This window comes from Vipera ursinii (assembly GCF_947247035.1).
Source record: "Vipera ursinii genome assembly, chromosome: 1".
NCBI classification, from domain to species: Eukaryota; Metazoa; Chordata; class Lepidosauria; order Squamata; family Viperidae; genus Vipera; species Vipera ursinii.
The window spans coordinates 228466043-228526990 of NC_139512.1; the positions used below are offsets into that span (position 1 = coordinate 228466043).

At 40.1% G+C, this 60948-nt stretch overlaps 1 protein-coding gene across 1 annotated transcript; it reads left to right on the forward strand.

Moving 5' to 3' along the window:
* Nucleotides 1-28435: 28435 nt before the first annotated feature.
* On the forward strand, nucleotides 28436-60066 carry HCRTR2 (hypocretin receptor 2; the record flags this gene model as incomplete). Its single annotated transcript, XM_083372397.1, has 7 exons — nucleotides 28436-28664; nucleotides 49233-49411; nucleotides 50765-51008; nucleotides 52456-52571; nucleotides 54662-54882; nucleotides 57756-57877; nucleotides 59846-60066. 7 exons carry the CDS (start codon nucleotides 28436-28438, stop codon nucleotides 60064-60066), a joined length of 1332 nt encoding a protein of 443 aa, XP_083228523.1.
* Between the last annotated feature and the right edge of the window lie 882 nt (nucleotides 60067-60948).

A 60948-nucleotide genomic window follows, 5' to 3' on the forward strand; every position in this document is an offset into this window, starting at 1 on the left:
ATTGTGATTGCTGAAACTCACTGCCAGCTTCACATAAGCAAAGTCAGTGCGGAAGCCAGCAGGAAAAGTAGCAGGCAGACAGGTGATAGCTTCTGGGGGATAGAACAAGAAGGTGTGCATGAGGCACAGTGAGGGTTGGGGAGAGTGCACAGGGTTGTGCGAGAGTCAGGGAGGGTACACAAAGGTACAAGGGTATGCCTGAAAGGTACAGTGAGGATCAGAGAAGGTGAAGTCAGTGCAAGTCAGGGAGAGTGCACAAGGGTATACGAGTGACCAGCATGGCACAACCACTGAGGGACTAGGGTAGAATTTATAGATAGGTGAGATTTACTCAAACAACTTGTGAACTTCCCTGCTGGCTCTCCCAATAACACTCTCCCTTCAAGATTCACACAAGCAAAGTCAGTGGGGGAAGCCAGCAGGAAATCAGAAATTTCTCCCACTCCTATTGCTGTTTTGTCTGCCTGTGATCATTCCATTGAACTGTTTAGATAATCATACCTTTGAAATGATGACACAACTGAAACAATGATCTAATAGTCATAGGTTGTCTAATGTTATCTCAATATGTTGTGCTTCTAAAAATGAGAAAAAGCCACTTCACTGCAACAGTTCAATATATTTTTTAATTCTCATTGAAAATGAGCAACAGAAAATTACCAAATATTCTAACTACATATTATCAATCAGAGTGGATCACTGCGTAACTGCTATAAAAAGACAGCAAAATGTCATTTTAAGGGTGGTAAGGGACAGACAATTCAAAGAATGTGTTGCTTTGGGAAGGAAGGAAGGAAGGCTATCAAAATGTTCTCTATAATCAATTTTGCCTTTTGTTTGTTTGAACATTTTATGTAAATATTTTATGTAAATGTAAACCAGTAAGAGGAGAGGTTTAAAAAACAATAGTTCAATTGATTTTTAGCATACTTTTCAACACACACACATACACACCGAATTTCAGAAATAACCATAATGACTTTATTACATTTATGCAGTGATTTTTTTGTAAAACAAAAAGGTGCCAGAACTCACACACATCATACAACCTGCCTTGCCTACCCTACAAGGTTTACCTTTGTAGCTGAAAAAAAAAAACCCTTCATTTTTAGTGTATCTAAAAGACTAGTATTTTGTTCAAGGTAAGTTAATACTATTAATGTTACCATGCACTGTGTGGCTTTAAATTACAAGAAGGCATTTTATTAATCTTTTGGGACATTTACTATTGGCATGCCCATTTAGTTTAATGAGTGGAAATGTCAGCTTTCTATGTGGAATGAAATTGGCCCAATAAAACAAAATTTGGTTGCTTGTAAAAGATTAAATTATTTTTAAGAAGTTGTCAAACAAGGTGGGAAAATTTACATTTGGAGTTTAATATGGATATTGACTTGAAACAAATTAAAGTTGAAACTTTATCAGTGAACAGATTACTTTTAATTTACCTTTAAGTTAAACCCAATTTAATAAATAGATCTGATTAAACCTCATACTGTAGGTCTACCTTTACATCTGACCAATACATAATTAATATATATTATTAATAATAATAATACCTCCAAACCACAGGACATTGGCTTTATTCTTATTCTTCCCCTCTGCAGTTTGAATATAAAGTATAAAAGACTAAAAAAGATTTTTGTAGACATCCCAGCCTTTGAGCTACCCAAGGAACTGAAACAGCAAAGTTTTGCTGTTGGGCAAACTTCCATGTCAACCACCTTTCTTTCCTCTTGCTTCACATCTTTTTAACCTCACACCCCACCTTCTGTAAGGTAAGGCAAAAGGCTCACTCACCCTTTCATGAAAGATGGCCTCCATGTTTATGTGTCTCCCACCGCCACCATTGGCTTCCACCACAGGGTACGACCCAGTCAATCAAGCCACGCTCTGGCTGTGGTGCTCCGGCGCCTCATGGCTCCTCCTAGTGGAGGCAGACAGCGCCAGAGGGGACCCTGCTCACACCATACCGCCAGCAGGGCATTTTCAAAAACAAACGAGGATAGGAAGGGAAACAATAGGCAAAGAATGCAACTCTGGAAAATCCATTGAAAAAAGGGTGCCGGAACTTTGTTCCGGTATGTTCTATGACAAAAAAAGCCCTGCATTTATGTTCTTGGAGATATAGTGAAACTAATGCTTTATTAAAATATATTGCTCCATTTCAGTGAGAAGCAATGATTTACTGTATATTAACTCAATCTCAGCTTTATCTCAATCATGTGAGTGCTGACTTTTGAAAAGAGGAAATGAACATATAATCAGAAGATTTATTGTTTAGCATTGGAAGCACAAATATATGGCTCTGACTATTTAGCAATTTGCATAATTAATTAATACAGATCAACCATGGATGACTGTAATGAATCAGGGGTTTAATTCATCAATATATGTACATCTGTAATATAGGTTTTGTATACATTTTTTCTTTTATAATTCTGTATACTTTTCTTTTTTATATTTTCAGTTAATAAACAATATTTTTCTGAGCTATAATTCCATTTTTTCACTGACACATGAAACCTGTTTAATTTCTTCACTGATTAACCAATCATATCTGCAATAAAGTGTCACTTTTCTAACTTGACAAATAAACATTTCTTGGAAACTGCTGTTGGTAGCTAGAACTCTCCTTCACCCTCAAGAGATAACCTTCTTTCTGCAATTTAAATAAAGCCATTTTTATTGTCCCAGGCTCTTCCTAGACATTGTTTTATTGTTTCTGGCAATTAACTGCAACATCAGGCTATGTTCACAAGAAGGTTCAATTGGAAATTTAGTTCAGGATTTTTTATTACATAAAACATTGTGACCAGAAAAGTTCTTTGCATTACAAAAGAGAAGTATGAATGAACTTTTCATCCTGACCTGTCTTTAGTTTAATATACTTGGGAGTTTTATGGACGACAGTTTCAAAGTGTTCTTTGAACATTTCCCCCATCTCTGTCTCTCTCTTTGTAAGATTTTGGAAGTGGTTTGCTAACTCAGGAGGCCTGACAGAAGTCTGGCATAGGTGATTGTAAATGTGGATAGGGTTTTACTCATGAACATGTGTTCTAATCATTGTTATGCTGTTTACTGCAGAATTTTTTTTCAAGTTTTTATACTTACATTAAGTTTCTTTTGCTAAGGGTTGAAGAAAAATGACCTGCTGTGATGAAGCTTGTCATTTTGAAGGTTCTTAATATCCATAAAGCAGTTAACAAGACATTTCCTAAAGTGTTTAACAATGGAAGTGGGTGAGAGACTTCCGGCTTGACATTGCGGTGGCATGGACACAGGAAGACGAGGGTCCGTCTTTCATGTCTGAATCGCTCTGCTGGGGGACCCTGGAAAGGGTTGAAAGTCACCCTGTAGAGGCAACAAGCAAGGAGGGGCCCCCCGCTTGATTGCAGGAGGGTAGCAGCCCTTCCCTTTGATCCGGGGAAGCCCTCCAAACTGGTGGTGGAATGACCGGCCAAATTAATTAATATTAATTTTAGCCGAAGCTAAAAGCACTACCAAGCAACTTTCAAGCAACGTGGATAAAATTGGGTGAGACCTGATCCTCTCTTTAAGATTTTAAGTTTTCTTTCCTGAAAAAGCAGCCCAAAGCATTTTTCCCCTTGTGAGGAGAGTGGGAAGGGAATTTTTACCCCAACCTCTAAGAAAAGCAGTGACTAACTACCCAGGGGAAACAAAGCAACCATAAGATTAATTTTAACCTAATTGGATTTTTTTTAAACTTGGAGAGTAAAAATGTTCTTTTTTCCTATTGGAAACCTCTGGTTTTTTGGTGTTTTTTTTTTTTAAAAGAAGACTTGAAAAACCACCATATGTTTTGAACTGAATAAGTTATAAAACGGCATTGGTGACATCTTGTGACAAATTATGATATTACAATTTGTTATTGCCTAAAAGAAACCTGGCTTGAAGCCCAGACTTCAGATAAAATTAGTTTGACCTTGACAGCTACCACCTTTGAAAAACCCAGCTGCAAATAAGGAATTTCTGGGCGGCTTATCTGTGTGGCAGGGATGATGTACTGTTTTGAAAACTGGCCTGCTTGAACTATGAATGTAAACTTTTACTGACTTTCAAAGCGATGCTTGGGGAACTGCTTTCCTATTTCCCTGCTTGAGAAGAATATATTATTACATGAGATGATGGAATACCCTGGATTACAAACTCTTACTTAATAAGCAATTTCTATTATAAAGACCACCTATAAAACATGAAATAGATGTCCCATACCTAGCCACAAAAGAAAAAAATATTTCTAAAGCCTTCAACTTAACATATTATTAAGAAAATATGGTTAAAATCAGGAAAAAAATCCTTTCCATATTGAAATCAATACATAAAAGTATTCTTTCAGGTTGTGATAAAATAGGAAGCAACACAAAGGAACGATGTTCTAGCTTAAATATACAAACCCAGATCTTGACTACAAGCAAAGAATTAACAATGCAGAATACAAAAGGAAAATCAGAATAACGAAACACTAAGACAGAGGACCCAACTGATAAACAGACCCAGAAAACTGAAAAATCAGAAAATGGAGTGACATCACTGAAAATGGAAAAGACTTTTTACAAATCAAGAAATCAGAATATATTAGAGGAAAAGGAAGAAGAACAGATTGAATGGAAGATAAAGCTATTAGGACAATTGTGGGAAATCGGAGTTACAGGGAGGCAGTTTAATAAATACCAATGGGCTTGTTTCTCCACAAAAACTTCAACCAAATGGTCTTTCTAATTCTAAATAATATACATAAAAATAGAGGGTAAACTATTTGTTGATTCAAAGGCACTGACATGGGAGTTTAGCTGGCAAACGAAGAAAGCCAGAGTAAGGCTGAAGAAAATAATGGCTTTGACTTATTAGAGGGGACATTAATAAGGCTCCTCTCGTCCGGGATCTGGTCGAGGGTGAGCATGCGGACCTGGCCTGCATCACGGAGACCTGGTTGGGCCCAGAGGGTGGTATCCCTCTGGTTGAGTGAGACCTCTCATCAAGAAGCCTGCCTTGGACCCGGCTGTGTTAAATAACTTTCGTCCGGTCTCCAACCTTCGCTTTCTTGCGAAGGTTGTTGAGAGTGTGGTGGCGCATCAGCTCCCTCTGGTCCTGGATGAAGCGGATTATCTAGACCCGTACCAATCGGGCTTCAGGCCCGGGTACAGCACGGAGACGGCATTGGTCGCGCTGGTGAATGATCTCTGGAGGGCTCGGGACAGGGGATATTCCTCTGTCCTAGTCCTATTAGACCTCTCAGCGGCTTTTGATACCATCGACCATGGTATCCTGCTGCAGCGTCTCAGGGGATTGGGAGTGGGAGGCACGGTCCTTCAGTGGTTCTCCTCCTATCTCCTGGGACGCTCGCAGTCGGTGTTGGCAGGGGGTCAGAGGTCGACCGCAAGGCCTCTCGTTTGTGGAGTTCCTCAGGGGTCGGTCCTCTCGCCTCTCCTGTTTAACATCTACATGAAACCGCTGGGTGAGATCTTTTGTGGCTTTGGAGTTGGGTATCATCAGCATACTGATGATACCCAGCTTTTTATTTCGACCCCAAACCACCCCAGTGATGCCCTCGACATGATGTCCCGTTGCCTGGAGGCGGTCCGGGTCTGGATGGGGAGGAACAGGCTTCGACTCAACCCTGACAAGACTGAGTGGCTGTGCGTACCGGCATCTTGGGACATTCAGGACATCCCACCCCTACAGGAGTTATTACCTCCTGTAGATAGGGCTCGCAACTTGGGAGTCCTCCTAGACTCACAGCTTTCCCTAGAAGACCATATAGTAGCTGTGACTAGGGGAGCCTTCGCCCAGGTCTGCCTGGTGCGCCAGTTGCGGCCCTATCTAGACCGGGATTACTTACGTACGGTCACTCATGCTCTCGTGACCTCTCGTCTTGACTACTGCAACGCTCTCTACATGGGGCTACCCTTGAAGACCACCCGGAGGCTCCAACTAGTGCAGAATGCAGCCGCGAGAGTTGTGTTGGGAGTTTCCCGACACTCCCATGTCACACCTTTGCTCCGCGAGCTGCATTGGCTTTCAGTTGTCTTCCGGGTGAAGTTCAAGGTGTTAGTAATGACCTACAAAGCCCTACATGGCATGGGTCCGGAATACCTTGGAGAGCACCTGCGGCCGGCGTCAACTTCCCTCCGCCCAGTACGCTCCCACAGAGAGGGCCTCCTCAGGGTGCCACCGGTCAAAGAATGCCGACTGGTGGCCCCCAGGGGGAGGGCGTTCTCTGTGGGCGCACCAGATTTATGGAACCATCTTCCGGTCGAGCTCCGGATGGCGCCTGATCTCCGCTCCTTCCGACGCGATCTTAAAACCCACCTTTTTGAACAAGCCGGCCTGACCTGATGGGATGGGGTTGGGTTTTATAAATTAACTTAACTTTTAATTTGTACTAATTTATTACGGGCACCGTTGTTTAATTACTTTTAATAATTTTTAATTTTTGTATCTTGTTTTTATTATGTATTGCCCTGTTCACCGCCCTGAGTCCTTCGGGAGAAGGGCAGTATACAAATTAAATTAATAAATAAATAAATAAAATAATTATATTATTAATTAGATGGTTGAATATGGTGGAATATAGATAACTTTTAGAAAATAGAGTAACATTATAATTAAATAGATAAGATGTGTAATTAGAATATTAGGCTTTGGTATGAAAAGGGAAAAAGTGAGAAGTTGAGATAATGGAAGCTTTTTTATTTTTTATTTTTTATTTTATTAATTTTTTAACATGGTCACCTTAATATTCAGTAAACAGTGTGTTGTCTGGGTTTAGATATAAAAAACATTCACTAACAATTGGTTTCTATAATCTATAATCCACATAATAGCTTCACTTGATTTCCTTTTCTTCCCATAATGTTCTCTTTTACCAACCTTAAGTTAATAAAATTCTTATTGTTTTGACAGATAACAATTGAGTATAAAAAAATTTCTAATATTTCCACAAATAATAATCACATCAATATAATATTTCTTTTCTCTTTTCATTCTGGTTGCTTCATCTTATATCCCATTTACAGTTCTTGTTTACATTTGTTTTTCCCACAATGTTCAAAACATTCTTACTGGTTAAGATTTTCTCAAAGTTAATTACATTTAAATATTTGTTTCTATTTTTTCTCATGTAAACCATTCCATAACTTTTACCTTACTTAAGGAATAAATAAGACTAAAAGAAGAAGAAAAACAACAACAAGAGTAAAGAGGGATAAAAATATAGTATACTACTGAAAGTCCATATTTCCCCTAAAGCCTAATACATATTTATTTCCAAATTTTTTCCATTCTTTTTACCATAATTAAGAATATATTTAATATTTAAATATTCCATTTAATAAATCTAGTCTTCTGGTCTTTTAACTCTTATTCAAAACATTTTTTTCAATCCATTGTAATTTTCATAAAATCAATCACATTTAAATATCTAAAATATGTCCTTATATATAAGCCATTCTAACTCTTTTATATTACCCATATCAAGAAATAAGAAAAAGAAAGAAAGAGAGAGTACTATGTTATTTGAAGGACTCCTCCCTCTTAAAGTAAAATTCATATCCAAAATCTTTCTATTACTTTAACCATATTCAAACAGGTGTTTCTTTTTAAAATATTCTCTCTGGTAAGTCCTATCATCTATTTTCTTAATTTTCACTTTGGCCTTCTTCTTTTGCCCAGTATCTTTAATCAATATATTCTCTTGAATCAAAGAGTCTTTCCATATTCTTGTAGGTGTCACTGTAGATATAAAAAAATAAAGCAAGTACAGTATCTTTGTAAGAGGCATTTGCTCTTTCATGTTTGTTGAAAATCTTTTTCTTTCTTTTTCTCTCTGTATCTCTTATCATTTTTTGTCTCTCCATTTCTAGTGGTGTTCCTGACGTCTCTGCAATCCATTTTGACTGCTCTTTTTTCTTATCCTCAAATTTGTCTTGTGGTCTTAAAGTATAAATTGCCTTTTCCAAAACCAATATTTCTTGTAAATTTTTTCCCACTTGGATTAAATAATACTTCTTTGTTGCGTTAAATTCCATCTTTGAGTCTCTTTCCTCGAACTTGTGTTCAGTTATCTGTTTTATCTGCTCCTTCTCTATTGTTATTTCCTGGGATTTTTTTGTTGTTGTAAAGTTAAATTGCAGATGAATTGGTTTATGTTTTCAAAGTTATTTTGGATTTCTTTTACTTTTATTGACATCAAGGATCTCTAGATCTATTTGCCTACTTTTGTGATGTCATCACACCCAGTGTAAGTAAGGTAGGACCACTTGAAAAGATATGAAATAGGATGTGAAAATAACCATATCAAAACAGTATCAAAAGTAAGAAAAGTGGATTTGAACAAAGGCAAATTTATATGAGTAAAAGAAGTGATAAAAATTTGGAGAGAAGGCCAACAAGTGAAAAATCAGCTTAAATAACATCTGGCTCGATTTGTACTGTTTTCAGAGAAATTGACACATACTCTGGTGGTTTGAGAAAGCGAACTGTTCCCCTGACTATGAGGAAATGCATCGATAGTACACAGTAATTCCAGCCAACTAATTTCACCTCAGGACATCCTGCATTCTAATAATACAGCAATTATCAGTTTTATTCTTTATATTCACAAACCTTTTAGGTTGTTTATGACTCTCTTGGCCTCGACGCTCAGTTCTCCTTGCTAAAATAAAAATGTCACTAGCCAGCTAGTTGAGGTTAAATGTCTCCTGCATTAACACCAACTACAATGGTGTGAATACACAAATGAATATCTGCCTGCTCGAATAATGCAGATTAATGTTGCAAAGGAAGACTGGCTCCTGTCCAGGCTTGGTAAATAGACAGTTTTTATGCTCTTCTTTTCATGACAAAGATGATTATCTTTCCTTTGACACTATAATAGGTGCTGAGTCTCAGAGTCAGTTTGTTAGTCTAGAATTTGCACACCCTAGACTCTATTACCAAAATAATGTGCAGTCATTATTAACGCTGCAGTGTGAATAAAAAGAAACCAAATAAATGTAGATAAAGTGATATTAAAATATACAGTAAAACGGACAAAATGACACCGTAAGTAGAAGGAAAAGCAATTGCTGTTGTTATTGTAAGCTACAAAGCACGCAGGCAATTCACCTAATGGGCAGTGTTATAAGAAATTTGTGATTCTGAGTGCATTCAATTCTCAATTTCTATGGACTTAGAAAAACTATAATGTACCCCTGCCAATTTTTGAAAATGGCAAAAAACATACAGGACGAAATATTCCATTGGGAAGCCAGTCAGCTGAGACACAATAGCCAGTTTTAATAAACTGCAATTGGCGGCATGATTGCCCAGAATGGATGGGATGTGTCCTATTTTCTTCTCCCATTACTTCAGTCTCACATCTTCAGTCTTCATATTTTCCACCTTATTGTTAGAACTGCCTAAAACAGTGTGCTAATCCATGTTTGCAGAAGTACGTGGCGGGGGATTGTGAATTCAGCTGCTGCATTTGTAACATAGGTGTAGGTGTGCAGTTCAAATCACATTATCGACCTGAACATTTATTTTGAAGTAGAAGGAATCTTATCCCACCTTCTTGGACCTATTTCTGCATACCCTTGCACAGTATTCTATATGTCCTGTTACCACTGTAAATGAAAAATGAGTATAAGCCATTTAAATCCCAATAAAATAAACTTTGATCAATATCATATTCCTATCCCATTGCTGATAGAGTAGTAGGTATTGAAAACTTGCTGGAAGTATGGTCCTAAAAACATCATAGAATTTGGGGATATTTGTATATTGCTGGTAACTAATTTGATATCAGTGGGAAGAAAAGGCATTTTCTCCTAATAAATAATGAAACTATCTGAGTGTGCATTAGAAACGTATCTTTTAAAAGGAATGGGTATTGTAAATAGTCAATTGTGGCTTTCCCGATGAGCCAAAGCAGCAAACTATACTATATGATTTTGAATAAAACAGATTAGCAGTTGGAAGTGGTCATTCACGCACTGAATAAATATATTTTTTTTTCATTTTTCAATTTAGTATGGTAGTACAATTATCTATAAGCCCTAGGAAACCAGCAAGGCGCTTGAGGTGGCTCCATTGTTGTTAACCTCTGCTGCCCTCTGTTAGACTTTCCAATTTTTATTTTCTGATACTTCGGCCACCTAACGAGAAGGAAGGACTCACTGGAGAAGAGCCTAATGCTGGGAAAGATTGAGGGCAAGAGAAGAAAGGGACGACAGAGAATGAGGTGGCTGGATGGAGTCACTGAAGCAGTAGGGGTGAGCTTAAATGGACTCCAGAAGATGGTAGTGGACAGGAAGGCCTGGAGGAACATTGTCCATAGGGTCACGATGGGTCGGACATGACTTCGCAGCTAACAACAAACAATGTTAACTGTTTTATCATCTTATTCTATGAAACCCAGGATCACTTTTTCATGGTACCCATGTCAATTGGATGAGTCAACAAATCAACAGTAGGTAGCCTCTTTATAAAGAGCATGATGACATTTTTTTTTCTTTTTCTCTTTCTGCAGACATACGGGCTACTCTGCAGCCTACAGAAACTGAACAAGCAAACCAATTCCATGTCGTTTTTCCTTTTCTTAGCCTTTGTCCTACTTCTTTTGCTCAGCACTTGATTTGCTCTGTGCTCGCATAGGTCTCACAGCAAAGCATGATGCAATAAGGGCCTTTGTTTTTTAACCTGCTTCCCACAGATCAAAGCTGGGCATGAAAAAGGCTAAGAGGGAGGGAGTTGGCCCCAGGCACCTGGCTGGCTTTAGTGCTTAGAAGCCGGATCTCCTTATTCCTAGTCCAGCCCTTTAGCCAATATACCAGAGGCTCTCAAGTGAATCCCTTGCACCATTGCATTAAATAGCAGTCTCAGGTACAATGGCTAAAAATAATGATAAATACTAGATTTATATGCCACCTTGATTTTGTGCAAATCAAGGTTATATACATAAGGCTTCCTCCTGTTGTTTTTTTTCCATGACAACAGCAAAGGTGGGCTGGAATTGGTCCAAAGTCACCCAGCTGGCTCCCAAGCCTTGAGGAAGAGTAGAATTCATGGTCTTCTACTTTCTAGTTAACCATGACACCAAACTGACTCTCAATTAATTGAATTAATTAATAGATATTCATAATTCTACTAATTAATTAGCTTCTGCATCCAAGACAAATTCCTTGTGTGTCTAATCACACTTGGCCAAATAAAATACAGTGGTACCTTGGTACTCAACTGCTTTGTAACTTATCGAATTTGGTTCTCAGTGCATTTTTGTCCCAAAAATGTTGCTCCGGTATTTATCATTCCTTTGGTACTCAATGCACAAGCTAGAACTTGTCGGTGTCAGCTGCCTTGTGACTCACTACATTATTTCTTAAGGGAAAACTTTGTTTGGTACTCATCGTTTTTGCTACTCATCATGCCTCCTGGAACCAATTAACACTGAGTACTGAGGTACCACTGTATTCCATTTCCATTAATAGAATTAACTGAAGGCACACCAGAAGAAAGGTAGTAGGAATTCATTTTGAATTTAGGAACCTGCCTATCTGAGGTTGATATCAGTTTTTTTTTATTATACTACACATTACATTTATTATAGGGTGGCATGGAGCCAAGATTCCAATGGAAAAAAACCAGTTTTGCAGTATACAGAGGTTTTATAATACCTGTCCAAAAACTAACAGTGTCTTTTCCCAGGTTTGTGTAGCTCTCCAAGGCTGCAGCACTATCCCCCCAAAAGATATCTTTGGTTTAGCAAGTTGTGGAGAGATGCAGGCTCTGAAGCCCTTTTTTTGCCTTTGAATCTAAAGTCTAGCATAGTCGTAATTTTTAATGAGAAAGGACAAAAAGACCTGTATCCTCTTATGCAATCCATCACAACATTGGAGGCATACTCACCGTAGGTACTTATTGTCCAAAGGTTGAAGGCTATAGAGCAGCAGCAGAATATCTGCTTCCCTGCCACAGGACCCAGACTTGATCCTCAACCATTTTGAGGTAGAATTAATAGAGTCTCCTGCCTCTATTCCAATCGCCATTGACATTACTGAGCCAGGAAAACCCATATAAGGCAGCAACCCATATGCCAAACCTCATAGATTAGCTTTATTTACAATAGATTAGCTTTATTTTAAAATGCTCGCAAGTTCTGTTGAGCTGCTTCTTTCTCATTCGCAACGGAGTACCCAGTGCTTTTTTTTGTAAAAGAAAAAGGTGCCGGAACTCACACATGTCATACAACCCGCCTTGCCTACCCTACAAGGTTCCATCCAAAAAAGGTGCCGGAACTCCGTTCTGAGCGTTCTATGAGAAAAAAAAGCCCTGGGAGTACCTAATCTCCTATGGAAAATATGGCAGTTCTCCCCATGACTACTGTCTCTAACGTAATGAGATATCGTTACCAACCAGCAAGCTCAAGAGAAGATATTATGCATCACTGTCCTCCTGGCACCTAAAACATTCACCTATGTGGAGAAGCCTGATGGCTGGAATTTAGCTGACTAACCTGAGATGCAGGACAGACACTTGTGGCAGTTCCAAATGGAAAATCAGATTTCTGGCACATCACCCAGCCTCCTTCACCTAAACAGTTCAGTTGAGATGACAGCTGGGATCGTGTGATCTGACCGGGTCATGACTTAGTCTTATTCTTTCCCTGATTTTTCAAAGTAAAGAGAAAAAGCAGTGCAGTAGCAACTGGGTTTTTCTTTACTCCAGTTACTGGCTGATAGTTGGATACTGATTGCTAAGGTTCCTTTGCTCACCTCTTGCTCACCTCTGGAGCAGGAAGGGCACATTCTGGTAGGTTGTTACTTCTATTTAAACACTACAGATTCCCAGAAGAGAAATGAGCTAGTAACTTTAATAATCAGAATACTATTCTTAGGACCTGCTCCATTTTAAATGAGGAATTAAAAGACTTGGGCGATAAGAAAGTCTAAAATGATCTAAAGTCTAAAAATGTCCGTGGAAAACTGAAGAGAGAAATTAGGAAATATCCTTATGCCTAAGGATATCCCTCCACGCAGGGGATATTGCTGCTGAAACTGCCACAGATAAAATTCTGAGTAGAGTGTTGTCATGGGTATACACGGGCTGGTTGGAAAAAAGTCCAGGCTCTGAATTTCAAAGTTATTTTGTCAGGAGGCATGAGTTGTCTGCACATAAGGGCTGCATTTTATGGGTGAACAGAGTCATAATTCCCACTTCATTAAGAAACAGGGTCTTAAACTCTTTACAAGAAGGCCATCCAGGCATTGTCAGAATGAAAGCTTTAGCTAGAAGCTACCTTTGGTGGCCTGGCCTTGATAAGGCTATCGAGGATCAAGTTCATGGTTGTTATACATGCCAGCAATCTAGGCCTGAAATGCCTCAGGGCCCAGTTCACAGGTGGGAGGAAACGCACACTTCCTGGTCTAGGATTCACATATACTACGTTGGGCCTTTTCAGGGGCAGCTTTTCCTTCTAGTAGTGGATAGCCACTCAAAATGGCTGGAAGTAATTCCAGTTCCTAATATGACTACTGCTAGGACCATCCAGGTGCTGAGAAAACTCTTTGCAACACATGGGTTGCCTGATGTCTTAGTTTCTGATAATGGGGCCCAATTCACTGCTGCTGAATTTCAGGCTTTTCTTAGAGCTAACCTCATCAGACATGCAATGTCTGCACCATTTCATCCTCCTTCGAATGGACAAGCCGAACGCATGGTGAGGACAACAAAGGAGGCACTCAAGCATATTGTCACAGGTGACTGACATCACCGATTGGCAGATTTTTTACTCTGCCACCATTCTATGCCCTGCACTGCTACAGGTAAAAGTCCTGCTGAACTACGTTGCGGAAGGCGTTTAATTACTAAACTGGACAGGTTTCATCCAGACAGAGTGGCAACAGAAGCCTCTTGACCAAAACCCCCGAGGGGGCTGCACATAGGCGATTGGGTTTGGGCCAGAAACTATGGGCCAGGGAATTTATGGGTTCCTGGTCAAATAACCAAGGCATCCAGACCCCTATCTTATGAAGTGGGGTTGGAGGGAGGGCGACTGGTCAGAAGACAAATCAACCAACTCAGGAAAAGGTTTCCAGAACGGTAATTAAGTGAGGACTGTGGCATAAGTCCCTCCCAAAGTCCTCAAACTGGTAGCCAAGCCAACCCACACTGGAACCACCAGGGTTTCCCCTTCTCAACAGAAGTGGAATCTGAGGAAGAACCGGGAAGCATGGAAATGCAACATGGAACCCCTGACCAAGCAAGCCAGCCGAACCTCAGCAACCACTGTGCCTACTCTGCAGAACAGACTGACTCTGGGGTGGGCCAACCTGGTGAGACCAGCCAGAGCATTGTGATTCCCCTTGACACTGGAGCACAAGGGGACATGGGTTTACCCAGCCCACTGGGTAAGCTGGTAGACCACAAAGTGAGGGGAACTCCAAGACATTCCTCTAGGCCACACAAGCCTTCTGCATACCTCACAGACTATATTGTAAAATAAAGTGATGTATAGTGTTGTGAAACTTGTACCACTACCTACAGAAACTTGGGCATTTTGAAACTGCCAGTACTGCTTTGTAAGCATGTTCATCAGACGTTGTTTAATCTCATTGTAGTCCTTGCTGCATTGGTAAGCCTGTTTTTTCCCCACAAGATGGCGGTGCATTCACACGCAGCGGCTTTGAACTCCCAGTACTGGTGTGTGGTGATTGGATTAATGTGTGTATGGATGAATGTGCACAGTGTAGTGCAATGGGCTAAAATAGCCTACACATGTATAGAGCTGTTAAACATTGGGCTTGCAAGACAATCTGGAATTACTAGTGATTTTCAGCAGTCCCATAACATACCAAACTGCATAGCGAGGACTCCAGGATCTCCATGGATTGTCTTCAGGCCAGGGAGGAGACGACGTAAGTGAAAGAGAAAGGAGCGAAAGCAAAAATGTGGCTGCAGGGCTAGGATTTTGATTCGACTTCGAAGGCAGCCTCTTCGACCAGCATTGCCGAGTCTTTTTCTGAGCAATGCCAGATCCCTCGTCCATAAAACTGACGAATTACAGCTGCAGTTGGCAGCAAGCAGGCTTCTCCGTGAATGTTGTGTGATGGTTGTCACTGAGACCTGGCTACATCCAGAGATACCGAATGCAGCAGTGGAGCTGACAAGCCGAGTCATTCACCGCTCTGACAGAGATAAAGGCTCCAGTAAGAGCAAAGGAGAAGGACTCTGTGTGTATATACATTGTGACTGGTGTGTCAACAGCAGATTGGTGTCCACGTATTGCTCCCCAGATGTGGAATTGATGACTGTTATATGTAGGCCTTTTTATCTGCCTAGAGAAATTACTGTGGTAATTATTACAGCTGTTTATGTTCCACCTGATGCCAATGTCAGCACGGCACTTTCCAAGCTGTATGATGTCATCACCAGACAGCAGCAAACTCACCCAGAGGGCAGTCTTGTCATGGCTGGGGACTTCAATCAAGCTTGTCTGAAGACAGTTCTCCCCAAGTTTGTACAGTATGTGCAAGTTTCCACCAGAGGGAAGAACACTTTAGACCACGTGTATTCCAATCTGAAACAGGCATACAGAGCTTTCCCTCTCCCCCACCTGGGTACATCCGACCATCTTTCAGTCCTGTTGTGCCCAAAGTATGTCCCTCTCAGGAAAAGAACTCAGGCAGTCACGAAAAGGGTCAAAACCTGGCCAGTGGGTGTTCTCAGCCAGTTGCAGGACCGCCTTGAAACCACTGACTGGAGTGTATTCAAAGAACAAGCTCTGAATGCATATACAGATGCCGTACTCTCTTACATTAGAACATGCACTGATAGTGTAATGACAGAAAAGTGCATTAGAGTTTACGGGAACTGTAAACCCTGGATGACTGCAGAGATACGAACACTCCTGAGAGCCCGGGATTCTGCCTTTAAGGCAGGGGACACGGACACATACAGAGAGGCCAGGGCAAATCTCAGAAGAGGCATTAGGATGGCGAAACAACAATATAAACACAAGGTGGAGAACCACTTAGCAGACAATGATCCGAGACAAGTATGGCAGGGACTGCAGCACTTAACCAACTACAAGAGCAGTAAGAGGAGCATGGCTAACACCGATGCCTCATTGGCTGAGGAGCTGAATATCTTCTTCGCTTGCTATGAGGTAAAAAGACCAGACCCCGTAGCCTCTGCTGGCCGGCCTTCTTATTCTCAGCCACTCACCCTGTGTGAACGCCAAATGAGAGCTGTATTGAAGGCTGTGAATCCCAGCAAAGCCACAAGCCCAGATGGGGTGCTGGGGATAGTGGTTAGGAATTGTGCCGACCAATTAGCAGGGGTCCTGACAAGGATTTTTAACATCTCTTTGCAAACGGCATGTGTACCATCGTGCTTGAAGGCAGCTACCATTGTCCCAGTCCCCAAGAAAACTGCAGTTGAGTGCCTGAACGACTACAGACCTATTGCATTAACGTCTGTAGTCATGAAATGCTTCGAAAGATTGGTTCTCCAACATCTCAGGACATGCCTCCCACTAGATTTTGATAAACATCAATTTGCCTATAGGGGGAATAGGTCGACAGACGATGCCATAGCTACTACTTTACACTCTGTAGCAAGTCATCTCAAGAAACCTGGAAGTTATGTCAGGATGCTTTTTGTTGATTATAGCTCAGCTTTCAACACCATTTTGCCGAGCATTCTCTTCAAGAAGCTGACTGACTTGAAATTTTCCCCTGCCATCTGCGATTGGATTCAAGACTTTCTTAGGGACCAGTTACAAACAGTGAGGGTCGGGTCTGCTTTGTCCACCCCCCTGAAGCTTTGCACCGGCTCACCACAGGGCTGCGTGCTTAGCCCCTACCTGTACTCTTTATACACATATGACTGTGTATCATCTGACCCATCCACTGCGATAATTAAGTTTGCAGATGATACAACTGTGGTGGGTCTTATTACAGGTGGGGATGAGACAGCATACAGGGCGGAGGTACAAAAACTATCCATATGGTGTAGTAACAACAACTTGCACCTGAACATCGGCAAGACAAAAGAGATGGTGCTAGACTTTCGGAGAAAAAAGGAGGAACCTGCCTCACTTTACATCGGGGAAGGCTGTGTGGAGAGAGTTTCCTCCTTTAAATTTCTGGGAGTCTACCTCTGCGAAGATCTGACCTGGAAAGTTAATACAACCCAGGTGGCTAGAAAGGCCCAAAAGAGACTTCACTTTCTCAGGGTCTTGCGGAAGAACAGGGTAGAACAACGGCTAATGACCCTCTTTTACCGGTCTACTATAGAGAGCATCCTCTCGTATGGTATTGTGGTTTGGTATGCTGGTCTGACAGCCGCGGATAGGAAAGTATTACAGAGGGTGGTGAGTACAGCACAAGACATTGTGGGCTGTCCCCTGACACCACTGGATGACATCGCCAGGGCTCGTTGCCTTGGAAGAGTGAGGAAAATTCTCAGGGTTTACTCACACCCTGGACGGTATCTCTTTACTCTCCTACCATCGGGTAGGAGATATAGGAGTATAGCCAGCCGCACCAACAGGCTGAAAAACAGCTTTTATCTGTGGGCTGTTAGGCTTTTGAACGGGAAATAATTTTTATAAACTTTATGCAGAATTGACTTGCGAGGCCGGTGTGTGGTTCAATTAGTTCACATGGTGTAATAAGATGGAGGGTTTGTTGTCACTGTGTGTTAGGGGGTGGGAACACGAAGGGAGGCTCAGCTAATCTCAATGTATACATGGTTGTACTTTGACAATAAAGGTTCATTCATTCATTCAGACGTTGTTTAATTTCATTGTAGCGACAATGAATTTATAAGTATTATTTATTTATTATTTTTTATTATTTCATTATGGTTGTTGGGAGTGATTAATACAGTAAGTCTTGACAGTTGTTAAAACCATTTTAAGGGTGTCATAGTCTGAACTAAGAAGGGAGGGGTGTTATGTATTGGGCTTGTGGTGTTACATCACGTGCATTGCTGGAGGAGCTAACGGCTCTCCAGCAATCCAGACAGGCTGTCTCCGGTCCTGCAATTCGTCAGCCCCAGGTGGCAAGCATGGGTTCAAACCTATTGGCTGCCACCTAGGGGCTAGGCTATATATTGTGGCTGGTTGCGGCCCAAGCTTTGGTACAGTTCCAGCAAGAATAAAAGAATGAGTTTTCCTGTACTCAGCCTCGTGTCATCATTCCTGCTCACCAGAGCCCACAACTTAATACCTCTCTTCCTCCCTCCCTCCCTTCCTTCCTTCCTCTGGGGAAGGACAGAATATTCTTACAAGAATTCTGAACAGAATGCTTGCTTCAACTCCATGAAATTAAGCAAGGGTCACATTCTCATCAATACCCAAGCAATTTTCTGTACAGTTCACTAGCCATTAGGAAACAACCATCCAATATTCTTTTATTCTTGCTCGATGTGATACGCTATAATTTTCCAAAGTCACACAGAATCAAATGCTTGAAAGGAGAGGAGAGCCTTCACTCCTTGAAAATAAAAATGCTACTTTACATTGATAGAATTAGATTCAGAAACGGAACTTGTTAAAGATTGTATGATAAAATAGGCCCAGAATATTCAAGAACCAATAACGATGCATACTTGGGAAACAATATGGGTCAGAAATGTAAAATTTACACAGGCACAAAATTTAAGAGAGAATTTTTATAAGATGTTTTATAGATGGCATTTAGATCCTAAGAAATTGGCATCTATGTATTCAAATTATCAGCCTAAATGCTGGAGGTGTGGTTGTGATGATGTAACGTATTATCATATACAGTCATGCTCGAAATTGTTGGCACCCCAGAAATTTTTGCAGAAAATCAAGTATTTCTCACAGAAAAGTATTGCAGGAACACATGTTTTGCTATACACAGGTTTATTCCCTTTGTATGTATTGGAACACAACAAAAAAGGGAGGAAAAAAATCAAATTGGACATAATGTCAAACAAAACTCCAAAAATGGGCCGGACAAAATTATTGGCACCCTTAACTTAATATTTGGTTGCACACCCTTTGGAAAAAATAACTGAAATCAGTCGCTTCCTATAACCATAAATAAGCTTCTTACACCTCTCACCCAGAATTTTGGACCACTCTTCCTTTGCAAACTGCTCCAGGTCTCTCTTATTGGAAGGGCGCCTTTTCCCAACAGCAATTTTAAGATCTCTCCACAGGTGTTCAATGGGATTCAGATCTGGACTCATTGCTGGCCACTTCAGAACTCTCCAGCGCTTTCTTGCCATCCATTTCTGGGTGCTTTTTGACGTATGTTTGGGGTCATTGTCCTGCTGGAAGACCCAAAATCTCGGACGCAAACCCAGCTTTCTGACACTGGGCTCTACAGTGCGACCCAAAATCCTTTGGTAATCCTCAGATTTCATGATGCCTTGCACACATTCAAGGTACCCAGTGCCAGAGGCAGCAAAACAACCCCAAAACATCATTGAACCTCCACCACATTTCACTGTAGGTACTGTGTTCTTTTCTTTGTAGGCCTCATTTCATTTTCGGTAAACAGTAGAATGATGTGCTTTACCAAAAAGCTCTATCTTGGTCTCATCTGTCCACAAGACGTTTTCCCAGAAGGATTTTGGCTTACTCAAGTACATTTTAGCAAATTGTAATCTTGCTTTTTTATGTCTCTGTGTCAGCAGTGGGGTCCTCCTGGGACTCCTGCCATAGCGTTTCATTTCATTTAAATGTCGACGGATAGTTTGCGCCGACACTGATGCTCCCTGAGCCTGCAGGACAGCTTGCATTCCTTTGGAACTTGTTTGGGGCTGCTTATCCACCATCCGGACTATGCTGCGTTGCAACCTTTCATCAATTTTTCTCTTCTGTCCACAACCAGGGAGATTCGCTACAGTGCCATGGGTTGCAAACTTCTTGATAATGTTGCACACTGTGGACAAAGGCAAATCTAGATCTCTGGAGATGGACTTGTAACCTTGAGATTGTTGATATTTGTCCACAATTTTGGTTCTCAAGTCCTCAGACAGTTCTCTTCTCCTCTTTCTGTTGTCCATGCTTAGTGTGGCACACACAGACACACAATGCAAAGACTAAGTGAACTTCTCTCCTTTTTATCTGCTTTCAGGTGTGATTTTTATATTGCCCACACCTGTTACTTGCCCAAGGTGAGTTTAAAGGAGCATCACATGCTTGAAACAATTTTGTTTACCCACAATTTTGAAAGGGTGCCAATAATTTTGTCCGGCCCATTTTTGGAGTTTTGTTTGACATTATGTCCAATTTGCTTTTTTTCCTCCCTTTTTGTTGTGTTCCAATACACACAAAGGGAATAAACCTGTGTATAGCAAAACATGTGTTCCTGCAATACTTTTATGTGAGAAATACTTGATTTTCTGGAAAAACTTCTGGGGTGCCAACAATTTCGAGCATGACTGTATGGTGGACTTGTAAAAAAAGTAAAAGCTTTTTGGATTAAAATTTGGTGGAATATGCAGAAGATATTTAAGAAAAAGATAAAATTTTCTCCACAATTATTTTTGCTGGGTATTATTATTGACTCTACTGCTATAGAAACTAAATTGATGCTGAATTTAATAATGGCAGCAAGACTTTTGGTTGCGCACTATTGGAAGAAGGAGGATTTGCCTACTATAGAAGAATGGACTTTAAAGGTTTCGAACCTGGCAGAAATGGCAAAAATCTCAGCATATTTGAAAGATCATTCGCAACAAAGATATATTTTGGAATGGAGAAGATGGATTGATTATATCCAGAATAAATATGGGACCAAAAAGTTTCATTTAGCATTGGAATGAGTATTAGATTTAGAAGATTTGTTATTATTTAGTTATTTTTAAGGAGAGTTAAAGTGCGATAGGACTCAAAGTGTTATTATAGTTAGTTTGCATATTATAGTTTAAGATTGTTAGGGTCAATACCCTGTATTTGCTCTGGGAAGTCGGGGGGGGGAGGAGAGGGAGGGGGAATTGGGTGGGGGTGGGGGGGATGAGTTTTTATGTTTTTTATGTTTAAAATGTATCTGAAGATTGAAACCATTTTTTTCTTCAATAGCAGGAAATTAAATATAAATACATATGGAAAAAAATAAAAAAAATAAAAAAACTACTTTACAAGTAACTACTTTACTACTTTTTTGTTTTCATTGAAAAGTTTTAACATACAATTTTTCTTTAAAAATCCCCCCTCCCCCACCCTTCTCCCTCCCCCCTACCTCTCCCCCCTCCCCCCCTCCCCCCCGACTTCCCAGAGCTAAATACAAGGTATATATAAAAAAAAATCATAAACAACCATATACTAACAACTATAAACTCTAAAATCCATCACTCTCTAGCTTATATAGGATAAAACAAACCTTAATAATATTAAATATATATAAAGAAACTAAAATAGAAAAAGAAAAAAAGAAAGAAGACTTATTCAAATGCTACATGAAACTTCTTAACCCTATACTTATTCTGGATAAACTCAATCCATTTTCTCCATTCCATAATATAGCGTTCTTGTGAGTGATCTTTCAAATAGGCCGAAATCTTCGCCATCTCTGCCAGGTCGGAAACCTTTAAAGTCCACTCTTCTACGGTCGGCAGTTCCTCTTTCTTCCAATACTGACCTATCAAAAGTCTTGCTGCCGTAATTAAATTCAACATCAACTTGGTGTCCACAACTGTAACATCTGTAATTATTCCCAACAAAAAAAGTTGCGGACAAAACTTTATCCTCCGTTTAAAAATCTTCTGCCTGTTCCATCAGACTTTTATCCAAAAAGCCTTAACCTTTTTACAAGTCCACCATATGTGAAAATATGTTGCGTCTTCATCACCGCACCTCCAACATTTAGGCTGATAATTCGGATACATACTTGCAAGCTTTTTAGGATCTAAATGCCATCTATAAAACATTTTGTAAAAATTCTCTCTTAGATTTTGAGCTTGTGTAAATTTTACGTTCCTCACCCAAATCTTTTCCCACGTGTCCTTTGTGATAACTTCCTGGATGTTTTGGGCCCATTTTATCATACAATCCTTAACAAGTTCTGTTTCTGAATCAATCTCTATCAATGCAAGATATATCCGTTTAATATGTGCTGGTCCCTGATTTCTAATTTGCTTTATCAAATTTTCATCAGTCATTGTAAAACCATTTTTCTGGTCTTCTTTCCACCTGGCCCGTAACTGAGTATATTGAAACCAGTTTTGAACAACCTCCTCTTCTCGCAAGAGGCTATATGATTTCAAACACCAGACATTTCTTTCCAAGCTTAGGATCTCCTTGTACGTAGTCACATCATGTTTGAAACCAGCATGTATATTTTCTATTGCGTGTTTTGGAATTGCCCACAGTGGTATCTTGCAATCTAGCTTATGTCTATACTTCTTCCAAACTCTCAACAATGCCTGTCTTAAAATATGCACTCTAAACAAATTGTCTACCTTCTTGTCATACAACAAATATGCATGCCAGCCAAACAACAAATCGTGGCCCTCAAGATTTAATAATCTCTCTTGTGTCAAATTAATCCAATCACTTATTCCTACTAATGCAGCAGCTTCATAATATAGTTTAAAATTGGGCATTTTAAGACCACCTCTCTCACGAGTATCCTGCATAATCTTAAATTTAACTCGTGGCTTTTTCCCTGCCCAAACAAATTTATTGATACCTCGCTGCCATTCCTCCAAATTAGAATCTTTCTTAAGAATCGGTATCATTTGAAATAAAAATAAAAATTTAGGCAGGACATTCATTTTCACTGCTGCGATCCGTCCCAACAAAGACAATTGCAATTTTTCCCAACTCTCCAATTCTTTTTGAATTTTCCCCCATAGTTTTTCATAATTATTTTTATATAACTTTGTATTAGAGGGCGACAAAAGCACCCCCAAATATTTAACCCTTTTAACAATCTCAAATCCAGTTAATCCTTCTAAGAGAGCCTTTTGCGAAACTGTCATATTTTTGGCCAAAATTTTGGTTTTCTGTATATTAACTTTAAATCCAGAAACCTTCCCGTATTGTGTTATTATCTCCATCAGGTCCACAACAGAATTGTCTGGCTGGGTCACTGTAACAACCAGATCATCTGCAAATGCTCTCAATCTATAGTCCTGATCTCTAATTTGTATCCCCTTAATTTTTTCCGAATTCCGTATTTTAACCAATAATATCTCTAATGTTAACACAAATAACAAGGGCGATAACGGACACCCTTGCCTTGTGCCCTTCTCAATATTACATGCTTCTGTCAGACTATTATTAACTATGATTCGGGCAGTTTGTTTTTGGTATAATGCCCTAATCGGTTGTAAAAATTTTTCCCCAAAATCCATTTTGTCTAAAACTTTCATCAAGAATTGCCAATTCAATTGATCAAAAGCTTTTTCAGCATCTAGAAAAATTAGCGCCGCAGGGATCTGGTTGTTCCTTTCCAAAAACTCTAACACATCAACTATATGCCTCACATTATTTTTCATTTGCCTACCACTAATAAACCCCGTTTGGTCCCCATGAATCACCTGTTGCAGAACCCTCATCAGTCTATTAGCCAAAACCTTAGCAAATATCTTGTAATCTGTATTTAAAAGCGATATCAGTCTATAATTTTTAACTTGAGTAACATCTTGGTCTTCCTTCGGAATCAAGGAAATAAAAGCTGTTCTCCAAGACGGTGGCACCTTTCCCCCCCCTCTGGATTGTCTGGAACAGTTCCTTTAACGGTTTTATCATCTCTAATTGTAGATTTTTGTAGTAAGCCGCAGTCAAACCATCCGTACCTGGTGCTTTATCCACCTTCAATTCCTTAATTGCTGTAAAAATTTCTTCTTCTGGAATCAATTGATTAATCCCCTCTTTTTGTACTTGCGTAAGAACCGGGATGCTAGCATTCTCCAAATATATATCAATGTCTTTTTCATTAATCTTCTCCTTAGCATATAATTTAGAATAAAAATCCACAAAAGCATCCTTGATAAGGTCCTGTTGAAACACAACCCTTCCTTTATGCTCAATTTTGTCTATATTAGAAGCCCTTTGTTTTTTCCTCAATCTATAAGCTAACCATCTACCTGGTTTGTTAGCGTTGCAAAAGGTATTATGCCTGTCAAACCGCAAATTGGTTGCCACTTGGTCAGCCATTAATTTATCAAATTGTCCTCTTAACAGTTTAATAGCCTCCTTAGTCTTCACATCCTCTGAATTCAAAATCAAAGCCTTTTCTTTTTCCTTTATTTCATTCTCCAGTTCTTTCCTCCTAGCTTCCACAGCACGTCTATGTTTATTATTCATATATATCAACACCCCTCTCATGTAGGCCTTGCTAGCATCCCAAACCATATCCATAGAGGTGCCCTTATTCATATTAATTTCAAAAAAAATCCTTCATCCGCTGTTTGCATTCTTCCACATTTCTCTGATTTCTAAACAAATTCTCATTTACGCGCCACGAGCGCCTGTCTCTATTCTCCTTATCAATCTCTAACCAAACTGGACTATGATCAGAGATAGTTCTTGCACAAATCTTCACCTTTTTAGTCCTCAAAAAAAATCATTAGTCAACAAAATAAAATCAATCCTAGAAAAAGATTGATGTCTGTCAGAATAAAATGTATAATCCTTTTCCTGCAAATGTCTCTCACGCCAAATATCTCGCAGTTCCAAGTCATCCTTCATTTCAAAAAAAGATTTAGGCAGTCTAGCATGACTTGGGATGCGCTTAAAAGCTCCAGCCTTGTCCATCTGTACATCCAAAACACCATTCCAGTCCCCCATAAAAATAAAAGATTTATAATCCAACTGGGTAAGCTTTGTGTGAAGTAAACTAAAAAAGTCAGCTTGTTGTTGATTAGGAGCATATAATCCAACTAAAAGCGTCTTTTTACCTTCTAACAGCAGCTCTATCATAACATATCTTCCATGCTTATCTGCTTCAATTAAGTCTGCTGTTAAGGCACTTTTAACATAAACAACCACTCCATTTTTCTTATTCATTGCAGAAGCAACAAATTGCGTACCCAGCCTTGAGTTCAATAAGTACTTTTGATCCACAACTCTAATATGCGTTTCTTGCAAACATATAACATCTATCTTGAATTGTTTTAAATATTGAAAAACTTTCTTCCTCTTCTGTGGTGAATTTAGTCCATTAACGTTCCAAGTTAAAAATTTAGTTGCCATGCATATCCTCCCAAAGCTCTTGGAGCACAGCTTTGATAGGACTATCTTCTTTAGGCCGTGCTCCTCCCACTGCTTGGCTGTAAGTACGTTGTGGAAGTTCCAAAGACTTTTGCTGGTCTTGTTCTTTTATTTTTTTTTTGATCGTTTTAAAGCAGCACGCGTTACCCTTTGCTCTCTCGGATCATCCAAAGAAGTTATAGCTTGATCTCCTCCAGCACCGTTTTCCTCTGCTTCAGCCTCTTGATGTTCTCCTTCTCCAGATCCCTTTGCAGCTTCCAGAAGTGTTAATGGGGTTGCTTTTAAAACGTTATTGTAAAAATCACGCGCTTGCTTCACAGTAACCAGCCGGTACCTTTTACCTTCATGCATCACCATCAACCCAACTGGAATCTCCCATCTGAACCTTATATCTCGTTGCTTGAGCTCTTGCACAAGAAATGTAAAATCCTTCCTTCTCCTTAAAATCTTTGGAGGAATTTCTTTTAGAACCAAGACTTCTTGATCAGCAATCACAACTTTAGCATCATAGGCAGCTTGTATAACTTCATCTCTAATTTCCCTTTTTGCAAAGTAAACCACCACATCTCTAGGCAACTTTCTCTGTCTAGCAATCCATGAATTCACACGGAACACTTTATCCATAGCTCCTCTTATTTCAGATGCTGGCTGATTCAATACCACTTCGAGAGCCTCAGAAACCAGCTGCTTTAAATCTTCCTTAATATTCTCTTTTAAGCCTCTGATTCTAACAGCAAACTGCATCTGGTAATATTGAGCAAGACTTAATTCTCTTTCCATTTTGTCTCTTAAATCTTCATTCTCCAGTACTTTTGCTTCTAATATGGCATTCTTTTGAGTCAAATCATCCACTTTTTCATCCAAATCTTCCACACATTCCGCCACTTTATGCACTGAAGACAAAATGTCTACCTTCATCACGCTGAACTTCTGTTCCATCCTCTCTTCCATTCTCTCCTCCAATTTCTCCAATTTCTCCTCCATCTGTGCAAATTTATCACCCATTGATTCCAAAATTACCTGGGCATGTTTTTCAAGAGCGTCTCGTAAGTCCTTCGGTGTCAATACATCAGGAGGATGCAATGCCTGCAATGATGATTGTTGCACCGGAGAAGTTCCACCACTCCGAAGAGTTTTAGGGGGAGGTTTAGCCGCCATCTTTTACTTTCAATTGTGACGCACTTTCACTTTAACTTTAAAAAGTCCATCAAGCTCGAGAGTAAAATAAAATAATCCTCTTCACCTTTTCCTCTTGTACCGCTCTGCCTGCTCTTATTACTCCATAGTCCTTCCTTCAGGCAGGGGTGGTCGCAGATGCCTGGCTCTGCTCCAAGAAATCCGGAGCAGAGACGCTGGCCAGCTGGGAGCGACCCAGGCTTCAGGGGAGTTCAATCCTTCAGCCGCCCAAGCTCCAAGCTCAGGCGGCCCCGGAGAACTCAACCCCTACCTGGGGCCTCACCCCCTCCTCTTCTCCCGAGGAGGGGGCTTCAAATTTGCCCGAACAGCTGATCGGCGCTGTTTCGGGCGAAAATCACACAGCTGAGCCGCGGGCAGCCCGGGAAGGCTGTCTCCGGCGCCGCGCAGCCACCGGAAGTCCTACTTTTTTGTTTTCATAGAACTCACCGGAACAGAGTTCCGGCACCTTTTTTTGACGGATTTTTCCAATTTTTAAAAGTAATTTTTGAAAATTTGATGTTTAGTCCAGCGTTTCCACGCAACTTGAAGATGCGTGGACTTCAACTCCCAGAATTCCCCAGCCAGCATAGAATTCTGGGGAATTCTGGGAGTTGAAGTCCACGCATCTTCAAGTTCCTAAGGTTGGGAAACGCTGGTTTAGTCCACCTGTCGAGCATAGCAGGTCGGCAGCAAAATCATTAAAACAGTGCACGCGGGCTGCTTGTGTGTTGAATCCAATGCATGCATACATTGTTTGTGCTGGTTGTGATGGCGCTGCTCGGCTTGTGGCACTGCTCGGCTTGTGATTGGTCATGTGGTCGCACGCTAAGTATTTACTGCGGGCAGCGACCGTTATGTTTCGTTAACACAACTGACATGTGTGGGTGTGGGTACAGTGATTGACTACGTACGAAAGGTTAATAATTTCTTATTTTAAAAAAATCATTGGTGAATTGAAAATCTTTTTTAAATTTTTAGTGTAAAAGTGTGACCTCAAATTTAAAAATAAAAAATTATTACTAACTACTTCCCAACCACCGGTCCTGCTAAGAACTGAATATATATAAAAATAATAATAATAAAAGATTAACAAGATGTGAGTTCCGGCACCTTTTTTCCTACAAAAAAAGCACTGCTTACAAGAGATAGTAAGGGACGCGGTGGCTCAGTGGGTTAGGACGCTGAGCTTGTCGATCAGAAGGTCGGCAGTTTGGTGGGTCGAATCCCGAGTGCCGCGTAACAGAGTGAGCGCCTGTTACTCGTCCCAGCTTCTGCCAACCTAGCAGTTCGAAAGCACGTAAAAATGTAAGTAGAAAAATAGGGACCACTACGGTGGGAAGGTAACAGCATTCCATGAGCCTTTGGCATCTAGTCATGCCGGCCACATGACCACGGAGACGTCCTCAGACAAACGCTGGCTCTTCGGCTTTGAAACGGAGATGAGCACCGGCCCCTAGAGTTGGAAACGACTAGCACGCATGTGCGGGGGAACCTTTACCTTTACAAGAGATAAGAAAAAAAAAAGATCTCTAATTCATTCAAATTCATTCATTCAAAGCAGCACTATATCACTAAAGGGAATGGATTGTTTAATGAAGGAGTAAAAGGGCCCCTTCAAAAGTCCTTGGTGGATTTACAATCACACTCAGTTGAAAGTGTGCACAGGCACATACCGTCTCTCTCTCCTCATTTCATGATCTCTGGAGTCCCTCGGAACATGCTGCAGTTTTCATTTTGCCTGTCACTGCAAGAATGTGCTTCGCACACCCTCTGGCTGAATTAAAAAGCTCTATGCAGGAATTGCTTCTCTCTTGCCTGCTGCTCTGTTACGACGGGGCTCGGTGCTTCTGGAGCTTCAGCAAGCATCCTGCCACTGGGAGATGCTTGATGCAAAGCTAGTTAAGGAAGTCCCATTGACACACCTGGCTCTTTTTTCCATCTTCCCCTTTCTGCCTGCTTTTTTTTCCCCTACTGCTCAATGCAGTTATGTCTGACTGGCAGGAAGCTAGGCTAAACCCCTGAAGGACCGAATTCAGACCCAGAGCAGAACCAATTATGTCTGTGACTCAAGTGGAAGATGGCTTTCTTTCTTGCACAAACTGGTCTTCTAATGGGACAGCGAATGGGACTCAGGAACCCTTTACAAACCCTCTCACAGACTACGATGAGGAAGAATTTCTGCACTATCTCTGGAAGGAATATCTGCATCCCAAGGAATATGAATGGGTGCTCATTGTTGGCTATATTATTGTATTTCTTGTGGCTCTTGTAGGAAACATCCTAGGTGAGTACCATTTTGTCTAGTTGCTTCTTGATGAAAGTTAGATATTTGCAGGTATGCATCCAGGCAGTCACCAGGAGTCAACACTGGGACATACATGCACACACATTATCAAACATCACAGCAGCACAATCCTGGGAATTAGAAACACAATTTCTCTTTTTTAGTCATTAATGATTCATAGAAAATTGCCTCCTTATTTTCATTTACAGGATCTGTTGATATGAGAAACACCTGTGCTTTCTTACAGATATAAGGCTGAGAATTTTAATTTTAATTTTAACTGGGGTTTTATTTGTTCGGGGACGGATATAATTTTTTTAACTGTTTTTAACTTTTGTATTTTTTGTTTTAATCACCCTGTAAACTGCCCTGAGTCCTTCGGGAAAGGGCGGTACACACACACACACACACACACACACACACACACACACACACATATATATATATATATATATATATATATATATATATATATATATACACACACATATATATATATACACACATATATATATATATACATATACATATGCATATGCATATACATATACATATACATATACATATACATATACATATACATATATATATATATATATATATATATATATATATATATATATATATATATTTCAAATTAAGTCTGCAATGAGGCTACCCATCTACTTGGGGCTAATGTCTATTAAGTATATGACTACATTCCATCTGGGATTGTGCTGTTCACCTGGTTCACAATGGAGCTTTCCTCAGAAAGTATATTTATCCATCCAGTCCTTGTAGAAACTCAGTAATCAGGAAGGAATATTTTGAACTTTACCATCCAGCGGTACATTATGTGGAAATGTCTTATTAATAGTAACAGCTCTTTTAAGTACTTGCGTAACATATATTGAAGATAAAAAGTAATCTCTTCCACCCAAAGGCATCTGCGTATTAGTATAGTTGTAATTATTACTGTTATTTGTACTGCTATCTGCTAAGCAAAGATGCCCAGCTCTTCAACTTTCATTCAGTTCTGCATTGGAGAAACTCTTGACTGTGAGCCTCGCTTGCAACTCCATTCATAACAATACAGTTGTGAATGGCTATTTCTACCTGTGGCTCATTCATGCTGTCAGAATTGTCAATGGAATTTTGAATGAGAGTATAGCCTTATGAGGGTCAATACCGAGAATAGATACAACAACAGAAAGAGGGTGAGCAAAATTCAGCCTTGTGGGGTGTACTTGATTTTTTTTACCGGAATCTCATGATTGGAGAACTGATTCAAAAGACAAACCTCTTGACCTGCAAATTCTGGACCATGAATGTGTTGTTAGTGTCACAACTGAATGAAGGTCTCAACTCTTTGCCCCCCTCCACCCCCCCAAAATTCCTAATTGTTCCAAGCCTTTTTCATTTCAGTTCTCCCCAGTTTTTTGTTTTTTGTTTATTTAGACCAAGAGGGTACCATTTGATGGCTGCTTTTATTAAACAACTAGGAAGCAGAAATCCTTGGTGGTGGTGGTGATGATGATGATAATGATGATGATGATGACAACAACAACAACAACAACAATAATAATAATAAGTTGGAAGGGACCTTGGAGGTCTTCCAGTCCAACCCCCTGCTCAGGCAGGAAACCCAATACCATTTTGGACAAATGGATGTCCAGTCTCTTAAATACTTCCAGTGTTGGAGCATTCACAGCTTCTGGAGGGAGGTTGTTCCACTGATTAATAGTTCTAACTGTCAGGAAGTTCCTCTTTAGTTCTAGGTTGCTTCTCTCCTTGACTAGTTTCCATCCGTTGCTTCTTGTCCTGCCCTCAGGTGCTTTGGAGAAGAGCTTGACTCCCTCTTCTTTGTGGCAGCCCCTGAGATATTGGAACACTGCTATCATGTCGCTTTATACCCTATTTGAAACAGGGAATATTTGAGAGTTAAAACAAATCCAACCTGCAGCGTTACTTTGACTTTCTCCAGAAAAGAAAAGAAAAGATGGGGAAAACAAAAGATAAACGCTGGGAATAAGTTGAGAAGAAACAGCTTCTGAGGAAAGCAGGCATGGAGGAAAGAATCCTGACGCCAGATACAGCCTAGTGATATTGTACATAAAATGGGAGGTTGACATGGGGCAAAGTAACCTAAACCTAGGAAAATAGCTTGAAGAGTGGGAAGAAAAACAGCTTCTTTTAATCATAATTCTGTGCAGTAATTTAGGATAAAAATTGGACCTACGCAGGCAGTACTCATTGTGAATTGCCTGGTGGAAATAAGCCAGTGCTTTCAAAAGACAGCTGGCAAAAGGTTTTTTCTAGGATGAAGAGATTTTATTTGAATGTTGCAAGTGCTTTGAAAAACACATGCAAAAAGGACGTGTCTGTGTTTCAATCATCATAGCTATTTGTAGGACAAGAACCCCCAGTTTATTTTATTTCACCTGGAGCATAGTGCATAAAATTTACAGAAATAACATATAAAATGTGTACCAAAATCTAAAACACCAGAGCAGTAAATTATTTAAAAAAACACACAGTACGAGTGATGAACTGTAATGCAAAGTATTTAGGAGTGACCCTTGCTCGGTCCTTAACCTATTGGGAACACTTAAGAAAAACCATGGATAAAATAAAAAGCAGGAATGATATTCTTCACAAACCTTCTGGCACCAGCTCTGGAGCAAGTGCTACAGTTCTTAGAACCTCCAGTTCATAGCCTCCTAAGGACTGACTGAAATGCAAATACAGACTATCCACAGCCCACTAGGCTCTCTTGTCTCTGTTCTCCATGGACTTCACATAGAGCAGAAGGGAGAAGTTAGGTTAGTAGCAGGTCTGCGTGGAGTGTCCCTTCTAAAGACCTGGGAGGTAGGACTACCTTAATCTTAAGATTACTTGCATCAATCTGAGAAGAAGATAGTCAAACCAAATATGTTCCCAGGGTTGGATAGCCACATTTAGTGTCAGCCAGACTTGTCCTATCATTGACATATTCTGTATTGAAATCATCTGGATGGTTAGTAGTTTGTTGGGTACATCTTCAGAATTTGGAATTTATTACATCAAAAATGTAACATTGGGAGTTATGAGTTTTATTAAAAGCATCACTACACAAATATGGAAGGAGAAATATGCACTAGGTTAGTATAATGAATTTTGATAGGTATTGTTGGTTGTTTTGTTTTTATTTCATTCTTATTATTTTGAAAAAGGGACAATGGAGCAGCACAGTTGATATAACTATAGATTTTCATAGTTAAATTAAATCCCCCTTCCTTTCTTAATGGGTGTGGTTATTTATGTTGGGACTAAATTAAATTCTTCATACTGTCGTACATATTATTTTATTAGTGATCTAGCCCAATAAAAATAGAACACCTCCACCCCATTTTTTTTGCCCTGCTATTCAGAGATATACTGTACTGTTTGACAACACAAACATTCTAAATTTTGCCATCATAATTTACACATTTTATAGGCTTTCCTCCAAGAATTTCTATAACACTCATCCAGACTGGAGATGTTTACCACAATTGTGGCATGACTTCAATATTCTGATCAACCTAAACACTAAAGTGAACAAGGGAGGTTACTTCCAAAATGCAATTTCTTAAGACAGGACCACATGACCCAGAAATAATTCAGCATCTCTTATACCATTTTCCCTCTCTGCTTTCAAGTTTGTCATTCCTAGTCAGTTCTTCCCTCTTGCATATACTATTGAATGCTTGTTGCAGGTTATGATTTAGTGACGTCATTTACATGTGGATTACAAAACCATTTCCATTAAATAGTGGTGTTTCATGAGTCCAAAGACAGAGTTAAGAAACAATACTTAACAGGTTTTGAAATGGCACTCCTGTTTACATATGATCTCAAGTCCCTAATAGTAAAATAGAACTATACACAACAATCAGACTCCCATATACTAAGCCCATACTAGATTCAAGTACATCACAATCCAACAAGAAAAATGCTGTATATACGAATCATAAACCGATTCTATTTTCATTCAGAATCTGTGGATTCCCCCAGTAAATTTCTCTTCTACTCAACAGCTAAGGAGAACCATACAGTAACTGTTCTCATTTTTAGTGGTACATAAAGGAAACTGAAGAGGGATGCGGTGGCTCAGTGGGTTAGGACGCTGAGCTTGTCGATCAGAAGGTCGGCAGTTTGGCGGGTCGAATCCTGAGTGCCGCATAACAGAGTAAGCGCCTGTTACTCGTCCCAGCTTCTGCCAACCTAGCAGTTCGAAAGCACGTAAAAATGCAAGTAGAAAAATAGGGACCACTACGGTGGGAAGGTAACAGCGTTCTGTGCGCCTTTGGCGTCTAGTCATGCCGGCCACATGACCATGGAGATGTCCTCGGACAAGCGCTGGCTCTTCAGCTTTGAAACGGAGATGAGCACCGGCCCCTAGAGTCGGAAACAACTAGCACGCATGTGCGGGGGAACCTTTACCTTTACCTTAAAGGAAACTGAAGATGAGCTTCTTAAGACTGAGATAATTAAATTGCCATAGTTGTTAAAATAGCAGCTCAGTGGTGAGCAGTTAGCCACCCCTTTGTGCTCCTTTAAGGGCAGAGTCAAACTCCTCCCCATCTCTTACAATCAGGCTCAGTTTGCTATGCCTCTTCTTAGGAGCAGCAGAATACCCTTCAAATGAGGCCATTGGTCATACTGGAGGCCATTGGTCATACTGGAGCCTGGAGCCTTGTAATGGATGGTAGAGAGAAGTCCCAACATTTTGCATTTTTTTTTCCTTCGGCCAATAAATGGTAGCATCATAGAGAGGTTTGCAAAACAGGCCAAAGCCTTGCATCTGTCCAGGAATGTATTACAAACTATGCTCAGTTCTTAGCTATATAGTCTTGCTTTAAAACTAACTTATCTTTCTGGTACTAGTCTGATTTACTGAACAGCTGCGGGGATGTGATTTAATCAGATGAGCAATTTAATCCTGGTTTTAAAACAGAACAGATTTTGCTGTAGATCAATGTTTGCTGTTCCCAGAACATTACAGCATAACTGAGATTACATCTACCCTCCCTTTTCTGCATTTAATCATGTAGCAATATCCTCACACTTTCTAATATGCTCTGGCTATTCATTTATCTGAATCCTAATGTGTTCTTTAATATACCATCCAAATGATTTTTCTTTTGCCCTTTAAGAAATTACTATCCACTGTCTTTACACCTTCTCATTTTATATAAGGTACAGAGCAAAAAATCAAAGTAGAGATGGTCTGTTAGGTGGCTCCATTTTCTCAAATTCTCCTAAAAAAGAATCAAGGCCATTCTGGAACACTTATTCACCTGTCTCGAGGTCTCTGCAGTTCACTCCTTCTTGGTCCTTCCTTGCCAAGGCAATATAAAGAATGTGTAACCTTCCAGAAATGACTGGATTTCAGTTCCCACTCAGCATGCTGGATGTAGATAATAAACATTGGGGAGGTCCAATAATACAGAGGAAGAATGATAGGGAAGGAAGTATTTTTCCAGAAAATATAGGAGTGGTTTGGCAGAACTTAAACTTAGAAATCTGCAGGCTTTACAATACAATAAAAGTAAAGCTGTCCTTGAGTCAAGCTCAATTCCTAGTGACTTTGTGGATATATTTATGTGGTTCTTTTTGTAACTCTAGAGAAGTGGTTTGATAGTTCCTGATTTGGCATCCTTTTTCCTGTGTCTGGTCTGTCCTACAGTGCTGAGAATTCCTAGATCTCCTGTCTAAATAGTAACCAGATCCAACCCTGTTTGACATCAGCAAAGGTTGGCTATTTCTGCATACAGATGACACCATTTTCGCTTTATTTATTTATTTATTTGATTTATATACCACCCTTCTCCTGAAGGACTCAGGGCGGTGTACAGGGCAATAAAAATAAGAATACATTAGTTAAAATAATATTAAAACCCAAACCCATCAAGCCAGGCCGGCTTTAGCTACTATCATGGAGAAATTACATGAAATCCAGCTATGGAAAATAAATAAACTTCCCTCCCTGTGGTCTATGCAGGAGTGGGGAACTATGGCCCCTTTATGACTTGTGGACTTCAATTCCAAGAATTCCTGAGCCAGCCATGCTCCCAATTCTGGGAGTTGAAGTCCACAAGTCATAAAGAGGCCATAGTTCCCCACCTCTGCTTTATGGGCTTATTCTGGGTCGAAGGCCTCAGACTTAAGTCTTCCCTCAAAATGCAACAGGCTGGATTATATACTAGGTATTTAAAGTCAAAAATAATTTGGATCCTAAGAAAAAGAGTGTCAAGACAGACATTGGGCAGATTTTCCAAAGATACAGTAGTGGGAGACAGTTTCTCCAGACTTGACTATAGGGATCATCTGTTTTGGTGAAAATTCCTGCTATAAAAGGACCAGTTGAGAAGGTTGCACACTCGATTATAATTAACCAAATTCTGAGGCCTGGATGCCTTACCGAGTGTCACAGGAATGAGAAGGTGAGAATTCAAAAATGTGATGATGCCATAAAACTCATGTTTCCATGACTGCAAACTTGATGAGGGAAAAAGGCAGGGGAGATGCTGGGTTTCCAAAGAGATGCTACTTTTTGACTTCTGTCTCCCAATATGGCAAAGAAGTGGGGGGGGGGGTGGGGGGAGTTCCTTTTCAGAAGAAAGCAGAACAGGCTTCAAGTAAGCTTCCTGTTGCTATTCGGAGATAGATAATGCAGAGCAATAAGAAACCTCCGACACTTAGGGAAGAAATACACCACAGTTCACTATGAAGTAGTTAATTGAACCATTACTAATTTCTTTAAACCAGAAGCAGGCAATCTTTCCGGGATTGGGAACATACTTGGAAGTCAGAGAGATTTACAGCAGTGTTTCTCAACCTTGCCAACTTTAAGACGTTGTGAACCTCACTCCCAGAATTCCTCAGCCAGTCTGGCTGGCTGGAGAATTCTGGGAGTGGAAGTCCACACATCTTAAAGTTGGCAAGGTTGAGAAACACTGACTTAGGGCATCACACCAAAATGGCTGTCATGGAGGTCTAGTTATTCAAATGGAGGGGGGGGGGAATGGATTTTATCTGGGAGACTATTCACTAAAAGCAGCCAGGAAGGTGTGGGGGAAACAAGATCAACCAAAAGATGCTCACTAGAAAACTAGGGCTCTACTGTAGAATAACTAAAACAACATTTTGCCCTTCCCCAGACATTCACTGACATTCTCCATGTATAACACATTAATTTTCCATGGTGATATATGGAACAAAGTTACGAACATTTAATAAGAAGAGTGGGGATGCTGCGTGTAGAGGAAAGATCTGATGGAATCAATAATCTGAAGAGCTAGAACATCAAAGCATATGAGACACCAAGAGTGGCAAACCTGCTGTCTCCCTGACTGAAACCATAGAGCAAAGCCATTATTACCTTCTTGAGACCATAGCACTGCCCTCCAGCCATCTTCTCCTCTCCTATAGACCTTGGGTCTCCAGTGCACCACTATAAATTTGCTGTGAAGGTAGTTTGTGCTTGATTTTCCCTCTGTGCCATCTCTCTTTCCACTGTCTTGAACAAATAGTTTTGAGGAGGACCGAATCATAGAATCATAGGGCTAGAAAGGAACTTTTGGAGGTCTTCTAGTCCAGCCCTCCCACCCAAGGATAGGGATCATGAAGCCTAAACATCTGACAGGAACAGTAGTGCCCTTATTGCAGGAAGGTTAAAGAATTTTTAGCTTTTTGCAACCATTTTGAAATTTGTCAGAAAGATAATGGTGTAAAGGTTCAGAAAGGGAAAAAAAAGGAAAAATTGGAGAGGAAAATATTTTTGAAAAAGACAAAAAAAGCAAGCTGTTGTTTTTAATGTCTCCATTTTTGAAAAATTGAAGCATTCATTTTTCTTAAAAGTAATTTCATTCTGAGTCAAGAGTCTACTTACATTCCAACTCACTTATTAGTGAATGTACTTTTTAGGCCAATTTATGGCCATCAAACAATGCTCAGGCTTTCAAGTTCTGGATAATTTTCTATCTGTCAATGTACTGGAAAAAGCAGGTTCAGAGTATTTGATTACAATCTTATTTAAATGAGAACCATACCATGGATCATCAAATTTGTTTCAAATGCTAATCCTGATTCAGGTTGGACAAGGATTCTTTCTACCCAAGAACTAGTGGAAATGAAACAAAAAATGGTTGATGTCTCATTGTTAAAAATATAAAATCTGGATTTTAACTCACACTGTAGATAAAACTCTTAGTTATGTGGATGCTGGTGAGATTAGGTTTGGACCAGTTGTCTGTCGACAACAGAATACCAACCTGCATTATTTTCATTCTTTCCATTCTCTGCTCATGTCCATTATGTCTCCTTTCTGATGTCATATCTCTATAAATATTTAATCTGCACCACGTTTGTCGTCCCCCAAATAAGAGGTTTAATTATATAGGCTAATAGGAATGCAAGTCAAGGCTACAAGTTAATAATGCACACTTATATTTGTGTTCCTTTATCAGGCGTTGCTAGACTGCAGTTAATAAATAGCCTGAGCTTTGATGTCTAGTGCCTTTTTCACTAGATGGGCTCTCTTCAAAGTATCTTGTTTGTAGTTTAATTGAAACTTCTCCCATTTAATATCATCTGTTAATTTAATTGCTAAGCTCAACTGCTGGAAATGATGGGAAAAGTTGTTACAACAGAAGCCCCCTGAATTTATCTTCTTTCGGTGCTGGCAGGTCTTTAGTTTTTCGGGTACCTTTAAAAGCCACAGTACTGTTAGCCATGTGGAAGATCACCTCTGAATGATATCTGAAGATCCGTAGAAAAAAATAAATTCTATTATAGAAATTCCGGGTTGGAGTTCAGCAGGAAAAAGGAAGAAGAGGAGAGGGTCTTCTGGAAAACAGCATGCTTAGGAAATTTAGATTCTATCGTTCAAATGTCAGGAGTTTTTTCGTTGTACAATTATATTTGTATTTCCCCCAGATGGTTTCCTATTTTATTTGTACTATAGCCTTGTAAGGTATACTAGGCTGAGAAAAAAACAAAACAGAATCAGAATTACCCAATAATTTCTGGAATCTTAAACTCCCAAGTCCCACCCTGTCTGATGCACAAACCTCACTTAGATGTTACTACAGGTTGGTCGCACAGTCAGCCAGATGTTTAGAGTGGATTTGGCATTTTTATCCATTTATCGAGTCCTCCTCAAGAACCTGAGATAGGCAGATGTCACTCTTTAATAATATTAAAGGTATCACAGCAGAACGTAAGCTGTTTCAAGTAAAGCTTCCTTTTGCAATTGACTGCTGGCGATTTTGTCAATTCTGATGGTATTCAAATGATGCTCCAGATGTTTTGGGATTGCACCTAAGGTTCCTATTCCTATTGGTATTTTCTTCCTGTCACTCAGATCCACCATTCTGCTAAATTTGTAATGCTATCCCATTGAATGTATTCAATTTAGGTTGGAGAATCAGTCAAATACATTACAGTTGGAGGTCTATGGAGATTCTCAGCCATCCAGGTCTCAGCCAAAGATGTTTTTTCAAAAGGCAACTGGAGTTTGTTTTTCCTTGAAGACGTTTCACTTCTTATCCAAGAAGCTTCTTCGGGAGAACTTCTTCCAAGAACTGAAGAAACCTCTTGGCTGTGAAGCAAAACATCTTCAAGAAAAAACAAGGAAAGTCCAGTTGCCTTTTTGAGAAAGCACCTTTGGGATTACAGTGGAATGCAATTTGAAAGCTTCTGAATAACTCTTGTTCTGATGAAAATGCCTCATTCAGTTGTGCTACTTCTGAACAGTGTCAGGTCAGATGCAGCCTCCAGCTATATCCCAGCACACTGTTTGCAGTAAGACAGATTATTGATTCACTGTCAATATTAGTCAGTGAAATTATTACACGGAAGAACATTGACCTCTATAGTTATATTCATTCATACATTGTCAATATATCAGCCAGCCTGCCAGCCATTCCTTCCTTTGTCCACTCAAATATACCATATATTCTCTACCAAAGGTGTTACTTGAAAAGATGTACTATCTGCAGAGATAGAGAGCAAGGTCATTTTACACTTCAAAAACTATTGAGGGAAATCAGGCTGGCCATTTTCCACTTGAAACAGTTCTGCAAGTTTAAGTAATAAAAAGCATGTGTTTATTGACAAGTCCTACCTAGTAATGCAGGAAGGAAATAGATCAGGAGAAGGTGATGACGAAGAGAAAAGCAGCCCATGAAACATTCTAACAGTATTGATACTCTTCCAATTATTTTCCCCCTCCAATTGTTTTGGAATACATTCAATCTCTTTTCTTTTTTCTCTTTCTCCCCCACAATTATATCTATCACCTTTGCCTCAACTTTCTCTAAATAATTCAGAACATGGGCACGGTCTTACAACCCCATGAGCAAATAGGGTTAGCTGCAAAAGTATAATTATTGTACAATTCCCATTCGGCTTCCTGTTGGGAATGTATGTGTTCACTATCAGTGCATTTTAACCACTAATAGCATGTGTGAGGAAAGAGAGAAAGAGAGTTGAATATGGTTTGTATATATGCTTATTTGCATTGCTTGCATGTCTCCCATTCCCATAGGCTCTAGGTAAGTAATAATTTAAACAAAGAAAATATTCCAAAATCAGTTAATCTCCACAGTATGTTTTCACCACTCCTGTGTGTCTCCTCACAGGGAATGTGTAAAGAGTCTGTCCATTAAGACAGCATGGTGCATGCTTCCTGCTCAGCAACAGATGCTCCACTGGATCTGTTGGCTCTGTATATCTTGATGAAATTTTGTGCTTGAATAATTATACATAATCTTCAGGAATGTGAACATCTAAGATTAACCTGACTTGCAAGTCAGCTTTCTTTTCCCTATTGCTCAACCATTCCCACTGATTAGATGAACTCCTTCTGTGGGAGGGTAAATGTACATCTCAGTTCTGGAGAAAGAAAAAGCTAATATCTCCTACTATGATTTATTTATTTGTATCCTGCTTTTATTATTTTTACAAATAATTTAAGGCGGCGAATACAGTATATCCAACACATCTTCCTCCTCCTATTGTCCCCACAACAACTCTGGGCTGAGACGGAGTAACTGGCCCAAAGTCATCCAGTGCTGATGCTATTCAATGGTTAGCAGTGGTTTGTAATGGCTTGGTTAGTAAATGCACAATACACAGACAGACTTCTTTATAGTTTCAACCAAGAAACTGTGAGCATCCTAGACCAAGCCAGGTGCAAAAACACTGGAAAATTCCTGGAAGCCTGGCACTCTGACAAATCAGCCATCAGCAGGCACATAGAGATAAACAACACCTACATACCATTCAAAAGAGACAGTCAAAGATCACAACACCTCCTGACCAGGAATCAACAGCCTGATAAGCAGAGATTAACACCAAGATTAATACTAGACCAATAAACAGTATCCCGATCAAAAAACCACCAACCCAAACAAGGAGCAAACAACCACTTAATCAAGGAACTACCAAAACCATTCCTACCAACGCTATCAATAAATAGAGAACAAACCCCACTCTCTTCTAGCATGAATGATGTTACCTAGTTGGGTAATGAAGCAGCTGCAAGAAAACAACCAAGCTCTGAGACCACCAAGGACCCCATAGTGGTGGTTCAGCTGGTGACAGCCCTGGAACTAGAGGCATATTTCTCGAAAGGATGCTTGTGCAGAGAATGTATAAAATTCTGTCTCCTTGGTGGAGCAGTGGGCTAATGCCTCCTTAAGTAACACCAGCTGCCTGCAATTAGTGCAGGTTCACATCCCACCAGGCTCAAGGTTGACTCAGCCTTCCATCCTTCCGAGGTAGGTAAAATGAGGACCCAGATTGTTGGGGGCAATTAAGCTGACTTTGTAATAATGCCTCTTGGGGGGTGTATGAAAGCCCTAATAAGCAGGCATATACATAGAATGAAGTCTACTGCTAAGCTTGTAAGCCGCCCTGAGTCTTCGGAGAAGGGCGGGATATAAATGGAATTTTTTAAAAAAAGATGCATAGTGATATGAGAACATTCACTTCTGGGTATGGAAATGTATGATCCATATTCAATCATTATTCTAGCCATTATCTAGCCACTGCAGGATGAAGGCCTCTTCCACTTGTTTCCAACCAATATGGTCTTGAACCTTCTTTTGCCAACTGGGTCTGCAATACTTGCTGATGTCACCAATCATCTTGTTTTAGGTCTCTTTTGTGGACACTATTTATCAATTGGAATCCATTCTATGACTGCTTTGGTCCACCTGCCATCAGTTCATCTGGCTATGTCAGGGCTTTTCAACCAGTGGTATGGGTACCACCTGTGGTACATCGGCACCTGGCAGGTGGTACACAACCATCCTAAAAAAGTGGTAGTGGGGGAGGGGAATGAGGTGAACCGGTGGCAGCACTGCACAAGCCTGAGTGAGAGACGGCTGGAGCTGCAGGGGTGTCAGGGCTCAGTGGAAGAACCAGGATCAGTGCCAGGATCCAACTGGAGCTCGACGCTGATCCTGGCACTTCTGAGCCCAGGAGAAGCGCCGATCAGCTGGAATGTTGCAGCATATCCAGGCTCTTGTGATTTACATTTAGATGCTTGGCAACTTATTCATATTTATGACGGTCACAGTGTCCCAGGGTCATGTGAAGTGACCAAAACCTGCTGCAACCACCCAACACACGGGGGAAATAAAAACCAAACCCCCACCCCCCCACCCCCGCTGCCAATCCTCAACAGAAATGCTCACAACAATGAAAACCTCAGACAGGAGGAAAAGCGCTGCCGGGCGGGCCGGCAGGTATCTTGCTCAGTTGTGGCTTGGGGGGCACTATTTTCAGTGCCATTGTAACTTAGAACAGTCACTAAGTGAACTGTTGTAAGTCGAGGACTACCTGTACTTAATCACTTTTTTCCTTTCTTTTTTTTTTGGTCATCAATTTTTTGACACCTTGCTAGGCGACTGGTGGTACTCTTATGTTGCCATATCCTAAAAGTGGTACAATGGGTGAAAAGGTTGAAAAGCCCTGGGCTATGTGACCAGTCCATTTCCATTTCAATTCTTTTACTATCATATGCTTGCATTTGTTCTCTAATTCATATATAGGTCCTTCTATCATGTCTTGTGATGCCAAGCAAACATTTCAGAGATGACTTTTTATGGCCGTTGCAACCAGTGGTGGGATTCAAATATGTGAATAACTGGTTCTCTGTGAGGATGCCACTTCCGGAAGTCCGTTCTGGGCCTGGGCAACAAAAAATTAGCTACCGGTTCTGCCGAAGTGGTGCGAACCGGCTGAATCCCACCACTGGTTACAACTCTGTCTTGCCCATTCCTCATCCAAAAGTGGCTGCTCGTTCTTTAATGGGAACCGTTTAATCTGCACTGTCCATATACGAAAGCCAAACACACTATTCCATATTTGGCCTCTTGCACTTGTTTCAGCTGCCATCCTAATTTATGTGGCTAACTCAGCTCACCAAAGCTTTTCATTCTCTCACATTCTGTTCTTCATAACCGTCTCTGACTAATTATTCTGGGCAGTTCTGGGAAGAAACAAGAAAAGATCTAATCCTGCTGGATTTACAACTGATACACAGTAATAATGCTCTGAAACAGACCAGCCAGGGTAGTACTGGGTTCCAAGAATACAGTGATGCGCTCAATATTTGTTGGTATCATTCTCTCTTAGTGAAGCCTATAATATCCAGTCTTTCCCAATTCATCTGGAGTTGCAATTGATTTTCCATGCTTTCAGTCAAGAAATTGAATTTCTTCTCTTGCTTGGAGAGAGTGGCAGGAAGGAACCTTCCATTCTATTGGTTGGAGGCTTTGCATGAGCCCTCCCCTGTCTGGTCTACCCCAATGACTTTTCTTCTCCTTTTCCCTCACCCCAGCAAGGATTTCCTGAACAGAGAGTGGAGGTTTTTGACAAACAAAATTGTTCTGTGAAGTACAGGTAATCTCATGGGGATATACAGTAGTGGCCAAAATTGTGGAAACCTTTTGGGAAAAGTGTGCAGTAGAAATGCCACCTTTGGTTAAGTTTCCACCAATTTTTCTTCTAATTTCTTTATAACTGTAGCCTTGTTCACTTAACAATACTATTTTACATAGCTTCCTGGGCAACCAGTCAACTCCTTGCACCATTACTTTAATTTTATTATGTTTTAGAAGCTCACTAAATGAAAGGGGGGAAAAACCCTCAACCAACTTGATAGTGATCACACAACACTCTGACAAATGTCCTCCTCTAAGCTTCAGTACATGACATCAATAATCGAATCCTACTGTGATCTGATTGGCTCATTGCTAAAATAAGATGACACCTGATTGGCTCTCTAAACACTCATGCTCATTGGCTACAATCAGATGAAGGAAAGCTACCTAATATCAACCTAAGCAAGTTGTGCTTCCTTTTTCTGGTTATTTGGCTATAACTTTTCATAGAATACAGTACAGATAATTGAACAAACTTGGATGCATTACATTCCTGATTAAATTATCTTTCCATTGACATATAATTTTATGGTACTACTACTACTCAAAAAAGTGGTGTTATTAGCCATCAAACCTCAAAAATACACTTTTCTCAAAAGGTTTTGTCCACTACTGCAGTTACTCTAGCCCTTTTCTCATTGTCTACCATGACCCAAACATGGCATTCAAAAAGATTGTTGCATGTCTTTTGAGTATGAATATGGTGAAATGTGTCATGAGTAAATCGGTTTGATGTACATATTTTAATGAATAGATGGAATGGGGTGTCTGTCTGACTCACTCACTTACTGACTGACTGACTGTTTAAATATATTTCCAAAAGTTCTTGTATGAAAGGGAAAGTGTTAATTTCTAAGATTTAAAAAAAATGAATCAAGTTGCATTTCTTCTTTTGATCCTTAAAACTACAATCTTCTGTCCCTCTATTCAGTGGAGTAATTTTTTTCCCTTCAGTTCAATTATGTCCAATTGCCAGAGACTGCCTGAAGAAGTCCCTGCAGTTTTTTTGACAAAGTTTTCTAAAGTTGAGGGAAAGTGATTGGCCCGAGGTCACCCAAATGGTTTTATGCCTAAGCATGACTAGAATTCACAGTCTCCTGGTTTCTAGCCTTTAGCCATAATCCCAATTAAATACTTACAGGATTATGATATTTTATTTATTTTATTTATTTAATTATATTTTTATACCACACTTCTCCCTAAGGACTCAGGGCCATGTACAGGGCAATAAATATAAAAACGAAATACAAAAGTTAAAAAACCATTAAATATATGCCTGAATATAAAACAATAATTAAAAGACATATTAAAACCCCAACCCTGACCCATCAAACCAGGTCGGAGTGCTCGAATAAATAAGTTTTTAGATCGTGCCGGAAGGAGCGAAGGTTGGGGGCCATCCGGAGCTCAACCGGCAAGCGGTTGGACACTTAACTATAAATCAATTGGAAATCGGTTGGAAGAATTGGAATTTTACCCTTTATTGCAATATGGGGATTGTCTATGATAAATGTAAATTTCAAAGTAATATATGGAATGAACTGTAGTCTTGCAGTGTCTATAGGAACAAAGAAGCTGCAACAATCTGGACATCAAATCTCAACTATACACTTCCACTGACCAGAGCATATATAGACACTCCTCAACCTACGGTGGCATTTGGGCCTGGAACTCCCATTATGAAATGAAGTGGTCATAAAGTAAGACCGTGTCACTTAACAATGGCAATCCCGGCAGTCCCACTTGCTTAAGTATTGTGTTCTCATTAGTAATCTGCAAAGTTTTCAAACTTCTTGCCTTTGGATTGCTGGCACTGGTGGAACAAGAATAACCCTCGTCAAGCCTTTCAGACCACGCCATCCACACCCACATACAACCTGGAAGGCGCTCCAAATTCCCCTGTTTTCCTCCTCTGTGCAAAATCTGTCATCTTACCCACAAGGTTATCCACCTTGGAATAGTGAAAGGCATTATTGGGTGTCGGTTCTGGCCACCCTGGGTTCAGAGAGTTGGAGTTTAACACGCAAAGACTTTTCCATTTCACTTCTCGAATACTTGGGACCTTCTGCGCTGCAAGGCTGATTTGAGCAGCAGCTGCTTGGAGTAACAGAAACCAAGCACTGCTTCTACCGCACTCCACTGCAGGGCATGTTTGACTGCCCACACCCAGATACACAGTTTGGTAGAGCAGGTATTTGGGCACCTGAGGGCAAGTTGGATCTCACCCAGCATTGGTCTCCAGTGATTATGGTGGATTATGGACTATTGCATGATATTTGTGAAGGTCATGAGAACGTGCCACTGAAGAATTACTCATTTGCTTTGGCATCTGCCATCCCAGGGGCTAGCAGGGAAAGGAGCCTTGCCCTGAAAACCCCTAGACTCAGGATGACAACTAGCAGGAGGTAATTGCTATCCTTTCTTGTTTAGCAGGCTTCATTTTGAACCATTTCCTGCATGTCCAATATAGATATGAGGAGGTCTGGTGTCTGCTGCTCTGTTTTCAGAGACCTGCCAGTCCTGTCCTGGATGCTGAGGACATGACCTGGGTTATGTGCACATATTTTGGTCACCCCTCTTTCGAATTCGTCCTATGGCCCTGCAAGCTTGTGGTTGGTTACTATTCCCTTCTCCTTTGTAAGAGCCGGGGGTGGCACAGTGGTTAGAATGCAGTATTGCAGGCTAATTTAAACCCACAGCCAGGAGTTTGGGTCTCACCGGCTCAAGGTTGAGTCAGCCTTCCATCCTTCAGAATAGAATAGAGTAGAGTAGAGTAGAGTAGAATAGAATAGAATAGAATAGAATAGAATAGAATAGAATAGAATAGAATAGAATAGAATAGAATAGAATAGAATAGAATAGAATAGAATAGAATAGAATCTGGAAGGAACCTTGGAGGTCTTCTAGTCCAGCCCCTGCTCAAGCAAGAGAAACTATACCATCTCAGATAAGTGACTGTCCAGTCTCTTCTTAAAAACCTCCAGTGTTGGAGCATTCACAGCTTCTGGAGGCAGGTTGTTCCACTGGTTAATTGTTCTAACTGTCAGGAAGTTTCTCCTTAGTTCTAGGTTGCTTCTCTCCTTGACTACTTTCCATCCGTTGCTTCTTGTCCTGCCTTCGGGCGCTTTGGAGAATAGCTTGACTGCCTCTTCTTTGTGGCAACCCCTCAAAATGTGGGTCTGGATTGTTGGGGGCAATAGGCTGACTCTGTAAATGGCTTAGAGAGGGCTGTAAAGCAGTGTGAAGTGGTGTATAAGTCTAAGCACCATTGCTGTTGCTATTGTTCAGCATGGAAAGTGAGCGTATTTTTCCTCTCGGAGCATTGCGGGGCAGAAGGAGAAAGTTAGGGAGGATGTCTCCTGCCCTGCTCCCCACCCTCCATGGTCCAGCTAAGCAGGGAAGACGAATGAGTTGATTCATGGAGCAGGTTGATTGCAGAACGGTCACACATATGGCCTGTACATGAACTACTGCCCCTTCCCTCCACCCCTTTCTGTTCCCTTGACATCTTTTCTTTTTTCCACTCACAATCCCTTCCATACCCGTAGGCTGCCTGCCTACCATTGAGAAGGGATTGGTGATGTAGGAAACATTTCTAGAACTGTCGCAGAGAAGATGGGGGGTGCAGGAATTCAGTATCCCCCAAATAGAGAGTTTCTATCCCCCGGATTTTGTGTCCTGCCAAAATCACTGCAGATAAAATGGACAGAGCCTCAGTTGAACCTTTGGCATCATCACAAAGGGAGGCTCTGTGGGAATACATCCAAAGGAGTACCCCGCACTGGCACCAAAGCAGAGAATCCCGCAAGGCATGCGTGTTACCTGTCAGAACAAGCAGGTATTAACTTCCCTTGATTGCTATCGGCGCTCTGTAGAGCTGATCTAGTTTAACTGCCACCATCAACTGTGCAATTACAGCTTCATATTGCTTTTTATTTATGTAAACAAATGTTGGAAACTCTTTATTGAGAACATAAAAGATGGGAAATGTGCCATTTTGATCAGACTTTGCAATGTTCATAACAAACTGGTCCAAAACATGCATATGTTGCTGAAAAATTCCAATTGGAGCCATCTGTAGTGCTGCAAGGATGGGGAAGGGTTATAGATAGCAAACAAGCAAGCGGATGTTGCCAAAAGTTAGCTAACATCAAGACATAGCTGAGCTGTGGTGGCGCAGTGGTTAGAATGCAATATTGCAAGCTAATTCTGCTGACTGCCAGGGGTTCAATCCTCACCAGCTCAAGGTAGACTCAGCTTTCCATCCTTCTGAAGTTGGTAAAATAAGGACCTAGATTGTTGGGGGCATTGTGCTGTCTCTGTAAACTGCTTAGAGAGGGCTGCAGAGCACTATGAAGCAGTATATACTGTAAGTCTACGTGCTATTGCTACTACTATAAAGGTAAAGGTAAAGGTTCCCCCGCACATGCGTGCTAGTCGTTTCTGACTCTAGCCGAAGAGCCAGCGCTTGTCCGAGGACATCTCTGTGGTCATGTGGCTGGCATGACTAGACGCCAAAGGCGTATGGAAGGCTGTTACCTTCCCACCATAGTGGTCCCTATTTTTCTACTTGCATTTTTACATGCTTTTGAACTGCTAGGTTGGCAGAAGCTGGGACGAGTAACAGGCGCTCACTCTGTTACGCGGCACTTGGGATTTGACCCGCCAAACTGCCGACCTTCTGATCGATAAGCTCAGCATCCTAACCCACTGAGCCACCACGTCCCTAACTGCTACTACTATAATAGACACCTAATTCCAAGGCTGGATTTGGTCTGACTAAACTCTGAACAGCAGTCTTGTTTTGCAAAATCTGGCAAGTTTTTTCTTCACTGGTTACTTCACCTGAAACAAAATGCTATATTTTTCATTTTCTCTTAGTGAAAGCATTATCCCATAAGGTCATGAACTGCGCAGTGATGACATTCACATAACACTTCAATACAACACTCAGAGGTTTAAATACAATGTTTTTATGCCCAGTGTTTGCTACAAGTTTATTCCCTCCTATTGCTTGCTTGCTTGCTTAGGTGCCATCAAATCAGTGCTGACACTTAGCAGCCACATAGACAGACCTTGGAGAAGGTGATATGTCCCCAGTCTGGCCATTCAGGTCTCCCAACAGTAGTGGAGAAACAAACCAGCAAGTCACTTACGCATGAGACAGAAGAGAAACAACAGGGAGAAAGCATATTTTACGCATGCAGTAAACTCATACTGCCATATACTGTGAGATCTTTCTAGTGTCCAAATAGCAATGCTCACAGATCAGATACTTGGGACATTTTTCTCTATTTGAGGATGTGGGCCTGAATCTAGTGCCATCCTTGAAGTTAGGTAATACCACTTTATTTGTATCTGCAAATGGGACAAAGCATCTGAGAAAACCAGAAGCGTTGAAAACGCATCTTTCTCTATAGGAAAACTGTTCTACGTACATTGGGGATCTAGTTCCGTTGCCACGTATTGACTGACACACACTGGCAGAAAGAATTCACTGCACTCGTTTCAAACTTTTCAGTGTGAACAGGGAAAAAAACCATGGTAAAGAGTCTCTTTTTTAATTGATGGATAGATTGGATTTATTCCGCACGGCTTAGATTTATCCTGATTTATTCCACCTTTCCAATAAGAGGCTCCAAATTTTCTCTGGGGAATTCTATTGCAGTTGTTTTTTGTTTGACAAAAGTAGAATACAAAATGGGACATAAAGCTTTCTTTCACAGCAGATCATACAATAAACACCCCGAGGACATTCTTGAAATGATCATAACTAGACTGTTAATGGAATCATAATATTATTGAGTTTTTGTTCCACCTTTATGACTTTATAGGTAACTCTGTTGGTACATGAGTGAAAGAGTTCAGCTGAGATTGGGGAAAGCCATGTTGTATTTTATCCTTAGTCACAAAATCTCTCTGGGAGATCGTGGGTCACTTTCTTCTTTCACCTGATGTAGGACACATTGTTATGTGATAGAAAAAAATGGAAGGAAGGATGCTTGAGCTTCTGAAGGAACCGTGGGCTATAAATCCAAATTAAGAAAAAAAACAGATTAGTCCATCAGTGAGCTGATGTTCTTCACAGTTCTTTTTTTTCTAATTTTAATTTGTAGTCTCAGTACTGCATTATCCAAGGAGACAAGGGTGATTAAAAGGCCTTCAGCTCTGTCCACTATAAATTGTAGGGATTCTACTGAACTGACAAAATGTAACTGTGCTTTTCTAAGCCTTCCAAATATGGAGACTGGTCTGCACTCTCTCTCTCTCTCTCTTTTTCTCTCCCTTCCTTCCTTCCCCCCTCCCTCCCTCCTTCCCTCTTTCTCTTTCTCTCTCCCCCTGTTCCCCACTTCCCACCAATCTTTGGAGTATCCTTGGCTGTTACACAATTTTGCTCCTATAATTGGTTTGCCCTGCACTATGTAGAATCAGTTGAGTTTCCAAGTCGGAGGAAGAAACAGCTTGGTCGGTCAATATTTGAAGACAGTGACAAACGACAGCCCTTACTAAAAAAGATGTGCATTCCTCGCCAATCCTCCTTCACTATTTTGACCTGTCTGGCTCTCTCCCAATGCCTTTTCCCCCTGGGCTGACATCTTTGCAAAATCAGTTTGTGTTGCAGTGTGGAAAAATCATCACATGAGGACTGTTACCAATTACTTCATAGTCAACCTCTCCTTGGCTGATGTCCTGGTCACCCTCACTTGCCTCCCAGCTACACTCGTGGTGGATATCACTGAGACCTGGTTCCTTGGAAACAGCCTCTGTAAGGTGATCCCTTATTTGCAGGTATTGTTTTCCAGGGTTGTGGTACACATTGAAAAACAAGCTAAGTTGTGGGTTTGATGCTGCCAAATCTATAATTCAGAAGCCGGTTCGTGATTAACATATTGCTTCACAGCAAAAGAAGAAGGGGTCATTCTGAAAATTAGACTAGGAGAGATTGAATTATTTCATGGTCAGATTAATGCCACTTGTAATTGTACATTTGCTATAACATCTAAATAAAGTCCAAACCAAAGCATTAAACTGTACGTAGAATAAGCAAAGCAGGAAATAAATTTCACTCCGAAGCAATCTGGTAGAATACTTGGAAAGAAACAAAACTTACTAACAATTAAAATGTCAGCTTCCTACAGTCAAGACATTATAGACATGCAAAAGACTGGGCAATACCACGGTTCCAGGTATTCACAGAATAATTGTATGAAAAGAAGTGGGCAAAACAGTAACATGAATAATTCCATGGCCTCAACAGATAAAACTAAAAAAGTTTTGGACGGCACATTCAGATGATGTGTGAAATGGAGTACGCTCCCACATTAGTGAATCTCTGTAATCAATTCCTGATAGTTTGGTAGTCCGTGTCAAAGCATAGAAGTTGCTACTATGTAATACTGCTGCGTGGATGAGAATGAATGACTTCCTTCACCCAATACTGACCATACAATTGAGGTTCTTTAGTCACACGGACACTCCTGAGCCTATATGGCTGTAACAGCCTAGGAGCCCCATTCATTGTTGAGCCAAATACAAAGTCTTCTGCCAGGTCAACAGGAATGCCAACCTGGAGGCAAAAATCTCATTCCTACATTCCCACATCACAAGGAACAGAGTTGCCTGCAAACATGTCTGCATACGATAGATAGTACAGTAGCGGATGACCTAGTTTCATAGTACGCACTGCAAACAAGCTTTTAACAACACCGTCTAGTGGAAACCCTGATAACAAGTTAAATCAAAATCCTTCTTCAACCCTGATACTCAATGTATCGGAAGCACGCTTATGGATTGTTCCTAACCTGATTCTCTTTTGCGCTGTGAACAACTCCCTGCATATCAGGCAGAGAAATTTTAGCCTAACTTTCACATGATAGAATGTGAGAGAATAGGGGAATTGTTTTTTGTCTGTTTTTTTATTAAAAAGGAAATTAGATCTTGTTAGCCCCTGTTAGCAGTGCAAAGCCATAATATAGCCCTACTGAATCCTGTTTTCCTAGAAACAGGACTAGGGTTAAAGAGGTTACTGGCAACTAAGCTTTTCTGATTGTAACCATGGTGGGAGAGACTACTTCTCTGATTATGATTCTTTGGTCACTCACTGAATGTTGTTTTCCGGTGTTTCTCTTCTTCCCTTTGTAGACTGTGTCGGTCTCTGTTTCTGTACTGACCCTTAGCTGCATTGCGCTGGATCGATGGTATGCAATTTGTCATCCCCTGATGTTCAAAAGCACAGCCAAGCGGGCCAGGAACAGCATCCTTGTTATCTGGATGGTATCCTGCTTTATCATGATACCCCAGGCAATTGTTATGGAGTGCAGCAGCATGTTTCCGGGACTGGCGAACAAGACCATCTTGTTCACGGTCTGCGATGAGCATTGGGGAGGTGAGTGCTGGTGGCCTCAATCTTGGGATGTGCAAGACTCAGTGGGCCGGGGTTGGGGTTGGGGGAAGACGGCTGGTGATTATCAAATCTGCTACAGAAGACTAATTAGACTTTGTTGGCTGGCAGATTTTTTTTAATATAACCTTCAGTACTAAGGGGGTGCCTTTCTTTGACTTTAAACTCTAAAGTATTAATGACATGATATCAGTTGTGTCACTACTGTAATTCAGTCACGTGCTACCATTCAACAGAAGAGCTGTTGAGCACCTGATGTGTAGCACTTTGCCTTAGAAGAGCTTTTGCTTATATGGCCATGGACCTGGGTAGCCAATAGGTCGCTGGAAGCTCAGAGATCAAGACGATTAATTTGGGGCCCCAAGTCCCCTTTTTTATAAGGGCCTTCAGGTCTCCCTGTGCCTATTGCTGAAGACTAACAGTCATTTCTGACATTGTGTCTTGGTCAATGACTGAACACTGAAATAATGCATGAAATAATTGGTTTAAGCCTACAAAGCCCCTCAACTTCCCTACCAGACCCAATCCTGTAAAATAGTTTGATTTAATTCCACTCATTCTATAGCACTCCGTACTCAACAAAAATAATTGTGCCCTTTGCCTTAGAAGATTGTATGCCATTTTAGGTGAAAAACAAAATTAGTCCTTCTGTATGTCTTCCAGTCTGAATTGCTGGGTATACAGACGACAATGGTAGGAAGAATCCATTTCTTCTCCCTTCCTCCATTTCTCCCTCCCTCCCTCCCTCCCTCCCTCCCTCCCTCCCTCCCTCCCCTCTCTCTTCCCTTCCTTTCCCTTCCCTTCCCTTCCCTGCCCTGCCCTCCCTCCCTTTCTTCCTCTGTCTCCTAACCATCATTATTACATGATCTGGAACACCAACCAAGGCCTATTTGTGAAGGACTTTCTTTAAGTGACTGAAATTGCACAGGGAAAGCTTTAATAAAGGTTTTAACAGCAAAGCAGCAGCACTGCTTCATTTCAAAGGCTTCATTTCAAAGACTCATCTGGCAGTTCCCGTGCCAGAAGAAGTTTTGATACGCGAAAAGTATGTGCTGAGCTTTTTTCCCCTGGCAATTATATGACCTAATAAGGATTTTATTAGGCATTCATAATCAATATTTATTTAAAGTAGCTATAAACTGCCTCTCCCTCACTTTAGGAGGTATGTGGAATTTAACATTTCCACATGCTGATACATAATCATATAAAACACATAAATTAAAACAGGACAATATATCATAAGGCTGTGGCTGTACCCGATCCAGTATTTGAAAATACTTTATAAACATTTCACTTCAACAGTGAGTAAGGTTTTGCTCTTCCGTTTTGTATGAAATTAAGTCTCGTTTATGTTCCTCTGAGCCAGCTTTTGCAGCGTATAATAGCCGATTGAATGAGATATTATTTATGTGCTGTTTTGTTTCCTTTGCAGCTGAATTTTTCCCCAAAATATATCATACCTGTTTCTTCCTGATAACGTATCTGGCTCCACTGTGTCTTATGGTGCTGGCCTACTTGCAGATATTTCAAAAGCTGTGGTGTCAGCAGGTGGGTCCTTTTGCTATGAAGTCCCTTTTTAAGACTTATGCCAGCTAAGCCTTTAAACCTCGAAAGAATTATGTAGTTGATTGAAAGGTATAGTGGCATAGATTGAAATAAATTATCCTTGGCAAAGGAATATTTGCACCATCCGAACGTATGCAGCAATCTAGCAAAAATAAATAATGCCATGCCTCCAACCAAGAGTTTATACTGTAGATTTGATGTTTAAATTAAAATACTGAGACGTTATACAACACGCTAGGAATATTTATTCCCCCCCCCCGTGTTTCCATATTTCTTAAATTATGTCTGAATGAAGGGACAAGGAAAGAAACTGAAACATAACTTAAAAGTTCCGATGAATGTTTCCTAAACAAATTTCCACTGTATTAAATGCATTTACTTTTTTTTGTCGTTGTGTTAAACAAAGGTCGTTGCTACTTTCACTCATGGAAATACATATGTTTGATTTTTGAATGTAATAGCTGAAATGAGCATGTTGTTATTATTTTTTTTTAAATTCCATTTATATCCCGCCCTTCTCCGAAGACTCAGGGCGGCTTACAAGCTTAGCAGTAGCCTTCATTCTATGTATATGCCTGCTTGTTAGGGCTTTCACACACACCCCAAGCAGCATTATTACAAAGTCAGCTTAATTGCCCCCAACAATCTGGGTCCTCATTTTACCTACCTCGGAAGGATGGAAGGCTGAGTCAACCTTGAGTCTGGTGGGACGCGAACCTGCACTAATTGCAGGCAGCTGGTGTTACTTAAGGAGGCATTAGCCCACTGCTCCACCAAGGCTCTGTTGGTTGGTTTGCTTGCTTGCTTGCTTAAAACATTGATGTAGCTGCCCATCTTCTAACTGGGAAGTTCCCAATTAAATGAAAAGAACTAAAAATGTGTTTACTATTAGTTATTCTAATAAACGCTGTGACATGGAGATAGCAGATATACCATGTTTATCTGTTAGAAAAATTAACAACCATTATGTGTTCCCCCAATCCATGGGGCTAGAGCACATGAAGAAAATCAGTTACAGTGGTGCCTTGGTACTCAACTGCTTGGAAACGCATAAAATTTGGCACTCGACATATTGGATACAAAAAGTTTGTCCCAGCACCTATCATTTGCTTAGTACTCAATGCACAAGCTAGAACTTGATGATGTCAGCTGCTTTGTTACTCACTATGTTATTCCTTATGGGAAAAAATTATTTGATATTCATCACAACTCCTGGAACCAATTAACATGGAGTACTGAGGAACCACTGTATTTAACAAGTAATCTTTATATTTGCCAACCTTCTGTTTCTAATGCATAAATGTAAAATGATTTTCACATTTTTAGTACATGTTATACAGTATGTCTTCAGAATAGAGTGGAGATTTTTTGTCTTGTTTAGAATAGATTCCCCCCAAATCGTATCTTTTTTACTTTTATTTTTGACCCATTCATACAGTACATCAAGTATTTTACAAATGTGATGTTTCATGACAGAGATAAACAAAGAAAAAAAACTAAATAAAAATAACGAAAAGAAGAAAGATTAAAGTTTCAGTCCAATGTTTGACCCTATTACTAGCCCTCGAGCACATGGAATAATAGTGATCAATTTTCCCATTGTAATTATCATCAGCCAATTTCTAGAGAGAGAACAAGCATATCTTATCAACCCAAAATTTTAAATCTGAAGTTATTCTATCTTTCCTATATAGAGGAGCCATCTTTTTTAATGCTTCCCATGTTAAATCCATAGCTCTTCCTGTAGAAAAATTCCAAATCTGTGGTATTTAATTCCATTCACATCCTATAACAAACTTTACAACTTTACCCTATAATAAACGTTACCCTATAATACACTTTACAACTGTTGTGAAAACAGACTGATCCTAACAAAAAGGGTTTAGCTTTAAACAAAATTATCTTCCATTTTCATCATTGGAAGATGATCACACTAAAACTTCTCTGTAATCATGTAGATATGCTCATGAGTGGAAATGGATCTACTTTGTTACTTTCGCTGAGTAATCAGTGCAAATTTTCCCTTGGATCAAATGGCAATCATTAAGATTCCGATTATTATGTGCTGTCAGATTCCAGGAACGTCATCCATAGCTCAGAGGAAATGGAAGCCGCTGCAATCCACAGCACAGATGCGGGAACTGGGCCCACCAGCACATTTGAAGATTAGCGTGGTGGCAGCCGAAATCAAACAGATTAAAACCAGGAGGAAAACAGCCCGGATGCTCATGGTGGTACTCTTGGTTTTTGCCCTCTGCTATCTCCCCATTAGCATTCTCAACATCTTGAAAAGGTACTTCCATGTGCCAGGTCTGGAGATATTTTTTTTTAAAAAAATAGCTTGGGTGTCTGTCTGGGCTGGGAAAATATATTCAACAATAATTGGGTGGCGATTTTTATTGAGATCCCACTATGCTTACAAGGAATCCTTGAATTATGACCAAAATTGGGACTGGAACTTCTATTGCTAAGTGAGGCAGTGGTTAAGTGGGTCACATCCAGTTATTCAATCTTTTTTATTAGTAGCCTTATTTATTTTTTAATCCAGTCCTTATTATTTATGCAAATAACTCAAAGCGGCCAACATAACCAACACACCTTGCTGCTATTGTTAAGCAAGTTGTGTAGTCTTCATGCAGTCGTTAAACAAATCTGCCTTCTCCCATTGACTTTGCTTGTCAGAAGCTGGGAGGGTCCCAAATGGAGATCAGGTGATCTCATAAATTACTTGCCAGTTGCTAAGCACTCAGTTTTGATCATGTGATTCTGGGGACACTGTGCTGGTTGTAAGTGCAAGGATCAGCAGAAGCCACTTTTTTCATCCCCATTGTAACTCTGAAAGGACATTAACTGAATGGATGTAAGTTGAAGACTATCCGTAATTTTCTTTCCCACACAAGCATTGGGGTAGGGATAAATTTTTCTTGGGTGCTAACAGGATTTACTTTCATACATGTTCATTAAAGGTCATTTCAAGGAATATTTGTCCTCCTCTCTCCCTCTATGCTTTTTCATTAATAGACTGATTTTAAAGCTTAAAACACGTTAATAATAAAAATGTGTTTCTAAATGTTATAAACGTGTTCCGAAAGAGATTAACATTGGAAGCAATGCAGGAGCCATCAAAAGGCTGCAGGAAACACCTATTGACACTAGAGGGCAGTCAGCCTATGGGCTCAGTTGAAGATGCATGTGCAAATAGAAAGTATTGCTGTACGAGGAAAAAAATGTTATTGTTCCAGTGAGGAGACAAACTCTGAGGACAATATAAGCAAGAAGATCTCACACTGCTGAATATTATCAGCACTATTCCTAAAGAAGTCCCTCTTGGCCAGAGCTGGTCAGCAGAAGTTGGCCAGTAGATCATTTCTAAAGGCATCAAGGCCAACAAGGAATGTAAATCATTTTTCTTATAGTCCTCCAGATATGTCAGAATTCATCTCCTTCATCTCCTGTCAGCAGTCTGGGTAGGAGTGATGGAAGTTGACGTCCAACACATCTGGAGGGCACTAAGTTGGAGAACATTGGCATCTTAAGGCTTTCAGTTCTTCCAGATTACGGTTTGGATTAGGATAGGGCTACCATTGCAGAGTTAATGCTGATCCTTCCCAGGAATCTTACTGTTTTTCATCAAGACTGGTGACCTAAATTCAAGACTCAATACTGTCAAAAGAAATCAAATCAAACTGCAGGTTAGAAAAATATGCATATTGAATGCCATATCTCTACTGAATGGGATGGTGACTTTATAATGGGATGCACTGATGAAAAATAATGTTTCTGGTTTACATTTAGATCATAGAATAATGTTGGAAGGGACCTTGGGGGTCTTCTAATCCAACCCCCCCTGCCCATTCCAGACAAAATGGCTGGCCAGCCTCATTTGTAGATTTGGAATGTACACAATCTGGCAAAAAGTTGTTATAATAAGTTATAGTAATTGTTATGAAAGAGGATCTTACAAGGATCTTACACTGAAATAATTCTCAGTTCAGAGCACCCTGTCTTATTGGCGTGCACTGATTTGTGCAAAAAAATTCCTCTTTTTTGTAGATAAATGTCGTACCTTTGATGGCAGAAAATCATGGGAAAAGGCCTTCTTTATATAATTTTAAAGGTCAGGCTGGCTTAAGAAAGCCGTATTCTTACAATTATGAGAAAAGGTATAAGTAGTCTCCACTCAGATATTCACAAAAATGCCGATTAGGAGTTAGCGGGCAGCATAAATCTGTATATTTAGAAGTTGATTATTATAGTGTTTGTCTAGAATCTATACAGAGGGACGCGGTGGCTCAGTGGTTTAGGACGCTGAGCCTGTCGATCAGAAGGTCAGCAGTTTGGCGGGTCGAATCCCGAGTACTGCGTAACAGAGTGAGTGCCTGTTACTCGTCCCAACTTCTGCCAACCTAGCAGTTCGAAAGCACGTAAAAATGCAAGTAGAAAAATAGGGACCACTACGGTGGGAAGGTAACAGCGTTCCGTGCGCCTTTGGCGTCTAGTCATGCTGGCCACATGACCACGGAGACGTCCTCGGACAAGCGCTGACTCTTTGGCTTTGAAACGGAGATGAGCACCGGCCCCTAGAGTCGGAAACGACTAGCACACATGTGCGGGGGAACCTTTACCTTTACCTTTAGAATCTATACATTTACCTCTGTTGGAGAATTTAGGTATGTATACAGTTCCTCATTCAACCAAGATGGGTAAATCAGTGAAGTGGTACTGTTACCATCAATATCCCTTTGACTGCTATTTCTTTGTTCGTGTGTTGTTTTTATAGCATTTTTCATAGTTTTGAATGTTTTTAATAATTAATGATGACAATGCATTTAAGTATTTATTGATTGTTAGCTGCGTTGTTTGGAGAGATGGGCAACCAGATAAATTAGATAAATAAATAAAATGCATCTGGTTCTTGGCATGTGTGGACCTTAGTTGTGTCAAGGCACATCCAATCAATGTGACAATTGTGTACAAGAGGTGATATATATGGAAAACACCCTTTATAACTTCATGTTGCTATAGTTATGACATCACTACACTCATCTGGAGTTCAGAATTTTGATCTGTATACCATGCAAATATTTTACATGTTTTATCAATGTCAGAAATATGATATGAGATGTTTTCTACTTCTAACGTTTCCCCCCTCCCTCTTTTTATAAGAGTTTTTGGGATGTTTAACAATGCTGAAGATCGAGAAACAGTGTATGCTTTGTTTACTTTCTCCCATTGGCTTGTATATGCAAATAGTGCAGTAAACCCAATTATTTACAACTTTCTTAGTGGTAAGTAGATATTATTATTATTGTTATTATTATTATTATTATTATTATTATTATTATTATTATTAATAATAATAATAATAATAATATTATTAATATTATTATTGTTGTTGTTGTTGTTTGTTGTTGTTTGTTGTTGTTATTGTTGTTGTTATTATTATTATTATTATTATTATTATTATTATTATTATTATTATTATTATTATTATTATCCTGGTTAAAAAAAGCAACAGAGCTAAAGAGCTAATGCAATGTATTTACTTTGCCATATTTACAGTATTCTAAAAGAGAAAGATACTACTGTTGTATAGAGGAAGGAACAGAGATTTAAAGAAAATGCATCATGCAAGCAAACCAATAAACAGATCAAGAGTTTGAGTATACGTTGTTTATATATATATATATATACATATCATGTCAATATCAAACAATTTTTTACTTTTGGGTCAGTTTTCCATTAGTTGCAATCACAAACAATGAACAAATTTCAAGACATCAAAAGATCTGCCTAATATTATTGACTGATTAATTGATTTGATTTGATTTGAATTCATTTGATTTCTATAGTTGTCCATCTAAATCAGTGACTCTGGGTAGCTCATTAATTCCAAAAGTATAGAACAACTAAAACAATAAAAAATATAATATTAGGTCTGTTCTCCTTGATATATAGGAGATAGTGATTTCATTCCTCGTTAACTTTTCAACTAATGATCAAGTTCAAGAACTTTTTGTATATTTTTTTAATTCCTTGGTGCTTGAGCTAAAAAGAAGGAATTGGCCTTTGCCAACATCCTCCTCTGCAAAACAGTCCCTCATCCCCTTGCAATCCCTTATGCTAAGAGTCCTATAGTCCTGGATTTAAACTGTGGAGACTCCAGTTTGAATCCTTCCACAAGCACAGAGCTCATGGGGTGATTTTTTTTAAAAAAAAATAGTCTTTCACTAACTCAACTCAAGCTAGATCGCTTTGGGGATATATTCATAAAAACTACGCTGTGCTTCAGAGAAAAACAGGAAAATAAATGCAATCTGATAATAAAAGCTTCTGTACCTCCCATTGTGTACCAAGAATGATTAAAGTGGAAAACTTTTGCCCAGGATGCTTATGACGGGCTGAAAGGGTTATTTCCCTGTTGTTCTCTTTGCTTTAAATTCATTAGAATAGAAGAAAAATCTTTATAAAGTAATTCTATTCTGTTCTGTTCTGTTCTATTCTATTCTATTCTATTCTATTCTATTCTATTCTATTCTATTCTACTCTACTCTACTCTACTCTACTCTACTCTACTCTACTCTACTCTACTCTACTCTACTCTATTCTATTCTATTCTATTCTATTCTATTCTATTCTATTCTATTCTATTCTATTCTATTCTATTCATATTTGCACCTTTAAGACAGCACTGATATTCAAGCCCTAATCTCAGTTTAAAAAGATGATTCTGCTACATGCTTCACCAGTTCTGCACGTAGGAACTCAAAATCGGAATCAGAATCATAATTGCATATATAAATCATCTTAGAAAAACTGTCAGCCTTCCCAGGTAGACTGACAGGAAACACGACCAGATGAGCTAGTTCTTCTTTATGAAAAGGCTACATTAACAGAATCTTGCAAGTCTGAAAGTATAAATCTCCCGCCATCTCTTTTGTAGCCTGATAACCCCTGAGGGAGTCCCTTCCGAGCCTCTTTCTCCACCCATTGTGCAGCTTTTCTGCTCTGCTCCCTCTTATCTGACTGTTCCTTAGGCAGCATCTCTCCTTCCCTGCCCTGCCTCCCTGTCAAGGCCATTCCCATTATCCCATTACATCACCTGCTGCAAAGCTGCTATCTCACTGCCTTCTCTGGATAATGCAAATCGCATCAGGCACTTTGAATGGAAAAGAAATAAATGCAGGAACTGTGTTAATTTGGGAGGATACGGTCTGGCTGCTTCTTCATTCTGGTCTTGGTCTTTGATTCGGCAGGAAAATTTCGGGAAGAATTTAAAGCTGCTTTTTCTTGCTGCTGCTTTGGTATTGGCCATCATCGAAATGCCCCACCCAGAGGAAGGACAAGCATGGGCAGTCGGAAGTCCTTGACGACCCAGACCAGCAATTTTGATCATGCTGCAAAGCTCTCCGAACATGTTGCCTTGACGAGTGTAGTCTCGCTGCCCACAAAAGGCCCTGGATTTGTTGGGAGCTGATAGATGGCTACTTTCTGTGATAAATCATTGTCAATTGATCTGTGACTCCAGTTATCTAAATCAGGGACCAAAATACTTGGAAAAACTGTAAAAGTGAAATAACAGATTATGACAAAGATAAACCAGACTAATATACAAAATTGGATGGTATTTTTTTTTAAAAAGAGAACATTGTTTTGAAATGTATGTGATTTTTCTTAGCATATACTATTCAACTGTAAGAAATGATAGTTGTGAGACATATATGCATCGATTTTCATTGGGATGATCTGCTGATGGGCTTGGTTCCTATCCAAAGAATATTTCATTATAAAATTAAAATGACAACTAGTCAGAAGGAGTCAAACAATAAAATTATTATGAAATAATAATACAATGAAATGGTAGAGAAAGCATGTGGCGTGACTTTTAATGCTTTTATCTGTGGCCACAGGAAGAGTCTATTTTCCCTGTGTAATGAATGTATTTGTGTGTGTGTGTGTGTGTGTGTGTGCGCGCGCAAGTGTGTGTGCTATCCTATTCTTTGATATTTCTTATACCCCAGCAAGTTGGGTCCCATTCCACTCTGTTCTCAGAGAGTTAAACTGACAGACAAGCTGATCAAGACGTAAATCCCTTATCCTTCTTTCCATCTTTTGCTTACAATGCAAACAATTAAAAAAGGTTAGGACATTTCTTTCTCATTTTATACAAAATTTTGATGTCCTTTTGGTTAATGGTGAACTTATTCTTCATGTCTGGAAGCTTGTGTAATCCAAATAGATGAATTTGCTGTAAATAATAAGCACAGAAAATGCTACTTCTAAGAGTCATTCACCTTACTTTAGAAAGAGGCCCACTCGGAGCAGAAGAACTAATAGCCTTTTGGCAAGCTGGCCCAGA